This window comes from Pholcus phalangioides, unplaced genomic scaffold, assembly GCF_987345545.1.
Source record: "Pholcus phalangioides strain wild (caught in Gottingen) unplaced genomic scaffold, Ppha-v1.0 ptg000027l_1, whole genome shotgun sequence".
Classification (NCBI taxonomy): Eukaryota; Metazoa; Arthropoda; class Arachnida; order Araneae; family Pholcidae; genus Pholcus; species Pholcus phalangioides.
In genome coordinates, this window is record NW_028301617.1 from 8603121 (window position 1) to 8675209 (window position 72089).

Sequence of the window (72089 nt, forward strand, 5' to 3'; positions counted from 1 at the left end):
TGGGACCCATACCCGATTTTTAAAATCATTGTAATAAGTTTCGTAGGCACCTATGCACTTGAGGCATGGGCCAACCTGGGCACGTCATACATGGAGGCCTTGAATGAAGAGCGGAGGCGTGTGTGGGGGGGGGGGGAAGGGATAATGAGGTGTGGTTAAGATTTGTGGGATTAAGGAATTGAATTGGTAAGTAGGCATTTGCAGTAGAGGGCTGAGCAAAATCAATTTTCCCGGGGCCCATTATGCTTTTAAGACGGCCTCGACTCCAGGCCATCTCTGGGCCGTTTTTCCAGGAGAGAGAATGTGTAGCCCTGGCTTTCGCAACTTTTCAAAGAAATCAATTTATTCGGCAAAAAAAAAAAAAAAAAAAAAAGCTATAAGCCACAACTTTGTAGGCTAGAGTATCGTCAAACTGTAGCTCGCTTGTAGCTTCATAGATGGCAGCACATGTTCAAATAATTTGGGCTACTTTTGAAGAGGATTTTCGCTGGAAATTTTTTAAGGGACCTGGCAACTCTGCATTAACATCACTCCCGCGGGTTATCCTGTCATTAGCGTTACATTAATTTTTAGCTTCCCGTTAGACATCGGTGGAGCCAATCGACATCTCTAATTGATCAGTTTAACGTGTTTGTTAATCGTTTTAAGACGCTGCCAACTTCATGCATTTTGAAGGTGAGTCTTTTTGTATTAAAAAAAGGAAATGGTGAAAATTTTTTCTTTTCCTAGCAGATTCCTTCCAATCGTTCTGATTCGCACGTGCTGCTATCTGTGAATTGCCATATAAAATGGTGCTTCAAATCATTGTGATGTGAAAAAGGGCTTCATCGTTTTTATATAGGACCTGAGGGGGAAGCCGGGAGGACATCACTAATTTTTTAATTACTTCTATGTTCCAGAAATTATTTCTGAATCGTCGCTTATCCTGAAATTGTTTCTTTCGCTAACTCTTGAATTGTTTCTGAATTTCCATTCTCAGATTATTACTAAATTTCCATTCTCAGATTATTACTAAATTTCCATTCTCAGATTATTACTAAATTTCCATTCTCAGATTATTACTAAATTTCCATTCTCAGATTATTACTAAATTTCCATTCTCAGATTATTACTAAATTTCCATTCTCAGATATTCTTTCTGAATTTTAATTGTTTCCGAAATTGGTTCTTTCACTACTTAAATTGTTTGAATTTTTGAATTTCATTGTTTCTGAAACATTAGTTCTATCACTACTTAAATTGTTTCATTAGTTCTTAAATTATTTATGAATTTTCATTGATCCAAAAATTGTTTATTTCACTAATTCTGAAATTGTTTCTGAATTTCCATTGTTCCTGAAGTTATTTCTTCCACTAGTTCTTGAATTATTTCTTCCACTAGTTCTTGAATTATTTCTGAATTTCCATTCTTAGATTATTTCTGAATTTTCATTGTCAGATTATTTCTGAATTTTCATTGTCAGATTTTTTCTGAATTTTCATTGTCAGATTTTTTCTGAATTTTCATTGTCAGATTTTTTCTGAATTTTCATTGTCAGATTTTTTCTGAATTTTCATTGTTCCTGAAATTGGTTCTTTCACAAATTTTAAATGTTTTTGAATTTCATTGTTTCTGAAAAAAATTGGTTATTTCACTACTTAAATTGTTTCAGTATTTCTTAAATTATTTATGAGTTTTCATTGATCCTAAAATTGTTTATTTTCACTAATTTTCATTATTTATGAAATTGTTCCTTTCACTAATTTTTAGATTTTTAATTTGAATTTCGATTGTTTCTGAAACCGTTTCATTGGTTCTTGAATTATATCTGAGTTTTTCATTGTTCCTGAAATTATTTTTTCATCAATTCTGAAATTGTTTCTGAATTTTCACTGTTTCCGAAATTGTTTCTTTCACTAATTCCTAAAATATGATCCATTGCTCTGTAGGCCACTCACAGACATGATTCATTGCTCTCTATGCCACTTTTTTAGCTATTCACTGACGTGATCCATTGCTCTCTATTCCACTATTTTGGCCACTCAGTGACATGATCCATTGCTCTCTAGGACACTCACTGACATGATCCATTGCTCTCTAGGTCACTAACTGACATGATCCATTGCTCTCTAGGTCACTCACTGACATGATCCATTGCTCTCTAGGTCACTCACTGACATGATCCATTGCTTTCTACGCCACTCTTTTGGTCATCCACTGGCATGATCCATTGTTCGACAGGTCATTCTTACTCCCATGCTCACGAAATCTCTTGTTCGTTCTTCTGGTCTCTCACTGACATGGTCCATCGCTTTATAAATCAATCTTTTGGTCATTCTAATGCTTGCGCACACACTCTAGATTGTTCTCTTTAGGTCGCTCGTTGACCTGATTCCTCGCTCTTTGGGTTACTTGCGCGGTCACTCACGTGCTTGAACACTACCTTAATTACTCAATAGTTTGCACACTGTTTATTTACTCCCGTGCTTGCCAACTGTTTATGTTTCTCTTTTGACCTTTCGCTGATCTGATCCCTGGTCTCCCTTTTGTTCATTCAGATGTTTGCACACCCTCTAGGTCCTTCGTTTGGTCACTCACTGACAAGGCGTTGAGGAATCATGGTTTTACTGATTATGGCCATAATTGGTAAAATCATATTCACCTCAACCAATTTCACCTCCCTGCTCCCATTTTACTAATTTTCTTAACCATTCATTCCTAATATTTTCTGCCGTTCCGAACTTGGCGTCCTGCGATATAGCCCACTGAGCTCCCACACCGTAAATACGCTTCTCATTGTGTGTATTTTATGTATTGTTAAAAAATATATATCTTTTCATAATCAATTTAACTCTTAGTTGAACATACGTACCCCATTCAAATGCCAACACTTTTCATCAGTGAGAACATGATCCCCCTTTCACTAATTTTTAGATTTTCTATTGTATTTCTTTTGAATATTGTTGAATTTCTATTGTTAATGAAATTATGTTTTCATTAATTCTGAAATTGTTTCTTTTACTAATTGCTGAAATATTCCCGAATTTTCATTTTTTTTTTGTTTCATTCCACAAATTCTTTGAATGTTTGTTCATTTTCAGTGTTTTTCGAATTGCTTCTTTCCCTATTTTTAAAATTGTTTCCGAATTTTCATTGTTTCTATTCCGTGATATCACGGAAAGGGGCGTATCTAGAGCTCGCTGTTGGGATGGGTGATTTTCCAATAATTAAGGGTGACCATACGTCTCGTATTTGCCAGGACAGAGCTCCGGTTTTTTTTTCTGATTTTCTGGCTGTCCCGACTTTTTTGCAAAAATGCCCCGGTTTTTCACATATTTTCAACGAAGCCAACTTGACTAGTTATTCTCCAAATCAACTAATAAAATTATCTTCCTAAATTCAGAAATTATATTACGATAATTACGACTACAAAAGAGTGACATTTTTGATGATTCAGTTCCGGCATTTTCCTTGCAAAAAAGCAATTTGTCATAAATTTAGCATTTCTTGCATGAGGTCTGAAAGAAAAAATTGTCAAAAATGAACTACTTTATTAAAAAATTTAAAATAAATATCTTGGCAATGGACGGATATTCGGAGCTCAAGAAAATTTTTAAAGTTTTGAAGATAATTACTCCAATAAACAATTCATAACAAAAGCAATTTTTACATTACTTTTTCATTAGCAGAGGTCATATGATGAATCTGGTGACGTCACTAAAAACCTCGAAAGCGAGATTCAAAAAAAAAAGTTTTATGCTCCACCTGACGGATGATGTATTAGTCCTCAGATCACCAGGGGGCCTATTACGCTCATGTCGTTATGCCCGCGTTTCAAACGTGTTTGGGGTTTGCGGTGCATTGTGGGGTAGATTTACGTCACCATCGCTAAAGGTTGATTTTTCTCACATCGTTACTAGCGATTTTCGTTATCGACATCGCTACGTTAACTAACGAGAACCGGAGACCACTCGTTATGTTCGCGTTACGGAAATAAACATGGCCGCTCGCGCGTACATTTTTCGATGGTGAGAGCAACGGAGACAAATTAGTTAGAATTGGAAATTATTCATTCATTATTAATTTATCAAGTTGTTCATTATAATGAATAATAATTCTCTGAATTACATTACTTAATTTAGTAACATGATTCAGAGACAGCATTATCGTTTAAAATGTTATCTGTACACATACTGATTGGAAAAAATTATTCATAGTGGTAAATCGGTATAAATTATTATACTCGGTACAAAGATAAATCACTACACAACGTTATTATTTTTTTTAAATCTTGTATGGAAATGTCTTTATTCTAATCTTAAACTCATCTCAATATAAGAATATTATTTAACTGGTAAATCTCTCTATCGCGATGTTTTCAAGACATTTTGAAATTCGCTCAATATTTTTTTTTACACCTCGTTCAAAATCGACGTCAATATATATTTAAACGTCCCTAGATTTTCCCCTTCTTAATTCGTTTAATAACATTGATATTTTGTAATATCAATTAAGTGTTGCTACCAAAGCCGCTTGTAAGTACTCTTAATGCAGCTTTGGTTGCTACTTTCTGTGCAGTACACAGAAGTGTAATGCAGTAAACACCATTACACACACACACACTATACTCTGTACACTATAAAAAATCAAAGTAAATTTTATTAATCAACAAATAAATTTTTTCTAATCCTTGAGTGCATTTTCTGATCGGAGTATAAAAAAGATGTCAACAACAGTGTAAATTTGGTGGTACTTCATTTTCATGTGTGAAACAAGAAAACCAATTTTCTAATTAATGATGTAAATAAAAGGTTAGTTGTTCTTGATTTTGACTTAATATCAAGACGGTAGATAAATGTGTTAAAAACATGGTAAGATATGATATTTTTGATAGTCGTTTTGGAAATTCATAACATCATTGAACTTCAATAGAAAATCATTTTTTAAACGTAATAATTTAGAAAATTTCCCCGCGCCAGTATCATGTGCGTGCATAGCCTACCTTTTTCTCAAATATTTGATGAAAATAAAAATAATCCGGATGAATTAAAAAAAATGCAGCTTAGAAAATTAGGGACACACTAACGCGCACAAATAAATAAAATAACGCACGTGCTGCAGCACTCGTTGATAGTGATGATGATTATCAGCAGCGGAGAAAATTATCCGATTGGTCCATCCCTTTCGGAGCTAACGCAACTCTCGGACCAGGGAGTTTTTCGTAAAATAGATAACGACATACCGCTGGTTGCTGAGAAAAATCAAGTTTTTGACGATGATCGCTGAGATTTGCGTTATGAGGCTCGTTGAGAATTTGCGTTAAGGGCGTGACGTCACTAACGACCTCGCTGCATAACGACGTGAGCGTAATAGACCCCCAGAAGAGTTACGCGAAACCCCCCCCTCCCCTCTCTGGAGAGGGTCCATTCAACACCCACTAGAAAACATCTCTAGTAGGAAAATTCTCTAGTAGGTGTTGGTCCATTTCGGCCCGGGGAAAGGATAAAAATGATCCCGGGTTGCCAGTAAAGGCTGTCTTGGCGCAAATCTCTGTTACGAGGGTATTCTTCACGCTTCAGTGAGCTGCGCTTTTTGTGTTGGCGTTTGTTAAAAGATGTATTCGAAAATTGTTATAAATTTTGGAAGTAAATTAAATTTTTTAATTCAAAAAATTTGAATTTTTATTAAATTTAATATTTTGAACTAAAATATTTGATACAGAAAAAAATTCGAAGGGAGTAGCGATTAAAGGGAGTAAAATTACTTAGGGATTAGGAATCCAGCCCTGGAGCCCTGGGTGATTCTAATCATTTTTTACAACTATAAATTCATTTTAGAGTGACCCGTCGAAGATTCCAATCTGAGAGCCCGGCTGCAAGATGTGGGGCCATGCTTAAGGGCATCGGAAGAATGGTCCTCTCATGCTGCAGCAGGGATCCTGGCTGGGATATCTCACCGGCCGTCCATTCTGAATTTACAGTGTGGAAAAAAAAAAGAAAATTATAAAAATTCTTCTATAGGCTGGATTTTGTCAGCCCATCCTTCGTCTTCAGCTCGTCTGCCACTACGAAGGTTACCATCAAGGTCCATGGGTTGGAATCCGGGCATAGAACATTCGAAGCAAGTTCTTTACCTACCGAGCCTAGGGCGACCATCGATGGATGGAGCCTTCATTTCCCACCCAACTCCACTGGTTGGAAATTACCGTATGGCGATATATGACCGGAGTTGGTGTGCGGTATAGTAGCCCATCCTTCTGGTGGGGGGGGGGGGGCATGATCAAAAATGTTTTATACGAACAGTGTTCGGCTTCAGCTTGAGGCATAGAACTGATTATTAAACAAAGGCTGGAGTTTTCGATCCCTTCTGCGGAATAAAAAATATATTTTTTGTATTAAAATAATGTGCCGAGCAGCCGGGCCGTCTTAAGAGCATCACGGGCTTTCCCGAGCCAAGTGATTTTTCTGAGGCCCTACCACGTAAATTCTGGAAAATTTCAACCAGGTCTTATTTTTCTGAATCTAATGCGACAATGCCTTAAGACGACACTGTCGAACAGCCGGTGTTTACGCAACAAAAACACTGCGATGTCGACGTTATCGAGAGTACTGCCGTGGCTCTTTTAGTGAAATTTCTAGGAGGCCAAAATAGCGCTAAAGACGCCAAACGGGAAAGCGCCGTTGCTAATGTGCTATTCTCGATGGGCAGTTGTTTTACCTAAAAGTAAATAATAGAATCGTCCGACGTGACGTAACGTAACGTAGCCAGCGTTCTTCTCGTGATCGGTGGACTATAATTCATCTCTTCGTTCCCTGTTTCCTGGCTCCTCCTACACTCAACGTTGGTGCGCGTTTCTTATTCGTTCGTCGATGATGACGTTGAGCTGACAGTGCATTGAAGCAGCGCCTGATAGAAGGCCTCCGCAGTCTGCTTGTGACGTCAGTCGTGTAGTCACTAGTGCTACACGACTAGTGACATCCAACGAACGCGGACGGACCGCCACCAACGGAATTTGATTGTCGAGTCCGGACGTTATAATATCAATTTAGATTTCGATTCTTAGATCACGATTTATCATAATTATTCCGTTGATTTATACTTCTGTAATTGGACTTGTTATTCTGTTATACAAATTTATATAGATATATATATATGTATACATATTTAATAAAATTCCGGATGCACCCATCTTTCGGGAACGCTTTGATATCTCCTTGAGATGGGAAGCGGGGTGCGTCCGGTCCTTTAATGTTCAATGTGACGTCAGTAAGTACTACATTTTCCCCCAGAATATTCAGGAAAAAAATTCCCTGTGTGCTTGTGCCAGTATCATCGTTGTGAGGAAAAGAAATGATCGAGCTCAGAATTGGCGATTTCTATGTCCCGCATCTAATCACTATATGGTATTTGTGAGCCAATCGGGAAGATTCTACGCCAAAATAAGAAGAAGCTAAATAGGATGCTGTGTTTCAAAGTGTGGCAAACTTGCTATGTAGTCTGAATGGCGTTATGTCATGGTGCTGATTGAAGCCTAAGGAGATTACGTGCCACTTCATTGATTTGGAAACGTGTCGCAGACCAGTTCATCGTGCGATATGGAAGCCGCAGGTTACTTGAGATCTGTAAATGTGCCGCAGGCTATTTGAGTGGTCTGTAAACATGCTTGTGTGAGTAACCAAAAGAGTGATCACCTAGAGAGTGTAACTTAGAGGAGGTATAGGAGGAGAGAAACTTCTAGAAAGTATACGGCTATACCTCTCTTCTATGGCGTGTAAGCTTGGAAGTGAGCAAGAGAGTGATCTATAGAATCTGTAAACATGGTGAACGACCACAAGAAAGAGTGATCCAGTGATCGAGAGACTATATCGGTGAGTGACCAAAGGAGTGGTCTATAGTGTATACAGTACTCACGAATACTTTTTCCTTAGTTAACAGAAGCCCCGGGAAACCTGATTAGTTAATTTATTTATGAACTTAATTAATAAATTACACTCTGTCAGATAAATAATATTTCAGAAACTTAAAATACGACCCAAGTAAGTACTTGTTGAAAAATTATCATTGCATTGTTAGAAATATGACTTAATTGAGTATATTACAAGTAAATGAATATGTATGTCTATAAGTAAACAATCACACGAATGAATTTTTAAATTGAAAATAAATAGAAATCAATGACTTTTCCCAGAATGATATGCAAATTATACTGAAATGCCAAGGGAACAACAACTCAGAATGCAGACATTTTACGCAGTTGACTATCATATTTTACATATATTATCAAAGCAGCCACGCTGTTGTAAGCATTTGAGAGCAATGGCTCGAGCGAAAGTGATTCCGGTGAATGGAAGGTATCAAAATAAAAAAAAAAACGCCAACAACCGTGAGGTCCTTCCCTAAAGTGAGTGCAAAGCCCAAGTTGGCACTTTGCTAGACTATCCTCAGGTTCCTACTACTCGAATGATTCAGAATAAGGGGCCGTTCAAGTGTTATGTAAGCAAATTTTTAGCCATTTTTGACCCCCCCCTCCCCCCCGTCAGCGAAATCTCAGTCCTCTATTTTCTTACATTCCATACAAAATTTTCATTTATGTAAGTTGTCATGTTTGACGGTTTATACTAAAAAGACAAGCGTCTGCTTGGTGGCTCTTTTCATGATGATGACTTCATTTTTTTTTCCAGGCGAATAAAGATCGCCATCAAATCCTCCAGAAGAAAATTAGCAGTTTTGCGAATGTGAATGGACCGTTACAGCTCATAGAATAATATCCAGTCAACGGAAAACATATTGTGTAAGAAAACGTCATTTTCTGCTTTCAATTTCATTCTATCTTCTGATATTTTTTAAAATATTGATATGGAAGAGTTATTTACTGCGACAACGACAGCAACAGATACTACAAGTGAAGAAAAAATCCATTCTGGGAAAAAGCAGTTCGAGTGTCTAATTTGTAACAAGAAGTTTGTGCAAAAGACCAATTTGAACCGTCACATGAAGGTTCATAGTGAAGAAAAACCGTATGAATGTGAAGTTTGTGGTAAACGCTTCAAGCATAAGGAGAGTTTTATTCCCCATAAAAGGCGCCATACTGGAGAGAAGCCATATGAGTGCGAATTTTGCGACAAAAGGTTTCCGGATGTGTCCAATTTAATTAATCACAGAATAGTCCACACCAAAGATAAACTTTATGGGTGCCACTTATGCGATAAAAAGTTCGCGACGAGCTATTCATTACGCTTACACAGAAGAGTTCACACTGGAGAGAAACCGCATGAATGTGATTTATGTGGTAAAAGATTTGGGACTGCAGGCATTTTGAAAATTCACAAAAGAAGACACGCAGAAGAAAAGCCACATGAGTGCGAATTTTGTGGCAAAAGATTTTCGGACTTGTCTAATTTAATTAACCACAAAGTGGTCCACACCAAAGAAAAGCCACATGAATGTGACTTATGCGATAAGAAGTTTGCGAGAAAGTTTGCATTGAGCTCGCACAAAAGAGTCCACACCGGAGAAAAACCGTATGACTGTGATGTATGTGGCAAAGGATTTGGGTTTTCACATAGTTTGAGAACTCACAAAAGGGTTCACACTGGAGAAAGGCCATATGAGTGTGATGCTTGTGGTAAAGGATTTAGACAAAAGATAGGTTTAGAAAATCACAAAAGAGTGCATACTGGAGAAAGACCATACGCATGTGAGTTTTGTGGTAAAAAGTTCACAGAAAAGTCTAGTTTAAGGCGTCACAAAAAAGTGCACACTCGAGAAAAACCGCACAAATGTGAGTCTTGCGGTAGAAGTTTTGCAGAAAAACATAATTTACTTAATCACAGTACAGTCCACACTGGTGAAAAACCATATGAGTGTGAATCTTGCGGCAAAATGTTCCGCTCCAAATCGAGTTTAAATGGTCATAAAAAAATCCATACTGGAGAAAAACCATATGAGTGTGGGATTTGCGCTAAGAAGTTTGGGCGTATGTCTGGTCTGAACAGTCACAAGAAAGTCCATGCTGTGGAAAAGCCGTATCAATGTGAGTTTTGTAGAAAAAACTTTTCGAACAGCTATGGATTAAAAAAACACAGAAGAATCCACACCGGGGAAAGGCCGTATAAGTGCGAGTTGTGCAATAAAAGGTTTTCATCTGGTTCCGTCTTGAAAATTCATAAAAGAATCCACACAGGAGAACGGCCGCATGAATGTGAGGTTTGCGGTAAAACATTTTACGATTTTTCAGCAATAGTTAGACATCGAAGAATCCACACTGGAGAAAAACCATATGAGTGTGAACATTGCGGCAAGAAATTTATATGTGTATCTAGTTTAAACAGTCACGCAAAGGTACATACCGAAGAAAAACCATTCGAGTGCGAGTTCTGCGACAAGAAGTTTCGTCGTAACTCCTCATTGAAATCCCACGAAAGAAGTCATAATGAAAAAAACTCATATGAATGTGAAGTTTGCAACAAACGTTTTAAACATCACTCCAGTTTGAAAAGACATGAAATGGTTCACACTGGGGAAAAGCCCCATGCGTGTGAAGTGTGCGGTAAAACATTTTCCCGCAGGTCTGGTTTGAATAATCATGGAAAGTCTCACATGGAAGAAAATTCATACGAGTGTGACATTTGCGAAGAAAAGTTTACGGAAAGCTCCAGTTTCGAAGAGCACAAAAGGGTCCACTCCACAGAAATGCCATATGCGTGTAACTTTTGCGAGAAATCATTCTCAGTTAGCTCCAGCTTGAAGACGCACATGATGGTACATTCGTTGGAGATTGTCCATGACTGAGTATGTTAATTGTGAAAAATTATTTTTGAAATAAAATGAAGTAGAAAACGACTTTTCAAGTAGAGCAGCGGTTCTCAACCTTTTCTAATTCGCGAAGCCCTTTTCAGTATATTATTTACATGGCGGTATCCTTTTGGCTTCTTTTTTTGTTTGTTTATCAAATTTATTGATTTATTTTATTATCCTCGAGTGGTCACGCAGCCGCTGGGAAGTGCACATGGAGCCCCGAGGGCTTCCCGGATCACCGGTTGAGACCCGCTGAAGTAGAGGGAGGGAGTTTACCAGCAACAATTACCCGTAATTCAAAAGCCTTTAGCCTTTAAACGGTTTTTAAAGTTTTCCTGATCCACATTATAACTGCCACATTGGAAATAAACAGCGTGTTAAGACAAACTCCACCTAAAGAACAAGGCCTCTGCACGAAGCTTGTGACGTCACTTAAGAAGACCATTTTATCTATTGCCATTGGATATAACAGGCCGACGCATTCGATATATTTACCTTTTTTTGCCGTATGTCCAATAGCAATAGGAGAAATGGACTTCTTCAGTGACGTTACAAGCTTCGTGCGGAGGCCTTGTTCTGTAGGCGGCTAGTTAAGAACGCGAGATATTTTGGTTGTGATCCAAATAAAGCACATCAGGTTTGACGTGATATCTCGGGATTGCTGCTGTAAGGGTTAATTCATTGAACATAAACGGGGGGGGGGGCGCTAAGCCCAATGTTATTATTATTTTTTTTTACTGTATAAATTTCCTATGGAAGTGTGGGAATCGTTAAGACCGCTTCAAACTGAAAATAGGACTCGCATTTGTAGGAAAAAAAGACTTTTCAACAGTGAAAAATGAAACGAAATTCTTTCTTGGCAAAAAAGCAGGTTTAGAATGAAATTGCGGCGACTGGGATTTCTTGAAACCGAAGTCTCGAGACTTGAATTATCGAGACTCTACTGTATTTACAAAAGAAGATCCTTAGGAAATGTATCTTCTGAAAAAATTCATCTGTTACTTAGGATTTTACTTCCCCCCTTCCCCTGTTACTTCTCAAGAAAGGATTTGATTGTTGAGAAGGGCATTAGTTGCTTTAGCATATGGATGGGTATAATTGGATATTTAATTATAAGGAAGAATCAATGTGCCAAGCCGATGCTTGCAGTTTCATAGTGTTGGTATAACACCTGCTCTATAACTTCTAGAACAGCGTTTTCCAGCCATTTTATACCCGTGACCACCGTTCCCCCGTTTTTTTGGCAATATTTTCTTCTCGCGGCCTCCGTCTTAACCATGGTCCTAAACCTAATACAGGAGAACGGAATATCCCCTACTCATTTATTGAATTGTTTTTTTTCCCGTAGTAAATTTTATCGGGAACAAAAAGTTTTTTCTATAAATAATGTGTTGATCGAAGGGGAGGGGGCGTACTTGGCTGAAAGTAAGGCCCGAGGTATATATGCTATTTAGCGGCGCGAAAGCACACTATTTTCAAGCAAATGTTACCATTTTTGATTGCTCTTTTGCACTGTATATTAGCATGTATAATATACTTACATACTACTACTTCACTAAACACCAACTCTGGTCATATCGCAATTTACTGCCATTAGTGAGAAGGTTGGAAGTGAAGGCGCTGTCTATCGGCGGTCGCCTCGAGTCCGTTAGGGAAAATATCTTATCTATATCCTCCCTTGGGTTCGAACCCGAGACCCTGACAACAACAACTTTCACGATGATAGACGAGCATCGTACCACCATGCCACTCGGGCATACTTACATGCTGTCGAAAATCATTTTACCAGATCTCATCGTGTAGACCCATCTGCATATAGAGATGAGGCCCCCAGGACAAGCCCAAATGTGCCCATGCATTAAGATTGACCGGATTTTGATAAACAGTTCTGCTGGATTCTTGAAGTAGTCACACTATTATCTCAGCATATTTTATTTAGAAGTGCTACTTTTCCTCATTTGAATTTTCTTTCTGTTGCTCCCTTTGGTATGGCTACCTTTTAACTTAATTTTCACCCGTGGCCTTATTAGTTTATACCAGGGCCATATCGGCCCCGGTTGAGACCAACTGATTTAGAACAGTTCTTAGATTAGAATAATGTTCTTCAGCCGTTGGTTCGGCACCGGTCCACGAAACGTTTTGTCCAATTCTTGCAGCTGCTGAATAATTTCAGATTCAATTAACCCCTTTACGATCAGGGATATAGTATTGCGCCCAAACGCCAGTGGAATAAATTCAATCTAGCTGACTTTCTTCAATCTCTTTTTCCCGTAAGGAACAAAGTTGTGTTAGCGTTTTCTCCCATCGCGATCGTGATATCTCAACGAGATAACGATAAACTGAAATAACGATGGTGGTTCTCCTCAGATTTTTTTCTCCTCGTTCTCCACAGCATCCTCCCCCCCCCCCCCCCACACACACATATATAATGTATCTTTCTCAGAACTTATCCTTCTATTATACATATGCTGTACCTAGAAGTGAGAAAGAGTACAAGTAGAAAAAAAAACAAGTAGGTGAGGGCGAAAAAGCAAGGCACTTGTATTAATACTCTTTTATTCAACATATCTACATTGTTCCTCACCACCCTTATTTCTTTTTTTTTTTCTTTCTTTCACTTTCTTATTTTTTAAACGTGGAAAAAGGCAACCAAATTTATCGTCTATACGTCTAATACAGATCATTCAAACTCATCGTCACCAGCTTGAACTCGAAGCGGTCAAATGCTATGCCATCTCTATGTTGGTTTATATTTCTGACTTTACTGTTGGCGGGACTTCTTCGAATTATTTTTCGAATTTACTTTTCGTCTATCTGTGCATTATTTCTCCTATATTTATTTATTTTTCACCGGTCCGCAAATTGATTATCGTTTTTGAGCCGCGCCGCGAAAATTTTCGAATATTTTCACCCTTCAGCAGTTGTGAAAAGGTTCAAGTCCCCTGTTCTAGAACATGGCAAAACAAAATCTTCGATGCAAAACACTGAAAATAATGCTTACGTGAGTCGTAAGGAAAGTGTTTTTCGCTTCTTTTTTTTTTGGGTCGGACGAATATTAAGTGAATTGTAACACTTTGATTTTTGGTTACGTGTCATTTTTCTGACGGTCAGTTACGAGCCAAACACCGAACGAAAGTACATTTCTTCGCCAGTAGCGGGTTGTCACTCTTTGAAAATTAACTGAAGTATTCCATCCCGTTGGAAGCTTAGTTTGGCCTTTTTCTTTCCTTGTAGCTTGATACTATAACCTTGTTATTATGTGTAGCTTACATGCTAGCTTCATTCACTATGTTGGCAAATTTATCGAAAGACTAGCTATAATACCCGGCGCTGCCAGGGTTTTCTTCAATTGCTGAGAGGATTGAAAAAGTGGTAAGCCATTATCTATATATATAAAATTGATTTTCTGTCTGTGTGCGTGTATGTTCTCTTTACAAATCTACAATTTTAGATCGATCGTCGCCACATTTTGCATATATACCAAATGGGAACCGACTTGAACGATAGGCTACTTTAAAATTTCGTCAGAGTAGGACAAATGCCCCAAATGGGCAAAAAACTGGTTTTTTGGGCCTCAACAATCCGAACGTTTACTTTGGTTACCTTGGTTCCCCAGCAACGCGGTTCAGACGATACAATGTTTTGGCCTCTACAATGGTTTGTCACTTCTTTAATGCTGCCAGTATATGTATAATAGTTTATGCCTTTGTAATGGTTTGTCACTTTTTCAGTTCTCTCAGTAATGAGGCTTTTTTAATAGATGCCATAATCAGCATTACTTTCAGGGTAAGGCAAAAGAGGGTCGCCATTGAAATCAGTGTTAAAATTGCCGAGTTTACTGTGGAAATGCGAAAATTTAGTGGGGTTTTCCACTGCATCAATAATTTTAAAAATTGTATTGAATTCTCGATTTTTGAAACATTGATTTCGCTTAGAGATATACGAAGCCCAGGAGATTAGATATGAAGTAATTATCCGGACCCACTTTAGAGTTGGATATTCATGCAATAACATTGATTTCAACTTTTTATTTACATCTTCTCAAGCATGAAAATTAATGTCTCCGCATTGTCTTTTGATATTCAATTGCATAAATTCATATAGTTTAGGTTGTTTTAAAATTAATTATGGCCGTCAATTGTTTTGACGGCCATATGTCCTTACAGAGAATTTTTCTTCTCCTAATGTCTTCAGCGTTATCCTCAAAGGGTAAGCAAGTCCACACATTATAAGCATTTGGAGGGTACAGGTCCGCCTATAAGAGACGCGTACACAATAAGTTCTTTCGATCGTTTCTTGTGGAGTTTTCTTTCATTGCGGTGTTTTGCTTGCTGGCTGTGTCAAATGCACCGTTTATAATGTCGACAAAAGGAAAAATGCTTGAAAAAAATAATAACTGGAAATTTTGGAAGAATTCAAGAAAAATTTTAAATTCATGTCGATCTTGATCCCTGCGGCAACTTCGAAAACTATTAGGGGCCATTCAAGTATTAAGTTAGCAAATGTTTAGCCATTTTTGACCCCTCCCCTCTTGTCAGCAAAACACTGACCCCTTCCCCCCCCGTCAGAAAAATTTCGCCAGCAGCTTATATTTCATATCTTCAAGTAAACGTGGATGATGTTCGCAATGGTCAAACCCCCCTCCCCCTTGCCATCAAAAGTCAGCAAATCAGAAACCCCTTCCGCTCCCTCGTTGCTGACGTTGTACTTGAATGACCCCCTTATCGAGCAGAAAAACAAAATCAAAGACCAAGCTGCTAGTTGCAAGTCATTTACTGCAGGAAACAAGAGAGTCCAAGATGGAAAATTTTCTCTAGTCGAGAAGATTTTGATGCAATTTGTTACCCAATGTCGTACCGCAAAGGTGTTGTTCCAGTAAATTTTATTTCTTTAACGATTTGAAATGTGCGATATATATATATTTCTCCTGAGTTGGAGATGGAACTGAACACATTGAATGTTATGGTATTTTGTAAGCCTGTGTGTGGGGGGGGGGAAGGGGGGAACGTTCCACTGTCACTAGAGAGAGCGTTTCTACGGAGGAAAAAGAGCTGGAAAAGAAGCTCTTCATAGATTAAGTAGCCAACTGTTGCGAGTTTTAGTAGTTTTTTGCGGCTTTAATAATTGGAACTCGCAGATAATTTTTTTTGTTTTTATGTGTTTGTTGGTGAGATTTTGAGGATGACACCTTCCGACCCTTTCCTGCGGCTGAAGTTGGTTTTCTGTGGTTCCCAACTTCAAGGCGCAAATGCGAGCCGATCATCTCCCCGTTAAAAAGTCTCGCCACAGAGAGCAACAGTCCTACAACAATAAATCATTCAATCACAACACTTCACTCATAGTTAGAAAAACTGGTGGCAGATGGCACCGCTACACATAACAAGCATTACAGTGAAACAAAAAACTTCACGTCAGGTTTCACTACACGTACACGCACATTCCCGCATGTACCGATTCGTTGGGGGTTCCGCGGGGGGGGGGGGTGCATGTGTGGTGTAGCAGTAGTAGGTAGGGCCTCCAAAAAATGGCTCGGGGATCCATGATGTTCTTAAGTCAGCCACCTCGTTGGGCAATTTGCCTGTTGTGGCGTTGTATTTGTTAGAAACACAGAGTATTTTTTCGTTGGCTTTAAGAGAGATAGGGCAACAACTTCTTAATTGGAAGTTAGAGCGCAGGGAAAACGAATAAAAATTTAGATTTCATTTCTATTCTGTCACACATACACTGCATTTTCACTCAAAACCGGTACAGTGTAATTTTTGAACGCCTTTTGAGCATTTTTTAAATTGGAATCATACCTCTACCATGGACGTTTGATGAGATAAAGACTGCGCTAGCACTTACAGGACACCCTGTATAATTATTTTATAGAGTAAACGCATCCAGAACATGAAGTAAAAATGTAAACAGATGTGGAAATCAGGACCGTCTTAAGAGCACCATGGGCCCCCGGGCTAAGTGGTTTTTTCTGAGGCCCTACCAGGTAAATTATAGAAAATTTCAACCAAATCTCATTTTTGTGAGGGCCCCTCTTCTCTTAACGCGCCTGGGCCGTGCGCGGGTAGGGCCATGTGTTAAGACGGCCCTGGTAATATTCTGGTAGCAGTCTTTTTCCAGGGAAATGGGGGAAAAAATTTGAATCAATTGATAAGAAACAAAATACTGTATACGGAATACCCTCGAAACGAACTCATTCTGGAAATCTTTTCGAACTTGAGGATACAAAAAAAGCTATTTGTGGTATTTTAGAAAGTTTTGGATAGTTTTTTTGTTCCATAACTGGCAGTTTTGTCGTACTTTAGCGTTTGTTTGGCGGTAACTTGCAATGTCCCGTATTTACGAATACAAGTTTCCGTATTTTTCCCTCGAAAAATATGGTCATCGGAGAGAATAGGCACTTGATAAACCCCGTGACGTCAAACGAGTTTACATTGTGAAGTGCGCGCGCATGGCACACTCACGCCGCGGCATCACTCCGGAATCTCGTTTTTGCCGTTAGCGTTTAATTAAATTTTAGCTTCTTATTAGACATCGGTTAATAAAATTAACAACCCTAATTGATAAATTAACTTGTATGTTAATCGTTTTACGATGCTTTCAACTTCATGCAGTGAAGGTGAGTCTTTTCTTTTTTTCTGTCGAAAATGGGGAAATTTTCTTTTTCCCGCATGTTCTTTTCCACACGCATTTCAATTCGCGTGTGCTGCCATCTTTTAGTTGCGATATAAAAATGAGGCTCTTCAAATCGACGTCATAAGCATCATCAGCATCACTCCTGAGGGACACACACTGGATGATCCCCATAGAGATCAATGTTAAAATTGCCGATTTTAGCGTAGAAATGCGGAAATTTAGTGGGGTTTTCCGCCACATCAATAATTTTAAAAATTGAATTGAATCTTTGGTTTTCGAAATTTTGAGCTCGCTTTGAGATACGAAGCCTAGAAAATCAAATATAAAATAACGAGCCAGACCCACTTTTCATGTGGATATTCATGCAATAACATTGATTTCAAATCTTTATTTATACCTGAAAATGAGAATTAATGTCATATATTATGCAATTGCATCAATCCATATAGTTTAGGATGTTTTTAAATTAATTATGGGCCTATAAATTACATTGAAGAACGGCAGCTTTATTAATCAAGCATTTTTTGAAGGAAAAAAAGGCAGATCGATAACTTGAAGTTAAAAAAAAGATTCAAAATTTCTAGCTCCCATTAAAAAGAAGAAAAAACGATTCATTTCTTCTCTTTCGTTTCATGTTTCTTTAATAGCACAAGAAGTATCCATATTGGTTATCTTGTATGTCCCTCAAAATATCACGTGATCCAAAAAGCCTCATACTTAATGTGACCATACGTCCCGTATTTCCCGGGACAGTCCCGATATTTTCTGTTTTTTTTGGCAAAAGTGTCCCGGTTTTTCCCGTATTTTACACGAAGCCAACTTGAATTTTTATTCTTTATTGAAGTCAAAGATTGACATTATTTTTCAACTCATAAATTATTTTACGATAATTACAACTATATATGAGAATATTGATCTCCCACATTTGCCTTGAACGTTTGTCTTTCGTGGAATACATTGTAATCCACTGCAATTTGCATCATTTCCCGCCATTGTGATTTTTCCGTAATTTCAACAATATTTGGTAACTTTGTTTGGTTTTGGCGATGTCCCGTATTTCCCGTATTTGGAAACGCAATGTCCCGTATTTCTCTTGAGGAAATATGGTCAGCCTATTCATACTTCAACGTTTTCGCGTAGGGTATGATACGTGTGACCATACTTCCCGTATTTCCCGGGACAGTCCCGGTTTTTTTTTCTGTTTTTCTAGCTGTCCCGACTTCTTTGAAATTATTGCCAAAAATTATGGATGCAAAGTTGCCAGCTCGTGCTGAAATCACAGGAAAGTCACCAATCACGAAAGAAACAATATTAGAAACAATGAAAATTCAGGAAAAATATTTTTGAAGTCCCACGCTCCTGTGTCATTTCCATCATATCTAGGCTGACCATATTTACTCAACGGGCTTAATAACAGCGATAATTACAAACGTAGTTATCGTAATATAATTTGTGAGTGTAAAAGATAATTTCAATCGTTGATTAGAAGTTGAAAACGAAGAACAAGAAACTCTAGTTGGCTTCATTGGAAATACGTGAAAAACCGGGACTTTTTTTCAAAAAAAGAGTCTTTGAGAGTTTTTAACTTCTAATCAACGATTAAAATTATCTTTTACACTCACAAATTATATTATGATAATTATGACTACAAATAATGCCTCACATATTTGTTTTTTATTTTAATTCACTGCGATTTGAAGTGGAGCTTCATTTTCCGTGATCGGCGACTTTTGTGTGATTTTAGTACGAGTTGGCAATTTTGCATACTCTGGCCATAATTTTTGGCAATAATTGGCAATATCCCGTATTTTGAAGCCCAGTATCCCGTTGAGTAAATATGGTCAGCCTAGATATGATGGAAATGACACAGGAGCGTAGGACTTCAAAAATATTTTTCCTGAATTTTCATTGTTCCAGCCCAAAAGGCTGCCGTTCTTCTTAAATTGTTTCTGAATTTTCATTGTTCTAGAATTGTTTCTTCTACTTTTTCCTAAAATTGTATATGAATTTTAATAATTTTTTAGGGCGCGGTAGCCCAGGTCAATAAGATACTCGCCTAAAGTATCAAAGGATACTTAGAGGAGTCGCGAGTTCGATACTCGATTCACCCTTATGAGATCAGAAACTTTTCTGACACGGATACAGCAAAAACGGTGACATGACTACAGAAAAAGATTGCTACAGCAGTGAATGCCACATTGGAGGGTTCGCGTACCACCCTCTCGGTGAGTATAAAAAAAAAAGGCTGCCGTTCGGAATCGGCATTAAATTGTAGGATCCCGTCTAATTAACCCTCGTGGGCAGAAATCGACCGTGGCGCGACTAAAATGATCATTGTGAAACTGGTTCACGGACGTATTGAAGACCTTGGCAGCTTAAATAGTGGCATGAGTGCCTTCGCTGAGTGTAGGCTCAGCTGACAGTCTCTCCATCACATCTGTGCCGATTAGAAAACATTAGTGCGCAAAGCGCAATTTTTAATAGGCCATATTAGAAAAATGCTTGAATTTCATTTTCCGTCTGTTTTTTTTGGCTAGAAAAGGAAAATGGATTCAGCAAAGTCGTTAGAACAAAATTACAATTCTGTGCTGAGATGGCAAAATGTAATAAGTCACTTTTTCAAAATTTCACGAGGGCAAATTTGTAAACAATATTTTGTAAAAATGTGATACAGTGACTTTTTGACTTATTGCAATTTGCCTCCGTTGGTTCCCTATGAACCGAAAAAGATGGACGAAATTTTTTCACCTTCCAAAATTTTGGTCGAACGAGACTCAGTCGAACTCAGTTTTTTTGGGAAAAGTGACTTGTGGCATTTTGCCTTATAACCACAAAATTTTAGACCGATCATCGCCAAATTTTGCATATATGTATTAAATTGGGTCCGACTTGAACGATGGGCTACTTTAAAAGTTCGCCAGATCTGAGGAAATGCCTGAAATTTTTATTATTTCCAAATTAGTTTTTTTTTTTTTTTTTGTGTAAAAGATTATGGTTTGATTGAGAAATGTCAGTTGTAGCTTCCAAAATATGCATTCTTATAATGATAAAAATTGCAAAAAGTGGTAGCAAGCAGTTTTATTAATTTTCTTCTCTTCATGCGGATAAAAGTAGTAACGAGAGAGTAGCCACACAAATGAATCACAATTGAAAAGTTCAACCTTCCACATCGTTTTCAACAATAATACATGTATCAAGGATATAGGTTCGTGTTGTAGCCCTACTATGAATTTAAAAAAAAAACTAAAATGCGTGTGAAAATTTTTTTAAATATTTGTTGGAATCATTCATTCCAGAGAAATCATGTACGCAGTGACAAAACTGTTCGTGCGAACATAATAATGATTCATTATCAGGATTTCAAGCTCATCGGAAAATACACTCATGTCCATAAATTAAGGATAATTCAGAATCACACGGAAACCGAAATCTAAAGTAAAAATTTCACCTGTAGAATTATCACACACATCTGCAAGAATGATATGCAAATTTCAGCCACCAGATGATGCCGAGAGTGTAGGGGGGGGGGGGTATATAAGGAATGGTGGCAAAGAAGTGAAATTGTTCACAAGAGTTCTGTAAGGCGCTCAGTGCCATAAGCGAATAGTTATGACACAGAGGACGCATGTGGGTGATTTTTTACGTGGTAGAATTATCGGCCGTCTGGAATGTGGGCGCACTCAGATGGAAGTATCCGAGGAACTTGGAATTGCCCAAAGTGTCATCTCTAGGCTTTGGCAACGATTCCAAGATAACGGAAATGTCAGTAGACGTTACAGTACTGGTCGCCCCCCGTGTTACAACGCCGAATGAAGCCCGGTATTTGGCAGTAACTGCCAAAAGAAGCAGACGGAGCCCAGCATCCGACCTGTCTCGTCAGCTATCTGCAGCCACGGGTACCATAGTTTCAAGGCAAACCGTGTACAGACGTTTGGGAGATATTGGTCTATATGCTCGCAGGCCTGTCAGATGTGTTCCGCTCACGGCAACTTACTGTCGGCAGCGATTAGCCTGGAGTAGAGAACATGCAATGTGGACATCGTCACAGCGGGCTAGTGTGATGTTTTACGACGAGGTTTAGCTTGCAGTCTGATTCACGTCGGACTTTCATATGGAGAACGCCAGGTACCCGTTACCACCAAGACAACATCATTGAACGACACCGCTACGGTGGTGCAGCATTGCTCGTTTGGGGTGGAATTATACTGGGTTCCAGAACAGATCAGCATGTTCAAACCGGAACCATGAAAGCCCAAATTTATCGGGACATCATTCTGGAACAACATGTACGTTTGTTTAGGGGTGCCATGGGCGCAGAATTTGTGTTTATGGATGACAACGCCCGTCCTCACCGAGCAAACATCGTAAACGAATGCCTCGAATCTGAGGATATAACCCGTATGGAATGGCCAGCATTCTCACCTGACTTGAATCCGATAGAGCATGTGTGGGACATGCTTGGCCGACGAGTTGCAGCCCGTCAACCACCTCCTACATGTGTACCGGAACTTCGGAGAGCATTGCTTGCTGAGTGGAGTGATCTTCCCCAAGATCAGATCGGTAATTTGATACCCAGCATGCCTAGGCGTTGTACGGACTGTTTTTCATCGCATGGGAGACATACAATGTATTAACCATCATACCAACCATGCAATAGTAAGTTTTTGTAAAGGAGATATTTTTTACAATTGCTCCAGGGAGCAAAAATCGTAGTTTTTATGGATGGTATCATACACACACCATCGTTTTTGTTCTTTATCTTTTGTTTAATAAATGGGCTTTATGAATAAGTAACGTTTGTTTTGTTTCTGAACCTTTATTTGCCGGAGCTGGCATTATCCTTAATTTATGGACATGAGTGTATAAATAATCAGATTTTCAAATACGAAAATTATCAATTTGTTGACTTCAATTTCGATACGGTGAAAATCTGATATTTCGTTGGATGACAAGCTACCTTCAAGTGGCTTTTTGGTTCATAATGTGGCCACTCTCTCGCAGGCGAACGAAGCAACGTGCGTGTTGGCTTAAACACAACACAATATTTCACATAACAGTCCGTACTATATTTCATATACAGGGCGCATAGGTAACACGGGGCATATGGCATTTTACTGGCGAACCATTGGTCCTAGGGGCATACTTCCAGATGGAAAAAGTACCCGAATAATGTGTAGTACTCAGATATTTAATTCATGTTACATAGTTATTAAAATGAAAATGTTAACTTTTTATGCGGACACCCTGTGCCCCAAAACACAATTGGAAAGTTTTGTTTCCTGGGGGTGTACCACCTTCTGATTCTTAATAACCAATCATCCATACGTAAGAATCGGTTCGTAAGAATCACGTTAAGAATCGAGCTCCGAATGCAACCACGATGTGATTGTTAAAAGTTATTCTTAAGGTCACGTGACGATGGACAGTCCGATAAATTTCCCTTTTGGGGAATTTCGCCATTGGCCAATCAGCGCCCAGCTAAAAATTAACAACAGCTTGTTGTTGACAAGATAAGGAGGAAAAGAAATTTTAGAGCGACGCTAGCCTGAAAAAATGGCGGAGATTATTTCAGCAAATGTGAATACGGTTTTGAAGAAATGATAAATACATAATATTTTTTTAACATGTTACAGTAAAAAACAAACATATCCATACTTAATCATCCGATATGATTCGAATCAAAGATTCATCCCACGTTCACTGGGATGGATCCCTGCCACCCTCCATGAAGAGGGGCTATGCTATATATGTTATGGTGAAAGTGATAAAGAGCTGCGGTTATTATATAAATAATCACCGGCGATTTCGGTAAGTTTGATAAATTTTGCTCATATACCGTGAATCTATCACATTTGTAGGTCATTATGCATAATTGTCAAACCATGGTTAATGCGATAAATGAATCATCGTTGTGTTTACATTATGTATGTAAGTGAAGCTAACATTACAAGAGTAACAATAATTTTTATAATATGCTTCATGTTTCTTTAAATTAATTGTCATGGCGAAATGAACGTGGTACTGTACATGTATTGCATAGCTGCTTCGTGGCCAAATAAAAATAATATATAGTGATCAGATAATACACCAATATTAAAAATGGTCATCGCTTCTGTAATGTTGGCTTTTTCACGTACACCAAAGTATGTGAAAAAAACAAACGCAGCAGCAGGTTAATAATGATTTTTAATTTATGTACAATTATATTTCGGCCGATTGAAGCTTTATCTCACATATTTTGTGGGCGAAATTCAATTTTCTCTCAAGTTTTAAACTAATAAAAAATTTCAAATCATATATGATTTGAATTTAATAATTCCATAATATGAGTTATATTATGTTCCCATAATATGAAAAAAATTGTGTTTACGACTCATCGATCATGATATTTATGGATTGAAAATTTGAGAATTATGCATAATCACTGGTAAATGTGATAAATGTAGCAAAATTTATCAAACTTTATTGAAATAATCCGATATTTTATCACTATTATCAACATATATGTGCTGTATATAGACTCTAACACTGATTTCAACTCTCCCACACAACCTTCAGATAACTTTTCGATAACTTAAAAAGTCTGACGAATTCCTTATTTTGAAATAAAAATGCATTGTTAATTTTTTTTTTCCATTTTTTAAAATATGAATCGCAGAAAACTTCTATTAAAGAAAGAATTATCTCGCATAGAAGAAAAAAAATGTTTACTAAGAATCAAGCTAAGAAGTGGGTAGCCTTGGTTCTTAACTCGATTCTTAACTATGGAACAAAAACGATTCTTAGTTAAGAATGTGGTAGCAAAGTTCTCTCTCGATTCTTAACTAAAGATCAAATCCATAGTTAAGAAGCGGATTCTTATTAAGAATCAGAAGGTGGTACATCCCCTGGTCTCCGACAAAAAAATTCAACGTGTCTAAGTTCAAATTTTCACTGAGATATTCCAAGAAAGTTGGAAAAAAACAGCATTAAATGAGGGGAAACCATTTTACCCGCATTTAATGCTGTTTTTTCCCAAATTTCTTCAAGTTTTCGAATTCGCATTTATCTCGGTGAATATTGCACTTAGAAACGTGAAATTATTTTAGTTGGCATCGGGAAAGATAGAGCAACAACTTCTTGATTGGGTTCTTTGGCACACGGGGATGGTATAAAGAGTTGTTTTTATTTTTATTTTAGAGCTATACAACCCCTTACAACATGAATGACATATCTGAGTTGGACACGTGATTTGGATACTTTTTCCAGTTGGGTATGTCTTTTAGACTAATGGCTCACCAGTAAAGTGCCATATGCCCTGTTACCCATGCAGCCTCCAAATACACGTAAAAAAATAGCTTGAGACGAAATACAGTCAACTCTCATTGTAACAAATACCATTACAACGGGAGAAATATCGTTTTAACGAAAACTTTTCTAATTCCCCGGGTAGGTTTAATAGGAACAATATAAAAATCTGGAATTCCTTTGTAAGTGATTTCTCCGATCTCTTGGAGTTCCGGTCTAATGGGGTTTGACCAAAGCGTATTAATAAAGGGTCTTTAATACGCTTTGGGTTTAACTGTATTTCCCCCAAAAAAAATCTGACAGTAAAAATGTTTCCAGTAAAGTAATTGAACTTCGGCAATTTGATCTGAAAACAGTCCTTTTTATAATAATTATGCCCTTTTCACTTTTATAAATTTAGGAAGGAAACAAAAGGAAGAAAGGGTGAGGAGAAAAAGAAAAATGGCCAAGACGGGCTCGGTTGTGCGTAAATGCCTCGAAATTCCACTTGTGCGCAAGGGGATTCGTGCCTCACTCTCAGTTTTATGACAAAATTTCACATTTATGAGACGTATGACTACGGGCACGAGATTAATCTCTATATATATAGCTTTCAATATTAAAATATTTCAATTATACGAAGCACAATTTCAATTATTTGACATTTTCATTTTGATTCGAACTCTCCAAATCTTTGACATTTAGACATCATTTCAAACGATCAAATCCACGTAGTTTTTGCAGATTGTGAAAACGCGTCGCTGAATTGGTTTTGCATGCGTATTATCAACACTAAAAACCATAAATTTTAGGTTGACAGATACAAAGAGATGCATTGAGCGGGTTATGGACATTTCAAAGTGAAGACTTACGTGAGCATTTATTGCACATCAGCAGATGCAGTGAGTCTCTAATAAACGGATTTAAATTGCTTTAAATGTAGTCATACGCCTTTTTAGAATTTTTTTTCTAATGTCCACAACATTGTTCTTGCAGGATAGGAAAATTGCATTGAAATTATTTAGGATGCTGTAGGCCAGTAGTAGGGCAGTTAAAAGGAAGCATTACAGTATCGATTAAAAAAACTTCAACGATGTGGTGTCAATCTTGGAGGAAGTCCCGATACAGGGGCGGCTCGAGCTTACCTGCCGCCCGGGTGCGAAGCCTCATATGCCGCCCCAACTGGCGACCCTGCCAGGAGGCTGATAGGGATTCGGTGAAGGGCACCTGGAGATAAACCTGATTTTTTTTCAGAAGAAAGCCGCACATAATTGTTTACCATGCAAAATGTACGTGACCATACGTCCCGCTTTCGAAGTAGAAAATTTTTTGTTCTAAAATTATTTCACCTTTCTTAATAAATGCCAGATAACGTAATCCTTGAAAGAGCACTTATTTTTGTGATCCATCATCACTTATCCTGTGAAGATGATATTTAACGGGATAATTTTTACTAAGAAAATTTTTTCAAAGGTGTTTCTGGTATTCCAGGGGCCGGACAAGTGAAAAACCAAAATTTTCCTTTGCCTTCATTTGACTATTGTAGATCAAATTCTGAGTGAGGGTATGGGCCCCTAGGCTGGGATCTTTCGCAGGCGTCCTCCCAGTCAGATTTCTCGCGGCCCCTTCTATAGTTAATTCATAGCCTGAAAAAGCCAAAAAATTATGAGAATTATCCCGGGCTCTTGTAGGGGCCATGGGTGAGGGAACCAAAATGGCCCTTGTAATAGCGTACAGGGGTGGCGCTTGGCCACGCGACCCATTGCGGCCACACGAGGCACCGCTTGCTAAATCCGGGGTGAATGGGTAAAAAAAAATTCAATTTGCCAAAAAAAACAAAACTGTCGGCTCTGGAGGGGCACAAAAATGTTTTGTTAGGAATTGTTTGGTTAATTGTGAGGGAGGGGCATGACCTTCTAAGGGTAGGGCTGACAGGGCTCCAGCTTGAGGCCCGGGACAAAATCCTTATAACTTTTCTTTTCTCACTCTTTAAATTAACTGTAGAAGGGGCCCCGTGGAAAATCTGGCATGGGCCCTACGAATGATTCCCTGACGCAGGAGGTAGGGGCTATGGAGGGAGGAATAGGTAGGAGGTGCAAAAAATAAGTCCCACACGGGTACAGATTTTGTCTCGAGCCGCCCAGATAGCTTCCATTCTTGCTTCTGGTATTACGATCAGAGGCCTTGTCTATATTCTCAACGTTTCCGTTGTCGAGGTGTAGTAGGACTCAAAAGCGTGATGTCGCGAATTTTTACTGTGTTCAATTTTGTTGTCTTAAGTAAAGTCTACGCTGCCGCCCCTTACAACATGCCTCCCGGGTGCGCCGCACCCCTTGCACCCTCGCTTAAGCCGCCCCTGTCCCAATACATTATCAAAGCAATGTAGTTTTAAAAAATTTTAAATTTCGCGGGTATTTTTTCCCATGTATCTGATGGATTTGATCTCTTGGAGTTCGTTATAGCTGAATTCGACTTTATTTCTTTTCAGCAGAGGCAATGGATTGGCACCCCCCCTTTCAAAATTCATAAAAAATACCCCAGAGCAATCATTCTCTATTCGATTTTTATAAATATATTCCCCATCAGACCACTCAGTGCTGGCTGAAGATAGCTTTGTGCTAAACTAGATGGCTATCCGTCTGTAATTGCATGAAAACGATTGGTTTTTTACAAGCTTTCATTTTTCACCCATCTACTTCTTGGATTACATTTACTACCAGCAATCAAAAAAATGTCAATCAATGGTCAACAAATCTTTGTCTGTTTTCTTTATGGCAGCTCTCTTTGAATGAAAAGTCTTCGAACACACACAATTTTCTGTCTTTATAGTTATTCCATTTTGCTTAAACCTCTTCTATAGTTTGTGTCAGGGCCTACTATCACCTCCAAGTCGTAAAACCACCGAGATTACATGAACCACTTTTTTTATTTCCTTCATCCTCATGTTAATGTTACTTGAATGGGGAAAAATTACGAAAAATATATTCTATGCATTTTGTTTGAAATTAAATTTTTTTAGTCACTCTGACTAAAAAAAAAAATTAATGTCACAAATTTCTTCGTGGCCCCCGTATCAGTAGCCGTGGCTCCCTTGGAATATCCTAGGGCCCCCCTGGGGCCATATGGCTCCCGGTTGAGAACCACTGGTTTAAACCATGTCGATGAATACCCTAAAACAAGCGCAATCTTTTTATGGGCAGTTATTGTATATTATTAGTTATTAGGTTTTATTTCGTGATACATGCTCGTATTTTGTGAGTAAGTTTTTCGTGTAAGTTTAGTTATATTTATTTCATATACGTATTTTTTAAGGGCATTATTTTTTCAGCTATCTTGTTGGACAATTAGTCTGTTGTTGTCTGTGTTTGTGTTTTTATTTGTATAGTATTGTGAAGTACAAATTAGTAAAAACAAGATATAAATAAATAAATAAAAAGTAAAAATAATGAAAAGTAAAATAAATAAGTAAAAACACAAAAATGAGTAAGTATAAAAACTATTTACATGCGCAACAAATAAAAGATTTGAGTTAACACGTTCAAACAAAGAACGAAAATTACAGAATACACGGGGGAAAACGGTAGATACTGCAGTGATACCCCTCGGCTAACAAAAATAATTCGTTGCGGAATCATGTTTGTAAGCTTAAACGTTTCCTCATAGGTTTCTACGGAAAATCCTTTAATTCGTTCCAGGTGTTGCTCAAAATTAAAAGATAGGTTTTTAAAAAACCAAACCAGTGTTATAAAAATATGTTACTCTCTTTTCTATGACGCTCACCCGGCAAGTGTGAGGACGTGGGTTCGGATCCCCGCAAGGGCAGTTGAATTTTCTCTCTTTCCCAAAATTCATCTTCCCACTAGCCAGCTGTTAAAAACCTTTGTATGGATAGCAGAGAATGACATCATCCTCGGATAGTAGAACCTTGAACGAAGATTGTATCTCTTTATGAACGAAGACACTACACAAGGGAGCAGATGTTGTTACAAAAGACCCTCGCTAGCGTTGGCACTGTATCTTCTATGGCTAGGTTCAGAGACACTAAGTCGCAAAATTCAAGTGCTTTCGTGGCAATCACAACACCGTGATCGCCAAATGATGAATGAGTTATCTATTTTTTGTTTTTAAACGTGTTACTGGCTGGTTAAATGGAAGGGGGAAAAAAAAGGTTGAAAAACATAAACTTTAAGGTTATTTCGTGACTAACGTATCAAACGTGTATTTGTGCATCCGGTTTTCCATCTGCCAGAGGGTCCTTTTTTCCCATTCGGTCCATTTTTCTATCAATATATTCTACATCGAATTTTCATTTTCCTTATCAAAGTTTAAGTCTCCATGTTTGACAGTTTATACTAACAAGACAAGTGTCTTGAGATTTTATCGTGAAACTGGTTAGTAGCCCTTTTTCTGATGATGTTTTTAATTTTTCTTCCAGGCAAATGAAGATCGTCATCAAATTCTCCAGCAGAAAATTAGCAGTTCTGTTAACGTGAATGGACCGTTACAGCTCATAGAACAATATTGGGTCAAATAATAAGATATTGTGGTAGAATTTCGTTCTATCTTTGATATTCATTAAAACATTGATATGGAGGAGTTATCTACAGTGACAACAACCGCAACAGAAACTGCAGGTGAAGACAAAATCCACTCCGGGAGAAAGCAGTTTGAGTGCCTGATTTGTAACAAGAAGTTTGGGCAAAATTCCAATTTGAACCGTCACATGAAGGTTCATAGTGAGGAAAAACCGTATGAATGTGAAGTTTGTGGTAAACGCTTCAAGCATAAGGAGAGTTTTATTCCCCATAAAAGGCGCCATACTGGAGAGAAGCCATATGAGTGCGAATTTTGCAACAAAAGGTTTCCGGATGTGTCCAATTTAATTAATCATAAAATTGTTCACACCGAAGAAAAGCCATATGCGTGCGACTTATGCGATAAGAAGTTCCGGAGAAGCACTTCATTACGCTCGCACAGAAGAGTTCATACTGGAGAAAAACCGCATGAATGTGATTTATGTGGTAAAAGATTTGGGACTGCGGACATTTTGAAAATTCATAAAAGAAGACACGTGGAAGAAAAGCCACATGAGTGCGAATTTTGTGAAAAAAGATTTTCGGACCTGTCCAATTTAATTAACCACAAAGTGATCCACACCAAAGAAAAACCACATGAATGTGACTTATGCAAAAAGAGGTTTGCGAGAAAGTTTGAATTGGGCATGCACAAAAGAGTTCACACTGGAGAAAAACCGTATGACTGTGATGTATGTGGCAAAAGATTTGGGTTTTCGCATAATTTGACAGCTCACAAAAGGGTTCACTCTGGAGAAAAGCCGTATGAGTGTGATGCTTGTGGTAAAAAATTTAAACAAAAGATAGGTTTAGAAAGACACAAAAGAGTGCATACTGGAGAAAAACCTTACAAATGTGAGTTTTGTGATAAAATATTTACAGAACAATCTGGTTTAAAGCGTCACCAAAAAGTGCACACTCGAGAAAAACCGCACAAATGTGATTCTTGTGGTAAAAATTTCGCAGAAAAACAGCATCTATATGATCACAGAAGGATCCACACTGGCGAAAAACCATATGAGTGTGAAACTTGTGGCAAAACGTTTAGCACCAAATCTACTTTGAATGGTCATAAAAAAATCCATACTGGAGAAAAACCATATGAATGTATGATTTGCGCTAAAAAGTTTGTGCGTATGTTTGAGCTAAACAGTCACAAAAAAGTTCACTCTGCAGAAAAGCCGTATGAGTGTGAGTTTTGTAGAAAGAGATTCTCAAGTAACGATGGATTAAGAGGGCACAGAAGAGTTCATACCGGAGAAAAGCCGTATAAGTGCGAGTTCTGTAATAAAATGTTTTCGTTTCATTCTGTTTTCAAAACTCACAGAAGACTCCACACCGGAGAACGGCCACACGAATGTGAGGTTTGCGGTAAAACATTTTACGATTACTCTCACATAATTAGACACAGAAAACTCCACACTGGAGAAAAACCCTATGACTGCGAACATTGCGGTAAAAAATTTATATGTAGGTCAAGTTTAAAAAGTCACACAAAGGTACACACCGGAGAGAGACTATTTGAATGTGAGTTGTGCGGCAAAAAGTACTACCATATCTCTTCATTAAAAACCCACAAAAGATCACACCGCGAAGAGAACTCATATGAATGTGAAGTTTGTAACATAAGTTTTAAGGAGAACTCTGATTTGGACAGACATAAAATGGTTCACACTGGAAAAAAGACGCATGTTTGTGAAGTTTGCGGTAAAAGTTTTTGTCGCCAGTCTGATTTGAATAACCATGGAAAGTCTCACACCGAAGAAAATTCGTACGAGAGTGACATGTGCAAAGAAAAGTTTCCGGAAAGCTCTAGTCTCAAAGAGCACAGAAAAATACACTCAATAGAAATGCCATATAAGTGTGAAAATTGCGGGAAATCATTTTCAGTTAGCTCCAGCTTGAAAACGCATATGATGATACACTTGTTCAAGAGTGTCCATGACTGAGTACGTTTACTGTGAAAGATTGTTTTCGAAATGATGTCAATTTTGAAGATACCTTTGTGAAATGGGTCTTGGAAAACTTTTTCCTTCTAAAAAACGTTTGTCTACCCCGAACGGGTTCTTTGTCGCTTTTGGGATGCTCTGCAAATGCTCTTATCTAACAATATAGGGTTTTTTGTAAGCTCAAACATGCAAAAGTATAGATAGATGATAATTTTTTTTCTAAGATAACATGAAATGAATAGACTTTCTGAATATTAAGAAGCGTTGAACTTGACGGATATTTTTTTTTTTTCAAAGTTCACCTCGGCATATTATCCAGATTAAGGGATAAACCCTTTGAGGGGCGATTTTTATTCTCTACAATTTTTAATGAAATCGCTTGATAAATATAACGTCTGAGCCAATGTGAAGTATGGTGAGAAATTTATTTTTTATATCACTGAGGAAAAATATGGGAGGTGGTTTTTAGTGGCGTTGGTGTTACTTCCGGACCTGTATATCATGATAGTGATGAATTTTCAAGATGTTAGTTTCACATCAAAAGGATATAGTGATCTATCATTCAGGAATCTATCATTTCATTGAAACATATCAATAAAAAATGGAAATTTTCAAAATCTTTCAGGTTAAAAAATATAATGACAAAAAAATGTAGTGTTTATTCTGATTCTATTTTGTACGATTTTGTAATAACCAGTACCGAATATAAAAATAAACTAATGAAGTACAAAAACTCTTTTGAGTATCTAGAAATATTCATTAAAAATTTGCATACAAAACCCATTCATATTGTTGCGCCGTCGGCGGCTCGTCGAACTTCTGTCACCAGATTGTCCCCCTGCGCGGATATCTCGGGTTCTTCTTCGCCATGGACTTGAGGATGGGTGAAAACTCACAGAGACAAGGATTTGAGAACAAAAAAATGCTTTTTATTGACGTCAACCAGAAGTCCTGCTCAAAATACAGCAGCCTTCCAAACGTACACTGGTGTAAGAAATTAAGAGAATTTGCAGACTTGGTCGATTATCTCTAGAACTACTGTACCGATTTTAATGAAATTTGATATGTACATACATTAATACAATACAAAACAAATAACCATTCAATAATTATAATACACACGCATAATCGTGCGTAACACTCATTGGAGTCGGAAGGTATGAAACAGCGGTTGCAGAATAAACAAAAAAATGGGTTAAAACGGAATATGGTCCGCTGTTACAGATATACGTGTCTCGCAGCGTGATTTCATACTTGAAATAGGGCAGTTTATCATTTCCTGGGAAATTGGTTCCACTCGTTCAGCAACGCTTTTTTCATTCCCTGGATGGTTCCCGGAGGGGGGTTGCGAGTTGCAATTGCCCTCCCCAGAGCGTCCCAGACATGCTCTATAGGGTTAAGGTCTGGAGATTTCGCGAATATCTTCACTCTTTAGAAAATCGTCGAGCAGAAGAGCTCTATGTGGCCTCGCGTTATCGTCCATTAAAATGAACTCAGGGCCAACTGCACCCCTGAAAAGGCGAACATAGGGCTCCAACACACCTCACACCAGCCACAGTGCCTCTTTCAAAGACATGGAGAAGTGTGCGGCCATCCAACATGATGCCTGACCAGACCATTAAACCTCCTCCGCCATAATGGTCGATTTCGCGGACATTGGAGGGTAGGTAGCGGGTCCCTGGTTCTCTCCATATGAACGTACGGCGCGAATCGGTGCTTAGGCTGAACCGGGACTCATCAGTGAAGAGAACGGTCGCCCATTGATCCATACGCCAATTTCTATGCACCATGATAAACGGATTCTCCTGTCCGTAGAAGTGAGCGTGACGCAAACAGCAGCTCTTCTTGCAAACAACCCTCTCTCATGAAGTCTTTTGGAAACAGTCACCCTTGATACACGGGTTCCTGTGGCTGCATACAAGTCACGACAGAGCTGAGAAGCTGTAGCACTCCTGTCACGCCTCGCTATAATCGACAAATGGCGATCTTCTCTGGCCGTCGTGGCTCTTGGACGACTTTGCCCAGGCTGTCTCTCGATGCATCCGGTATCCTGGAATTGTTTCCATAAGTTCCGATTGTGTTCCGATTAAGTACTGGGATCTGTGGAAGCTGTTCTGATACTATTTAAACATAGTTTTATGCAACGGGAACCGTATTAAACATTAGTTATACGCTGTTTGTGTCGCATTTTTTATTAGCAGAAAACGCAATATGTAAAACTATCGAAACAAGCTACACTTATTGTAGTGATATACAGCGCCATCTATGATTTATTATATTAAAAAAAGTATATACACACACACACACACACACATATATACATACATACATTAAATATAGTCAAACCTCGTTAATGAGTCACTCTTGGGAGGGCAAAAATATTGCTTAATAAGCGGAGTGACTCGTTAAACGGGGTAAGCCATAGCTGCGCCAATTCCTGCCTGAGGACAATTAGGATTTCCAAAAAGTGACCTTTTAAGCCGAGTGACGTGTTAAGCGGGTGACGCACTAACGAGGTTTGACTGTAGATATATATTATAAAAATATATATAAAAAAACTAACGTCCAGACACTGCAACTGCAACTTGTTGCAGTGTGACAGCGTCGCCCTCTTTGTGGCGAAACACGATAGGCAATAGGGACGGCTTTGACGATGAAGGTTATAAGTGATAAGAAATACGCATGCTATTTTCCATTACTCGTTCGCCGGAAATACGGGACGAGGAGGTTATGATACAAGGAAGGTGACATCAGGCACGAAAATTGAAGCCGTCGTAACAACCCTATGGGCTGACACAAAACAAACGATTTCTCCAATTTTCATTAATTTGGAAACTTGCCATTTATCAATCACAACTATCCTAATGCAGATCATAATTAATTAAATAATTATTTATTCATATTCGTAAAAATTTAGTAAAAATGCGACTTTTTTTTCTCTAATTTTCATACATTTGGAAATTTGTCACATTTATTATGACGAGCTTATATTACGTAATATAAGCTCGATGGTTTCACCAGAAAGAGGGCCGTAGCTGTGACGCTGCAACAAGTAGCAGTTGCAGTGTCTCAACGTTAAAGTTTCTTTAAGATTATGTCATACTTTATAAATAATAATAATAAAAATAAAACAGAAGAATACACACCAGATCGTAAATACGCCATCATACGGATTCCTACTTCCTTTAGAAGTAGGCTGACCATATTTTCTCGAGAGAAATACGGAAAATTAGGATTCCAAATACGGGACGTCGCCAATTATCGCCAAGAATGACTCTAAAAGTGCACAAAGTTGGCAAATATTGCCGAATTTACGGAAAAAATCGCAATGGCGGGAAAAAAAGCGTTACTGAAAATTCAGTGGATTGAAATGAATTCCACGAAATAATACGTTCAACAAGACAAATGTTGGAGATTAATGTTCTAATAATTTCGATCTTTGACTTCAATGAAGAATAAAAATCCAAGTAGTCGTCATGTGAAAAACGAGACAAACCGGGACACTTTTGCCAAAAAGTCGGGACGGCTAGAAAAAGGAAGAATACCAGGACCGTCCCGGGAAATACGGGACGTATGGTGACTCTATTTAGAAGGGGAAAAGAAACTAAAAACCAACCTGCAACCACAAGATAAAAATGGGCTGACCATATTTACTCGAGGAAAATACGTGAAATTGGACTTCGAAGTACGGGAAAATACGAGACATCACCAATTGGGCCCGGTGTGATTTTAATCATTTTTTTTGTTTTATCACGCTATAAATTCATCATAAAGGGGCCCCGTGAAAGTCTGGCCGGGGGCCCGTAAACGATCCCAGCCTAGGGGCCCTGCTTTGGGATGTGGGGGCCATGTTGAAAACGGAACGGAATTTTGAAGTTTAACGTCGGGCACTAGGACAGGGCTTCTGCTCGCTCGTCAGGCAGTGAATATCATTGAAAACGTTCTTGTAATTGAAAGTACAGTATGTATGAAGGCAACGGTGTTGGAGATATCCGTGTGCAAACATTTTGGGACAGAAATTAAGGTAAACTTTTTAATGTGTTTGTGTGGTGAAATTGTATTAGGAGATGGCGCTAAATGTAATGCTATTTCATACCTTTTGTGTTGCGCCATCTGTTGAACAAAACTGAAACAGTGCATTTTTTTTTTCCAGATAACTCAATCCTTCGATATTACTCGGTTCTTCCACTAAAATTTAATAAACTCAGAACGACTGTATATATGAAATAAAATTAATGATGCACGCAAACATTCTTCAGTTTTTGTATGATTCAAATTAGGTTAACTACTTTTAAAAGTAAAAGTATATGAATAATAATCTCAAGTAAAACTCTGTACAGAATTTTAGTCCATGTTCATGTACCTTCCGATCATTGGGGCTATCAACACGTGTGTTTATGCTCCATTGTAAATTGATTATTAAATATTTTCGAGTGGTATGTACGCGTTTATAGCAATGTTTTCTGATTATATGGGAAGTTGGTCCGTCTCACTTCATCTTACAATCGGTATTCTTAATCAATATCTCCAATTTAATTCATCAAAAGGCTTTTCTGTGGGTTAAATTAATTTGTTTTCGTGTCTCTATATCATTTACTTCGAGTTTATTCTTCTATTTCATCGTGTTCGAAAATCGAATTATTGCGGCTTCCTAGGATGGCCAGAAAGGAAGCTCATCTGATTAGATTTCTGAAAAATGACAGCAGGTGAGTAAAATATGTATTTTACAGTTCAGCTTAGAAATATTTTCAAATACTATTGTAAAAAAATTACAATGTCGAAAAAAATTTCACATTGTAGGTCAACTCAATTTCTGTCAATTCAAAACGCCTGTGGTGGCGAGGGCGAAGCGGGGGAGGGGGGTCTAGATAGATATAATGAAAGAAACAGGAGTAGAGCCGAGATTTTGAAACACTTGAAGAAATTTAGTAAAACTCATTTCCAGGAATGGTGTTTCCTTCCGGTGTCTCCTATAACCATCGTCAGCAATCACCCAGGTGTGCTTTCAGAGTTCATGCTTGTATCCTCTTCTACTAACCATCAACTGCAGATAATTCCTCTATGATAACTCCAGTCTCGCAGTATGCCAGTGAGTTAGGTCATAAAGCGTGGAATTCCGTTGAAACGGAAATCCTGATCAAACTGTTTAAAAAAGTGTCGCATCAGTTACACGATGGACGGAACCGTTTGGAATTGACGACGGTGATGTCAGCACAGTTTAAGATGAAAACGAAGACGTCACACCGTATGATGATGACTTGGCTTTTCCGATGTAGAAATTTGAGAATCAGAAGAAATGGATTGGAAAATTTTTTAAATCTTTTTCCATTTCAATATATTTATTGCACGAATTTTATTCCCCTCTAAAAATGCGGAGATTTTTTGGGGTCGGCTTATACACTGGTTTTCAATTTATTACGGTTTTTTTCAGCCTGAAGTGCGGGATCAGCTTAATAAACGAGGTATGTTTTTATATTTTTGAAGATTTAAAGATCTTGGCGATTTCTTCTGTTTCTCGCTTAATCATGGCTAAGTTGATTCATGCAGTTTTGGCTTTTCAGCATAAAACCATTGCAATAAAAATTAGTTGACACGTCAAAAAAAGATTTTATCTTTTCCATTTTGTGATCAAAGCTTCCGTTCTTTCTAAATCTTCAATTTCATCCATATTTTTGGTAATGCTTGATACCCGAACTTGAGAAATTTTATGTTCTTTGGCAATTTCAGTTTGAGTTTATAGTTCAGTTTATTATTTAGTTTTTATTATTTTTATTATTCAGTTTGTTATTATAGCTTATTATTGTCATTGTTTCAGCACTTCGAGGCTCAAATGCGAGCCGGATGCGCAAAAATTATGGATTTTTCATAAATTTTGAGTGTTCACATATATTTCACTTAATATCTAAATGCATCATTAATTATTTTCATCCGTCATTCATTAACAATATGTACAAAGTGGTTAATATGTATTTACAGTTGTGTGAATTCTAATATTCGATTTAAGAGAGGAAAAGTTTTAGAAATTATCACTTTAAGAAGCAACTTTAACATTGTCTCGAAGGACTTGCAGCAAGAAAGACGTAGCTTCATTTTGACACTTTAGAGTTAAGTCAAGTCCACTTTTTTGTTTTGAAAAACACATGCTTACATGGTACCTCTTACTTCCGTCAAACCGATCCACAATTAACCTTTTAGGCGGCAATTTGAAACCTCTAAACACTATTTCCAAATGAAATATCGTTTTTAATTAAGTAGGCATTATTCAGATTTTCAGCAGGTTCAAACCAAGGCTGAGCTGAGCTGAATGGAACTTGATTCGCCGGTCCCGCGGCACAATTTTTGATGGCCGTTCTACCGGTCTTAGCAGTGGGCACAAGAAGTACTTGGCCTATTTTGTTGTGTAAAAGTGTGTGTAGCTGTATGTGTAGAAATTTAAGTTAAAATCGGGACTCTAAGCTCGTTTAACATACTCGTTCAAACCAAGGCGTATAGGGAAAAAAGATTCCATTGAGACAATCATTCTTATAATGGTCTTGTCGATGGTATTATAAGAGGCGAGATCACTCGTTACTGCCGTTTAAAGGATTCAGTTAATTTAAACATATTAAGAACGGAGCTCAATGAAATATACCCGTTCGTTTGAAACATTATGGCAAGACAAGTAAAGTTTACAGTTAATCTCAAATTGTCATCAACGTAGCTCAATGAAATAAGCTCGTTCGTTTTGAATGAGCTGAGCTGAATGGAACTTGATTCGCCGGTCCCGCGGCACAATTTTTGATGGCCGTTCTACCGGTCTTAGCAGTGGGCACAAGAAGTACTTGGCCTATTTTGTTGTGTAAAAGTGTGTGTGATGAATAGTGTGTAGAGCTGTATGTGTAGAAATTTAAGTCAAAATCGGGACTCTAAGCTCGTTTAACAGATTACTTCAGGCAAAATGCCGTATCCACAACTGAAAGAGAATTATCATGAGTCACTATAATTATGCACTATAAATGGTCATGCTTTTCGTCAGAGAAGGTAGGTGTCAGCGCCATTTGTTGGGCTGATTTGGGGGGAGAGTTTCGTGAGGTGGTCTCGGTCCAGGCACATTTTATTCTTGCGTTGACACAGTTTTTCAACGCAGCCAGCACAGTTCATGTGCGTTTGTTATTCACTGTGTCCACAGATATCGAGCGTTAGCACGTTGGTCCATTTTCCCCCATGGGGAACGGTTCCTGTGCCTGCCTTTGTGCATTTTAGTTTCTTCGCTGGGAGGTTTCTATGCCGCCTCCCTAGCGGTACTCGAAAGATATTTGTTCTCTTTGAGTTCTCAGAGAATATTTGTTCTTTTTTCGCATTTCAGATCAGTGTCATTTCATTGACGCTGATTTTATTTCACTTTTCCTCACAATAAGGAGCCCGGCAATGATGCAATCTCCATTGACCAAGTGCAAGGCTCTACTTGATTGCGGTACTCAGTATCAGTAGGAATTTTGACTGCACAACGCTTAGGCCTCCACCAGGCGATGGCAAGTCTTCCTATATTTCATTTTACAGTAATTTCTCGGTTGTTTTTGGCAGTTGGCACTTGAACATGTTCTGTGGTTTCCGTAGACGCTTCACCAAATGAGCCGGGAGCGAGATCCGGTGGACAGGGCCAGTTTGGGGGCCAGTTTCCTCAGCATGAAGGGGTAGTATGTTTCTTCGCCATGGTTTTTATATTAAATGCAGTTTAAAACGAAAAAATTGGAAGGAGTAATAAATGAATAATGAAACGTGTATTTACACTATTTACAATATATACAATTTGTACATTTACCACGGGCGAAAGAGAACATTCCGCGGCCGTCCATACCTGAGGATGACCGCTGGATTATAATCCACAATTTCAGATAGATGTCGATACTCTGAATTTCTGATGATTTCATATTGAGACTCAGCGAGTTTCCTTACGTGATCAAGATACGTATTCGTGCATAGATCCCTTCTCAAATCTGCGTTCCTCATGAACCAACGAGCTCTTGTAAATTTTCGATAGCTTTTGTTTTCGAAGATTTGAAGTGTGTGAACATTTTTCTTTGTGGCGAATGCCCAAACTGGGGCAGCATAGGTGATAATAGGCCTAATTACTGATTTGTACAAGTACATTTTGTTTTTCAGTGAGAGGCCGCTCTTGGGAAAAAATATTTTATTGAGCATTCCTAGGTTCTTTGTTGCTTTCATACGGACATACTCAGTGTGTGCTTTAAAATTCAGTTTTCTATCAAAGAATACCCCAAGATATTTGATCTGGGGCTTCGATGCAAGTCTGGCGTTTCCTAGGACAATAAGGTGATTAGGTCCCGTTGGTGGGTTGTGTCTCTTGTGAAAACATATGAAGTTGCATTTTTCATGGTTGAGGGCAATATCGGAGTCTATGCAATATTTCTCTATCTCGTCCACTGTCTCTTGAAGATTTTCAAAAGCTTTTTGAGGGTCTCTGCAGTTAGTTGAAATTAGCACATCGTCGGCGTACTGACTGATGATGCCCCGTTGAGGCGAGGGGAAATCATTCACGTACAGAGAGAAGAGTTGGGGGCCCAGAACGCTTCCCTGCGGGACAGACGCTCGAACTGGTCTTAAAGTAGATAATGCATCCCCAATCTGGACTCTGAAGTGACGTTCATTAAGGTAATTTTTGATGAAATAGAAAAATTTTGGTGGGAAATTCATATTGATTAGTTTGAACAGGAGCGTGCTGTGATTGGTCCGATCAAACGCCCGCGAGAAATCGAGAGCCAATGAACAGACGTATTCTTTGTAGTTTACGGAATCCATTAGAAATTCTGTCGTACGTAGGAGCTGCGTAATACAAGAGTGTTCCTTTCGAAATCCATGCTGCTCCGCACGAATCACTGAATTATTGTTGCAGAAATTATTTAATCTTTTAATGTAAATTCTTTCAAATAATTTGCTCAGGTTCGAAAGAAGGCTGATCGGGCGAAAATTTTGGGGGAAAAGGGGATCAGAGTTAGGTTTGTGAATTGCTTTTATTATTGCTGTTTTCCAGCAGCTTGGGAAGTAGTTAATTTTGATCATGGCATTGAAGATGTTGACCAATGAATTTCTGATTGAAACGGGGAGAGCTTTTATTGCAAGATTAGAAATTTTATCGTGCCCTGGGGCTTTTTTTGTTTTCAGGAGTTTTATGATCTCGTTTAATTCGGTGATTGACGTGAGCGGAACATCATGTGTTTCAGAAAGGGGAGGGGGATTATTTCTCATGAATTCATCAATTGTATCACGAATGTTTTCTTGTGTTTCGTCGTCTTGTAGTCCGTTTGGAGCAAACTGTTGCTCGAATGTGTCCGCAAAGGATTCTGCAATTTCCGGGGGGGTGAAAACAATTCTCCCATTTTGCCCGTGAATACGGTTGATAATATTTCCCCTTGGTTTGCAAATTTTTAGGGCCTTCCACATGGACCCGTCTGCTATGTTCACTTCCTCCATGAAGTAATTGAACCTTTCGTGGTTGTATGCTCTTATTTCTGCCCTGATTTCTCTTTCCATCTGGGTCAATCTGATTTTATCGTCTCTCTGTCTGAATCGCTGCCACTTTTTTCTGACTTTGTTTTTTTCCCTAATTTTAGTGAGCAACTCTCTGGATAGGCCGTACTGGTGTTCGCTTACCTTTATTTTGTTCGTACAGTGGTAGATGGCGTTGTTGACTGTTTCTGTGATAAGCGAGATGCTCTCATCGATGATGGCTACTGACGGATCATTAATCGATATTTCAGGAAACTCTGTGAGTTCATTAGAAAAATTAACCCAATCAGTTTTGTAAATAAAAGGGATTTTTCTTGAGATAAGGAAATCTATCTTAATTAGTATAGGGTTATGAGAAGAGTCGACAAGCTCAGGGGAGGAAATAGAGATTGCAGAATCGATGTTTTTTGCAAGAGCAAAATCGATGACAGAGGAAAGATGCAAAGAAAAGGAAGGAAAGTGGGTGGCTTTTTTAGTAGCAATGATATCAACAACATTATTTTGGCAGAAGTGGTAGAGTGCAGTGCCTTTAGTTTGATTATATCTGCAGTTCCATGCCTTATGATGCAGATTCCAGTCACCAGCAATTATTGTGGGAGTGTTTGTATTAAATATGTGGGAGAGGAGATTAAGATCAAGATTGTTATTCGGAGGCTTGTAAATGGAAACGAGGTTAATATTAGTGTTATTAACATGAATAGTTATCCCTACCGCTTCCATAGAATTAGAGTCAATAAGATCCAGGGGATTAAATGGTATATTATTGCGGATGAACGCAGCCACGCCCCCTCCACGATTGTGCAATCGGTCACGCCTTATGCATTGATAACCAGGAATTTTTATCTTTGTGCTTGGGATCAACCAGGTCTCTTGGCAGAGAAAAACATCCACATTATGTTCAAAGAGGGCTTCTGTTAGTTCTCCAATACTTGGTTTTAAGCTGGTTGCGTTCCAAGAAAAAATTGTTAAAGGTCTTGGAGGCGTAAGATCCGTGTTTCGGTTTTGATTACTAATTGTTGTTATTTTTTGATAGGAAGTCTAGCACTTCAGTTAGGCTTCGGAAGATTTCCGAAAGTTTGTTTTCTACCTCTATGGGAGGTTTGACAAGATTAGTGATTTTTTGTGTTGAGAGAAGTATTGATTTGATTTCATAATTTACATTTGTTTCGTGTGGGACAAATTCAAGAGACGGGATTGGTTCCGCGACTTCTGGCTCGATAAAGGAGGGCGGAGCCAGGTTAGTGTTTACATTATGTAGGTTGGGTTCTTCCCTCACGAGATTTTTCTCTACCTTGGCTATCACTTCATGTAGTACCTTTTCCACTTCCTTTTTGTTTTGTTTTTCGATAGATTTTTCAAGTTCAGTTGCGTACTCATGCTGTTTTAGGGAGTATCCCTTGAAGAGTGGGTGTGGTCCTTTCTTGGTGTAATAATTGGAGATTTTTGTGAAAGCAAGAGAGTTGGGCCTTTCAGTAAGGGGCGTGAACGAGTTGCGTCTTGCTAGTGTAGGGGGAGGGGAGACCTCCATGGGGGCGTTTCCCTCTTCCTCATTTGTTTGGGTTTGCTGGCATGGGGGTGTGCGTCTGATTATGTCGGCGAATATTCGTAAGTTTGTGTTTCTTTGTATTTCTGGATCATTTCTTATTATCGCTGGCAGCGAAGGAATAATTAGTCTTCCTGATTCTTGCGACTGTCTTTTCAGTTTAACTGGACAGGCTCCGTATGTTGAGCAATGCCTCCCATTGCACAAAAAACATTTTTTGAGATTTATGTTGCCTTTGTTTGGGCAGTCACGTCCGCTGTGTAGCTGAGCGCAGAAGGCACAGCGGGGGCGTTCTCGGCAGGATATAGAGCTGTGTCCGAGGCGAAGACAATTACGACATTGCAATGTATTGCGGTTGCCTTTGTACTGCTCTATTTGAACAGGAATGCTTGCTATCTCTGTGATATTAAATATGCCCTTATCTTTAATGGCAAACTCGACGAGATAGAGCGGGTAATCGAAACCTGTACGGTAGTTCTTCATACGGGAAACCTTGATTACTTCATGCCCTTGCGATAATATGTCGTCCGCAATGTCGTCTGGGGGAACATTCACGGGGAGACCCCTGATAACTACCTTTAGATTTTTGTCGTTTTCCAGTTGATAGGTATAGAACCTAAAATTCTTTTCATTGCAGAATCTAGTCACCTTTCTGTAGTCGCTTTCGGAATAAAATTTGATCGTTGGTGTTGTTTTTGCGTCTGGGGGGAATTCGCATAGTTTTCTTATTTCGGCGTAATCTTTAAGCCATCTGGGTCCCCATTCTGAGAGTACTATCGGGGGAATGTTTCTATTTTTCTTTTTGTAGGAAACCGTAGAGAAACCTTCTAAATCGTCATCTTCGATGTCTCCAGCAGTGGGCGTTTCGTCAATGTTTACGTTTCTGATACTGTTTACATTATTGGAGGGGGAGGGGGCCTCGTCAGTCGATCTGCGCTCTGATTGGCTGGTTGGGTCTGATGTTGGTGCTGATGATTGTTGTTGACTTTGAGCATCAGAGGGCATTGTGGGAACGTTGTCTGTGTCAGGGAAGAGCTCGCTAGGCATTATGGGAGCCTGCTTGATGCACGGTATTATGGGTAGGTTACTTTGTGTAAACGATGTGGCAACGGTTTTCACAAGAGACACGAGAGGATTAGGGTTATCTCCATGGGACTGGGAGCCATCTTGCTCATAAATGGAGTCCTGAGAACTGTCGAGAAAAGCAAAGGGGAATGCGATTGATTTCTTGTCGGGAGATGGGCTCATCTCATGGGGTCTTTTCCTTTTCCTGGATTTTTCCAGTCTTTTGGCAATACTTTCGGGAGATTTGTCAATTTGAGGCGATTTACGAAAATACAAGGCCATAATATGGCAACAAGGGTCTTCTTTGATCTTCTCAAAAAACTCGCACAGTCCCGATACGAAGGGAGCTGCTGTCTCGGTCTTGAAATCCTCATCACTATTCGCATAGTCGCTATATTTTGCAAGAAGGGTATCGAAAAATTCGGACGTATTACATGCTGCCTCCTCGAGGGCTCCTAGATCCGTTTGTTTATCAAAAAAATATCCCAGCCAGGGTTCGACTAATTCTAAAAAATCATTAATATCCCCCTCAAAAAGTTCGGTAAAATTATCACGAATATGCACAAATTTATCAACTATATTTCTGCCTTCAGCGGGGCAAAACCTGACCATTATGAAAAGCGCATAATTTTAAGTGACTCACCCGAGATAAAAAGCATCAGCCGGAAATGTAACGTCAGAGCATCTAGCGTAGACGGAGAGAGCTTCGTCGAATGTTTCCTATATTCTGATCGTGATCATCGGATGTACCAAGGTCGCGTAACGGCGAGGAGAGTTGATGAGTGGAATGTTTCCATGAATAACTATAATAATTTATATATAATAAATAAATTTGTTTAAATGTTGAACTTTACAAAACAAACTTCATTTTGCACTTCTGATTAGTTTATTCAGTTTAATTTGTAGATGAATGAAAAAATAATCAATTAATTTTGTGATTTAAAATTTTATAAATAAAATTCTGTAGAGTTCATGAACATTCATGTAGCATAATTACGTTATATAGATGACGCTTACATATTATTATTGTAAACTGTCTTTACTGCCATCTAGTGGTTTTATACCAATACATTTTCTCACAAAATGTTTCGTATATATATATATATATAGTTTGATAATTCTATCATAAATGATCCATGAAATAATTCAAAATAAACGGGAAAATATGTGTCGATATATCTATGGTTAATGCGCTCATCGATGCGATAGGAAATTTTACCTAGCATGATTCTCTTGTAAATTTTAGAAAAATAATTACATCATAAAACTCTGCTTATGCGGTACCTATGTAACCATACTTAATTACATTGCCGTGTTCCCTGTATTTTCCGTATTACTTGCAATCAGGGCCCACCTTGGGCGAAACAGGCGGGTCTGGTCATCTTTAGCTAGAAGGCCTCCCCACAGATTCGTGACGTCAGCGATAGTCGATAGCGGTTTGTTGCTATTTCCCTGTATTGCATTGATAGACACTCAGATTTTTCTTACATCTTGGGGGAGACATTTTACTCGATGAGATCAACTGCAGGATTATCATACAGTCGAACCTCGATATAACGAACTATGATTTAACAAATTAATCGATTCACTCTATTTGTATTTTCTTTAAAATTTTCTGCATACACATTTGTGTTAATCTGCGCCCCGATAAAACGATTTTTCTTGTTACAACGGAAAAAAAATTCGATTTTGAACACAATTCGTTATTATATATATATATTTATTAAATGTTTAAATCAATTTTGAATGGCAGCACATGGGGGGGGGGGCTAATTTAAAATTTGAAGTTGAGTATTAATGTGTTAGTTAAGAGGTATGCTGTTGAATGTTGAAGCTGAAATATTCATTGGTAAGCTAAAGAAGAAAACATAACAGCTAAATAGATTGATTGAATTTTTGTTTAGGATATACACATTTTAATATGAAGTAAATCAAGAACTCAATAAGAAAAACATTACATTTCAAGCATTCCTTTTATTGGTCTCATCAAAATTCAAACTCGTAAGTGAAAATTATGGAAACAAAAATATGTTACAATATTTTTGCCATTTAAAAATATTTTCTCATTAGGGCACATAATTATTCATATCAAAACAAAGAATTTCACTGAAGAAATAGAGAAATTATAACAAGTTAAACTGATAATAATAACAATGATTCCTAAAATTTGGGGAAATACAAACTAGTTCCGAGCAGCCAAAATTACAGAATGGAAAGAAAAATCAAGGCATGACTCACATATAAAAACAATGGTTTTTTTGAAAAGTCATGACGCACAAGAGATATCAAGATTATGCAATGAAAACCGAAACTGGAACAAACAAAGTATAAAAATAACATAGCATAATAATAACTTAAAAAAGCTTCATTTCCTAGCAGTTTTCTGTTTTTGATTGTTGCTCTCTCTCTCTGTAACAATTGTTTTTCGATTGTTTCATTGGTTTCTGTTTCATTTTTCTTAAGTTTACATATTGTGCCACCTGCTCTTTTGTTCATTTTTCGTTTTTATGCTTTTGTACATTTCAACAGGTGTTCTGCATTATTTTTTTGACGATTTTTCAAAAATGTATTTACAGCAGCCATTACAAGGTACGTAACAATAACGTCAGATTTGTGGCCATCACACAGAGAGGACATTCGCCATTTTTAACTACCTCTTTGTCTAAAAGAATATTCCTGGCCAGATCTCAAACCAGATGTCTGGTTGTTGACTTTTAAAAATCTGGTCTCCAAAGGGTTGGAGGGTTGTTGCGTGGGTGGGGGCCTGGATTTTATTCGTTGGTAAAACGAATACAAATGAAAATTTTTCATGGCACTCGCACCGGGGGATGACCGACAAGCTTCCAAGTCGGGGGCCCCCCATGTTTAGTGGTTTCATTTTGGGGCGCTGGATGAATCTGATTCTTTTTTGTTGTTTAACATTGTAGAATTTGCAACAGCGGAAGACCGAGGTAAATCCAGTCTAGATTCCCCACTAAAAATCTGCGTATTGTGTCCCTGCTACTGGATGTGGGGTCCTGGAAAAAAATTTCGTGGCCCCTCACGGGGGGGGGGGTATCCGACAAGCTTCCAGGTCAGGGTGTTGACAGGTTCTAATTCGGTGCCCCTGGATGTATGTCATTGATTTTTGTTGTTTAACATTGTAAAATTTGCAACACATCGGTAGCCCAAGATATATCCAGTGTGGCCCCCCCACTAAAATTCAACGAATTGAATCTGGGGACCCCCCCATGGGGATGTTTTCTGGAAGAACTTGATGAATCTGATTTGTTTTTTGTTGCTTTATTATTATTTTTATTAAAATTCGCTTCTTCAAAGCTGGTGCTTTCACACGTTCCTTTCCATAGCACGCAGATGAAGTGGGACGAAATAAACAAAATATGTTATGAAGAGAATTGGGGGGGGGGGGTTGGCCCCTAAAGGTGGCAGTATGATATAAAAGTGAATGTTGAGTTTTCTCTGATTACCCAAATCGAAATATATATATATATATATATACTAGCTATAATACCCGGCTTTTCTTCAATGAAGTTGAATCTCAATTTAAAACGAAAATTGTCACAAATCGAATTTTTTTCCGTTGTAACAAGAAAAATCGTTTTTTCCGGGCGCAGGTTAACACAAATGTATATACAGAAAATCCTAAAGAAAACATTGAATCTATTAATTTGTTAAATCAGAGTTCGCTGTATCGAGGTTCGACTGTATGATGATCCTGCATTTGTGATCTCATCGAGACAATTGTCTCCCCTACGATTTAACAAAAATCAGTGTCTATAATGCAAGGAAACAGCAACACACCGCTATCGACTACGGGGCTAACGAGAAAGAGAGGGCTATGGCACTCCGAGCAGAAACGACGATCACGTGACCAACTGGGTCCTAACTTTTTTTCCCTGTTCCCCCGTAACATGGCTTTCTTGCAAAACATCCTCTGCAATAGCCAAGTTCTTCCAACTTTGCAGAACATTCCCCGCGATCTTTCGCAGCATATAAATACGCATTCTGTTTGCAAAATATGTTCTGCCCAAAGGAGTTTAAAGAGAAAAAATGACATAACACTCATATAACGAAATATTAAGCTTCCAAGTCTTTCTACACAAATTTGAATGTCATTTTCCCTCAATTATTGGATATATTTTCTTCTTACTAGACAATTACTGTATACAAATCTCATGGCCCCCACATCCTGGAGCAAGGCTCCTAGGCGATATGGGGCCCCCAATGTCAAAGGTTGAGTCGACTGGTCTAATATATACACGCAATATATTATGCAAAAACCTCTGAATAAGACTGTTTTTTGAAAAATGATAAACACTGGAAGAATAAAAAAAAATTTTTTACCCTTGAAATTGGGATAACAAACTGCTGAAAATACACTGCACCGATTTACCTGCTTTTAATAGCTCATATGCACTTCATAAACTCTAGAAATATCTGGAAAAGAACCCTTCGAGTAAATTTTATAAGGTTCACTAAGTATTATATTCCAATGCATTTTCATAACCCTCAAATGACAATCTATTGGTCAAACACATACTGAAATAAAGTATATTTGCATTAGCGATTCAAGATCTATAGCTTAATTCTATGCAGTAAAATACAACTTTTTGCCCATTAAAGAAATTTTATAAACTGCTTATTCACTGTGAAAAAATACTGAAATATGAGAAAAAAAACCAGACAGATGTGTACAAAATTTTTATTTTTCAATAATTCAACGCATAATTTGTTACAAAGCTGAAGTTTCGCAAGAAATAAAAACCACCAAAGTGTTGAAGCTACCAAATACTACAAATGTAAACAACAATTTCGCAACAACCACAGTTGCTCCAATTTTCCTCACACCCCTCCCTCCAAAAAAAACCACTCAGGTGGGTGGGTTTCTAGATTTTAAAATGATAGAATGCTATCATTTTTGTCTTGAACATGGAGAATATTTATTTTTGTTTATTGTGTGCTGTTTTGCAACCTACTTTGAAAATTTTTCTAAACATGAGTTTGATCAAATATAATTTTTAAAAGAAAGTTTTTTCTAACTAAATTTTTCTAGAAATGAAATAATTTTGTGGGAGCATACTACCACCTTGATATCTTAAATCAGTGATTTTCAACCAGTGCTCCGCGGAAACCTTGGAGCTCCGTGTGCAATTTCTAAGGGCTCTGCAACGACTCGAGGAAAATAAAATAAATCAGTAAATTTGATAGATAAATAAAAAAAGGTCTACAGGGGTCCGCCATAGAAATTATATACAGAAAAGCGAGTCACAAAAAAGGTTGGGAACCACTGTCTTAAATAATGCTCAAAGGAAAACCTATCTTAAAGCAGTTCTGTGTGTTTGGGAATTCCAAATTATTCTCTACTGAAACTACAGATTCTGCTTCATAAGCTCAAAAACCAAATAAGAGTAATAATAATCTTTCAAGTTGTTTTAATTATTGAATGAAAAATGCACACCAAAATACAGTATAATATTTTAACGTTTATAAACATGGATGAAAAATACAGAATCTTTTCCAGAAGAGGAAAACGTCAACTACCGCACTTTCTTTCTGGAATAAACATTACTTACTTGAAATAAAGGGCCTTCAACTCACTCACAATAAAATGTCATCTTAAGAAAAAATAAAATGTCTTCTTAAGAAACAGTATCACAAAAATTGCAGATCACCGTAATGACATCTAGAAATTGATGTGCACGATTTGACACTCACAGGAATGAAATCACCACTCGAAACACTGGGATCAATTAGAAACGTAATACTTGGAACCACTGGAATGAATCTAAAACATCTTGCCATGCCCTAGTCGAAGATAGGGCCAGTGGGAATCTCGTCAATCAATCCATGCGCATCACTAATCAGATGACAAGGCATCAAGAGACCACAGGAGAGTCATAGCAACTCCAGTTGTTTAACCCGCACTCGATCACAGGCTCATCAGAAACATACAGCAACACGTCAGCGAGAACAACTACATAGAAGAAACCAGCATATCTTTCTGACAAGACAAAACTATTCTCAGATGCATTCAAACCTTCAGAAAGTTCCCTAAAAAACATTAAAAATAAATTAAGCGAAATCTCCAGGATTTGTTACAGATGTTAAAACATTGTCATAAAAGATACAATACACAGCAGGAAACAAAATCAGCAGTGTTTTTCAACAGGGCCTCCATGGGCCCTGTGACAATTATTTACTATTATTACACAAAGAACACATTTAATGCTGTGCAATTGTAATTTAGTACTTCAATTTTTTTGATATATAACACATTTTGGATTTCACGGGAAGGTAACATGGAATTTGCCCTTCGCTACAGGAGTCTGTGTTGTGTATCTTGACATTCACTAAGGGGTCCACTACATCAAAAAGATTGGGAAACACGCTCTACAGTACAAATACATACACTTTCAAAATGAACAAAGTATAAGCATATAAAATGTAGGCTAAGTTCTTACAAAAACTATTCAAACTTATTTTACTGTTCATTAATAAATGATTACACAAATGTGTATCAATGAAATCCGCATGAATATAATACTTGAGTGTAACTTTTACAGGGCGTTCAATCGAAGCGTTGATGAAGTGCTCGCGAGCATGAAATCAGACACGAGCATTGGGCACCTTGGTGCTTCTGGGAGAAGACTGCTAATGCGTAACATTTGCAAACCTGCTACACAACATTGCTGGGGCATTGTAACATATACAGTGGATCCCGCTTATAAGGTTTTTAAAAAATCTGGCATTGAAAAATATTGTAAGTGGGAAACCGCTTTGAATGTGGGAAATCTTAGTACTTCTAAGTAATTCTTATTAAGCATTATAAGCAAGAAAACATTATAAGCGGGATCGACTTTATACGGATAAACAGAAGAGAAAAAAAAATTTATCCAATATTGAATTTAAAGGAAAATTGCGTACTTTTTTTACTGTGAGGCTCCTCGCTTGGCGAACAAATCGTTGATCACCAACTTGCCACATACATCGCTTGGGCAGTGCAATCTATCTATAAACAGAAAAAATAAAAACCTATTAGCCAATATTGAATTTAAAGAAAAATCGCTTTTTTAGTTTCTTGAAATATGCAATAATAAAAAAATTATACACAATGCTAATAAAAAGAAACGATTTTACTTTCCTTAATATACCATTAAATTTTAAATTGATAAAACCACTCATCTTTTAAAATTCTATTTGCATTATACTAACCATAGCCATAATTTTATTTAAGTGATATGAGTGTATACGTGCATTTTATTTACATTATACTCTCATCATAGGCAAAAAATTTGCACCATACATGTGTATCAACGCTTTCCTAGATGATTTGAATAACAATTATCAGTTACGTTAGCCAAGCTGTTCATCATTTCATAAATAAATAAATTTGCGATTTAAGGTATAATAATTAAACTTAATTAATTATTATACCCCTACTGATTAGTTAAATCATGCAATTTCCATGTCAGAAATACGAACAGCTTCACACGTGGTAACATACACAATTTGATTTACTTTATACAGACAAATATGTTAAATTAATTAATTACAAAGATGGTAGTATTTAACACTCACCTGCATTTGCATGTTTCTCAGAAGCTAAAATTGGCAAAGATAAAATATTATAAAGCTTGTTTATTGGATCGCATATTCGAAGCACTGAAAAAATGCCTTCCTCTCATCAGCTAAAGCAAGCAGCAACACGAACGAGCAACGAAAAAAAGTAGGACCCAGTTGGTCACGTGACTTTCGAGTGCCGTAGCCGTCTCTTTCTCGTTAGCCCCGATCGACTATGGCTGACGTCACGAATCAGCGGGGAGACCTTCTAGCTAAAGATGGCGCTGACCAGACCCGCCTGCTTCGCCCAAATTGGGCCCTGATTGAGTAATACGTAAATTAAAATACAGGGAACACAGCAATGTAATGAAGTATGGTTATATAGGTATCGCATGACACTAAAGGGAGGGGGAGGAAACACTGGTCGATCACAGCACACACAAAGTATCACTGGTATTAGAACCAGCGATATTGCAAGAATTCATCTTGACTTGCACAGAAAGCCGTTGAAAAAACCGTTACGAACACCATTAAAGCGACGGTTGAAGCTGGCCACACCCGAATACCGTAGATCCTATTCAAAATGATAAACCAAACTCTGCAATCCCTTTTATTTGTGAAATGCCAAATATATTTTTTGACGAGATGTCTAGGACTAATTTGCACATTGTCTTAAATGTTTATGATCTGAAATTTACAAGAGAATGATGCTAGTGAAAATTTCCTATCGCATCGATGAATACATTAACCATACATATTTTGTATTACTTTCATGGATCGTTATCGATAAAATCAGCGTAATAGTATAAACGATATACGAAACATTCTATAATTTTTTCTCTTCCCGGCTTTGGTGAGAAAATGTATTGACATAAAACCACTAGATGGCAATAAAGACAATATACAATAATAATATGTACGCGCTATCTATATAACGTAATAAGGCTACATGAATGTTCACAAACTACAGAATTTTATTCATAAAATTAGAAATTATAAAATCAATCACAAAATTTTTTTTAATTTTTAAAAATTAGACTGAATAAACTAATCGAAAGAGCAAAAAAAAAGTTTGTTTTGTAAATTGCAACATTTAAACAAATTTATTTTTTATATATAAATTATTTTTTCGATGCGCGTTTTCAGAACGAACGAGCCTATTTCGTTGAGCTCCATTCTTAACAGTTTTATATTAAGTGAATCCTTTAAAGACGGAACCCCCTGAGAAAATGTATTTACCTCAAATGTATTTTTTAAACAAGGTATCGATTGAATGGGCTAAATTCTGAGGGTGGGGGGAATTAAACCCAGTATTTTTACAGGTGTTATCGAAATGGTGGCAGTGGCGTCGGAGCTGTGGGTGCACACTCTCTTGTAGAACGGGACAGAGCACCCACAGAATTGATTCTGGAATAAAAACCTCCTATATAGATTTCTGATTTTTTTCCCCCGTAAATATCGAACACGAAAAAAAAGAAAAACTGTCTGTTTTTCCGCTCTATGGCCGGGACCTGACTACGGCGTGGTTGCAGGCGGTTCAGGTTGGGGGGGGGGGAGGCATCATCTATAGTTTCATTCTGTCAACGCACAGATACAACTGCAACCGCTGAGCACGGTTTTGCCGACCGAGAAAATCCACATTTTTTTGGACGGTTGGGGCAACCGGAAAGCTGCCATCATGTATTACAAAGGTTTGAACAACCCTGATGACGGTTCGGCGGTTGCTGTCTTCCACTGTCTATTAAGTAGTTTGACAGGGAGGGTGATCCGATTTCGGATGCACTGGACGAAGGAATTGCTCTCCTTCTCAGGTTACCATAAAAATGAGGGGAAAAGACAAATTCGAAGAACTGTATGGTGAAGACAGAAGCTAATTGCGCTTTTGCACTGATAACAATAAAAAAAATTAAATTTTTCTAACTAATAAAATTTTTTTGCTTTCCTGCATGAGCATACATTAAAACTCGGTTATAATGACATTCATAAACTAACGTGATTACGCCGTTAAAACCGAGATATATATTTTAAAATAGCCAACTTCAGCTTGGCGAAAATAATTTAGCCAATCCCGAGTTGTCACGTGACATTAAAAAATAAAAAAACCCCGGTTGTTAACAACAGTGTGTGTTTCACGCGAAATTCCACGGTTGCTGATAAGATCAACCGCACCAGCCGAACCGTAGTGTGCCGGCAGCCTTAATATGCAACTTTTTGGAATTTTAAGAAAAGGTACCATAAAAAGCATTTGAACAATAAGGTTGAATTAGGAGAAAGTACAGATATTACAGTCGAATACTGTTAGATCGAAAATCTCGTTTTAACGAACTCTTTTCTAATTCCCCCGGATAAGTATACACAGGAACAATTCAAAAACCTGGAATCCCTTTATAACGAAATTTCGTTTACGTCTTATGTGACTGCGTTTTTAGTGAAAATCGCCGATATATTCTTCCTATTCTACCATATTTAGGCTCCCGATTTCCCTTATTTTTCTGAAGGGAATATGTTGATTGTATTAATAAAATATGCATTCAAGTCATGCTGGAATGAATTCTATTGAAGCGACTTTTTTTTTTTTACTGCGATTGATACCAAATCTTTACTTCTCTGTACTTGATTTCAGCAATAATTAGAAAATTGTGTGGCCCGCCGGCTGATATTGTAATTTAATTCTAACCGACCTAAAAATTACTGCATTTTTGTAATTGATATAAGTGCAGTAACATCCTTATGATTTGAAATAGCAAATCATACATTTTCGTTCTAAGGGTAAGAAAATCTCAACGAGGAAAGTATGGGAAATTGATATCCTCTTGACATGGGCATGATAATAGCTAAAACTGCAATTTTTACGACGGATATTCTAATTATTTTTGAAATTCGTGAAGGACAGACAAGTAAAAATGTGTTATCAATCGCAGTACAGAAAAAAAATCGTTTTAATTGATATATTTCAATAGAATTCATTCCATCGTGACTTGATTGTATACTTTATTAATATAGTCAAATCCCTTTTTAACAAACACCATTATATAACTAAAATTTCGTTTTAACGTACACCTTTCTAATCTCCCAGATAAGTTTACATAGGAACCATGCAAAAACCTGGAAATTTCGTTGCAACGTTCTCCTGAAATCACTTTGAAATCGTTATTCTGGAGTTCATTAAAACGGGATTCCACTGTACACCCAACATGTTTCATTCGGGAAATCGCGAGCCTAAATATGGTAGAATACGGAATATCGGCGTTTTCATCATAAACGTGGTCATAAGACGGCAAAACCACCAGTTATTGCGCATAAATTATCAATTAGAGAGTAATGAAGAATTTATTGGAAATCACAATGTAGTCACGGGGAAAAACCAAAGTACGTTCACCTTTGCATACAATTCAGTTCATATCAGAACTGTATGCAAAGAGTGAACAGAGCACGAGGAAACATGCCCGTTCGTTTTAAAGAGTAACATTGCTTATTGTGAGTTGAGAGCAGCATAACTCGTTCTTCTTAATAATTTATATATAATAAATAAATTTGTTCAAATGTTGGAGTTTACGAAACAATGTTTCTTTGCACTTCTAATTAGCTGTTTTATTTTCTGTTAGAAAAACTATCGATTGATTTTCCAATTTCATAAATAAAATTATGTAGTTCACGAACATTCATGTAGCATAATTACAATATATAGATGGCGCGTGTATATTATTAATGTAATCTGTCTATAGCGCTATCTAGTGTCTGCATGTCAATACATTTTCTCACAAAACCCGGAAAGGGAAAAAAATTATAGAATGTTTCATGTACGGTTTGATAATTCTAAAGATGATGATCGATTTATTAAGGCGCGTACACACTAGCGCGCGGATCGTGCAATGCAAGTATTCCCAAGCGTTCGCAATGCATTCAGTGGGTACGATTTCCGAAACGAATCATCATCAACGATGGCTCCATCCGAGAGCTGTTTCAACGCCATCTGTAGGTTTTGAGCGGCAGTAACAACTATTGAGGAACATGATATGATAAACGAATTTAAATGGCTATTAAAAATTTCAATTATTATGACTATTAAATGACTTTCGCGAAATAAGACGAGGGAAAAAAATGAAGACTCTAGATAGGCTCAGAAGCACGTGCAAGCCGATAACAACGCCGTCCAAACTAGAAGGCCTTTGTGTTCGTCAAAAAAACAGACTCCTATCAGTATATAGTATTGAATCGGTTCAAACAGATCAAGAATGATTCGTTAATCGTTCGCAACACCGTACAAATTACTGAACAACCGATTGCGAACGCTTGCATTGCACGATCCGCGCGCTAGTGTATACGCGCCTTTATATACACTCATTGCCATAAAAATTTGCGCACCCAGAAGAAGTCTTATTGCAATGGTTTCATGCCGAACAGCCAAAAATGCATCAATCACACTGGCCATTATTAGGCAACAAACAGAGGAAATTGCAAAGTAATTTGAAGTGACCGAAAATGGAGAAACACGTATACGTGTGTGCAAGTCGACCACGATTGGTAATTCGTTCATATGCAGTAAACAGATAATTCACCGCAACGGCTTATCTAACCTTTTTTCAAGCAGACGTATGACACCTCCATATTTACCAATGTTCACATTAGTTCCACGTCACATCCAACTGCCACTAAAGACTCCATAGATATTTCTGATTCCAAGAAGAAATCGAAAATTGCTTTTTCTATGCATTCGAAGCTGGTGCTTCGACGATGGATCCATTATCAGTGGAATATGCTCCTCAAGAGAATGCTCTGTCTATATATTTTTCCGTCATTTTCTGATACAATTAAAGTTTTATCCTTCCGTCTGTCGAAGTATAAAACAGTTATTTGTAGAACTTTGGTCGCTCGTTGGTCGATTAGGAAGCTTTTTCCTCTCTGACAGGTATTCTTTTGTATTTGGAGCAAATGCACTCTTCGATGTTCTTACACTAGCAGGGTAAAATAAATGTTAAATGACAATAATTTACAGCGAAACTCTTCTAATTGCTTCTTCGGTATTTTAGGGTGTGATTTTAAAAGATTTTTGTATTTCATACATGATACGCCTTTCGCTTGTTTGTGTTCGACAGAAGAAATGAAAGCTCTTGACCATATTTCTTCAATTTTTGCCACGACAATGTCCTCTACTTCTTTATACGTGGGCTCTTTATTAGTTTCATTATCACGTTTTATCTTATGACGGTTTCACTCATAGAACTTCATAATATCTATCACGAAATAACAGGCATTTCCACTTTGAACGAGTATGATCCATGATGAAAATGGCACAACCTCGCCTTATTTCAGCCAGTATAATACTGGGAAACATGGGCGTCGCATGAGGAAGTGTAGGGTCTTCCTAGACAGCGGTTCTCAACCTTTTTTGACTCTCGGAGCCCTTTTTGTGTACAATTTTTATGGCGGACCCTCTGCAGACCTCTTTTTTTTATTTATCAATCAAATTTACTGATTTATTTTATATTCCTTCAGTCGCCGCGGAGCCCCTGGGAAGTGCACACGGAGCACCAGTGAAAGAACTGCTGTCCTAGACTATCCCTCACAACTCCAACGTGATGAATTGTCTATGTTTGTAGAAAGTAACGTAATTGGTCGAAATCCTGAGAGAGAGAAACCTACCTTGAAAAAAAAATCAATCCGGAGGCATTTTTAATCAGAAAGAATGTAAAAAAGCGCACGTGTTACTTGGAGCCCATTAAAGAACTGTGAATTTTATTTTTGACCCACCCTAATGAACACTGGGGATGGTTTCACTTCAAGTTTGGTGTTCCTGAAAGTGGAACACTTATAATAACCAAGATTACCAAACAATTCTACAGTTATCTCGAAAAATAATTTATATATAAAAAATAAATTTGTTTAAATTTTGAACTTTACAAAACAAACTGCTTTCACTTTTCTTATCAGTTTATTCTGTTTTATTTGTCAATAAAGAAAAAATAAATGATTGATTTTCCAATATCAAATTTTATAATTGAAATTCTCTAGTTAGCGAACATTCATGTGCAATAATTACGATAGATAGATGGCGCACGCATATTATCGTATATTGTTTTCACTGCCATCTAGTGTCTTTATATCAATACATTCTCTTACAAAAGCCGGGAAGGAAAAAAAATTGTACGCCACACACACCTCCTCCCCCCGATAACGAAATGTCAGTTGCTCAAAGTTTTGCCCCCGATTTAATATTTTATTATTTTTATTTTTTACATCATAAATTTACTGTAGAGGGGTGGAGAAAAGTCTCGGGCACGGGATATGGGAGCCATGATCTCTGTTTCTTTTCAAACTTGGTCAATTTAGCTGCCGAAAATTAAAAATTGTATAATAGATATCTTCATGACTTTTCTTATGAATATGGGGAGGAGGTCATTAAAAAAAGTAAGCTTTTGGTTCATAATGCTATACTCAAGATCAGTGTTTTCCAACCCGTGGTCCGCGGGATCATTTTCAATTTTCATTTACTACCATTGCAATGGAAGACGCATTTTGTACTGTAAAATTGCAATTAATTCAAGTTTTATGAAATGCAAATTATTGAAAAAAAAACAGACACATTTCGCCTTTTACGGGAGGATGGTGTCGAAATTGACCTTTGAAACTGACCTGACCTGAATGGAGCCTGTCTCGGCGGTAACGTTGCATGTAGGCAACTCTGCCGCACTTATCTAGCGGGCCAATGTGGTGGCCTAATCTGTTTGTGTAGTGCATGCCTGACGTTTAAAGTGTGTGTAAGGTGTCTGTGTAGAAGAATGTCAAATCCGGGAATCGTCACAATCGGGTAGATTTGATGTTTCTCAAAGCTGTTTTTCTAGGCAAAAGAGGTCTACGGTCCAGGTAAAATGCCGCAACGTCGATGTTTCAATGAGCGACTGTCTGCATCTGAAAAGAAAAAGAAGTCTAAAGATGGCTCATCTGCTTCCTGATTGACTGTTGACCTGCAAGAGGAGATAGGGGGGAAAAATAAAGTCCAGAGGTGAATAGAGAAATTTTTCTTTTTTCAAAATTTTTGATTTTTTTGGGATTTTTCAGTTTTTTAGAGAAAGAGTAAAATAAGGAAAAAATAACATGGAGAAGGAACAAAAGAGAGAGAGAGAGAGAAAAACAAGAAAAGAGGGTCCGGCCGGAGACTAGAATACCGGGATCATTTGCTGTTTTTGGCTGCCAGTTTCTTGTCCAGCATGATTTTTCTCACTTGGTACTGGGCTTGCGAGAAGACTCGTCGCAATGTATTGAAGGCTTCGGTGTAGTCAACGCCGTCGTGTTCGACTAGTTTGACCATAGCATCTTGGTAGGCCAGCCGGATGGTGTCGAGAGGGTCTGCTACCGAGTCAAGACTAGTGTCAGGAGAGTATGAAGTGGCAGCTTCGGCGGTTTCCGGGATTCCAGCTGCTAGTTGCGGCACGGGAGTCGAGTTCGCTGCTCTCTGAGGCCCCTGGGCGGGTTTTGGGCGCTTCGACTTTTCTTGCCTGTAATTTTGCTGTACGTAGAGAATTCACAGTTTTTAAAGTTCGCTGTGTGGAACTTTTTCCAGTTTGTGCACTGGGGTTTGTTGACCCCTCGTACATTAGTGCAGTCTCTGGACGCGTGTGGCAGGATACACTTGACGCACTTCTCGGGTGCCGAGCAGGTCGACGAGTGGTGTCGTCCTTTGACGCTACAAGCGGGTTCTCTAGTACAAAGTTCCGCAGAGCACTGTTTTTCACTACAGGGGATCCACGCCCCTGCAACATTAAGTTTGGGAAACACCGGTCTAGATGTTGTAATAATTATTTCACGAGGCATCAATTCTTTTTCTAAACATAAGTCTTGCTGATTCACATTTCAGTTACTAGCTCCCTAGAATAGACCTCATATATTCATTTTTCTGGAGTTTTTTTTCTTTTGTGAAACACTCGTTATATGATATATCAAGGGAAAACCAACTCAATTTGGCCCAAAATAATAAGAGAACTAAGGTTAGTCTGGTTTTCCCCATGGTATATTGTCTCACCGAAAAGGTAATTTTTCTCTACTCGATATATGTGTAAATTTAGATGTAGCTATATATTATACAGTAGACTCTCGGTAACTCCACACCCCAAAAGTATCGACAAACATGTCGAGTTAGCGGGGTCTCACTATAAATTTTTGTCCGATCGTTTCTGTGTACGTAATTATATACATTCTAACAATTGTAAAATAACAATAAATAACAATAAAATGCTAATTCTCATTAATTTTTATTCGGGGTTGTTTCAAAATAGAATCAAAACGTATAAAAAAATTTACCTCATGAAAAATAATCAAGGATATTTGCTTGTTTTTCCTTCCGAAGAGAGAACAAAAATTCTTATACACTATTCAGTTGATACCGCAATCGTTCGGCTTTTTTCTGACTGCGTAGGAAGCGACGTAGAACATCTTGAGTTTTTAGTGCATCATGGAGAGATGGTGCAGATACTTCTTCAGCTGAACTTTTTGATTCTATTTCTTCGAAACATGAAGCACTTGCTTTGGGTGATTGATTCTAGAATATCGTCGTCTGCTAAAGGTCCTAAAGTTACAAGATCAGAGTCAATATTCACAAATTCATCGTCGATACAATCACCCATAGTGCTATTTGTGCACTCTCCACACTTAATCTGGGAGGAATCTTCGGAGAAATATCGTTTCCCAAAGACTCAGAACAAAAACTAACACGACGAAAGCAGTTCCGAATCGTGCCTGAGTTCCATGCAGAATGAATCATTTCAACTGCATCTAAAACAGAAATTGTTGCGTCCATTCTAACATCCACAGTTTTTTTGTCTGTAATTTTCTGTAAAAATTTTTCATACTTAGGATAATTCATAATTTCCTTGATTGAGACTTTTTGCGAAATCTTTTGTTTTCTCTTGAATTATTGATCCTTATAATAGGATTGAGTGAGATCGAGGGATTTGAACCACAGAAGAGTTGCTTCCTCTACATCGCTGAATTCTGATTTCTTATGCGTTTTCTGCTTGGTTTATGAGAAGATTCAAATGATGAAATAAAATTTCCCACATTTTTAGCAAATGTTGAAATGGTGTTCCGTGAAACTCTGAATTCTTCGGGAGAGAATTCATAAAATAGATGTCGATATATCTAAGGTTGAAGCGTTTCATTGATGCTATAGGAAATTTAACCTATTTTAACCTATCTTCCAATATCACAATGGGGCGCCAAAATGCATGCTTGCCCTCAATCTGAATCTAACATAACATAATAAATACTTATCCAAGATTATTCACCCACGTCTAACAAAAAATCTGGTTGTTAAAATGAATTTTTCCTGTTAATAAATCCATTCCGTAAAATAACAACACCGGAGGCGACAGCGTCTGACGCCGGAAATTCAACTGCACAGTAGAATATTGCTGCTCTGGCCATCACCACCTAGAGATAGAAGGCCTTCGCACTCTGCTTGTGACGTCAGTAAGTAGTCCATTTTCCCTCAGAATATTCAGGGGGGAAAAAAATTCCCTGCTCTTGCCAGCAACCAGAAGTCCTGCTCAAAATACAGCAGCCTTCCAAACGTACACTGGTGTAAGAAATTAAGAGAATTTGCAGACTTGGTCGATTATCTCTAGAATTACTGTACCGATTTTAATGAAATTTGATATGTACATACATTGATACAATACAAAACAAATAACCATTCAATAATTATAATACACACGCATAATCGTGCGTAACACTCATTGGAGTCGGAAGGTATGAAACAGCGGTTGCAGAATAAACAAAAAAATGGGTTAAAACGGGATATGGTCCGCTGTTACAGATATACGAGTCTCGCAGCGTGATTTCATACTTGAAATAAGGCAGTTTATCATTTCCTGTGGCAATTGGTCCCACTCGTTCAGCAACGCTGTTTTCATTCCCTGGATGGTTCCCGGAGGGGGGTTGCGATTTGCAATTGCCCTCCCCAGAGCGTCCCAGACATGCTCTATAGGGTTAAGGTCTGGAGATCTGGCTGGCCAATCCATCCGGCGAATATCTTCACTCTTTAGAAAATCGTCGAGCAGAAGAGCTCTATGTGGCCTCGCGTTATCATCCATTAAAATGAACTCAGGGCCAACTGCACCCCTGAAAAGGCGAACATAGGGTTCCAACACACCAGCCACAGTGCCTCTTTCAAAGACATGGAGAAGTGTGCGGCCATCCAACATGATGCCTGCCCAGACCATTATACCTCCTCCGCCATAATGGTCGATTTCGCGGACATTGCAGGGTAGGTAGCGGGTCCCTGGTTCTCTCCATATGAACGTACGGCGAGAATCGGTGCTTACGCTGAACCGGGACTCATCAGTGAAGAGAACGGTCGCCCATTGATCCATACTCCAATCTCTGTGCAACATGATAAACGGATTCTCCTGTCCGTAGAAGTGAGCGGGACGCAAACAGCAGGTCTTCTTGCAAACAACCCTCTCTCATGAAGTTTTTTGGAAAAAGTCACTCTTGATACACGGGTTCCTGTGGCTGCATACAAGTCACGACAGAGCTGAGAAGCTGTAGCACTCCTGTCACGCCTCGCTATAATCGACAAATGTCGATCTTCTCTGGCCGTCGTGGCTCTTGGACGACATTGCCCAGGCTGTCTCTCGATGCATCCGGTAATCTGGAACTGTTTCCATAAATTACACACGACGCTGGGCGTGGATTCAGAAGGGCAGAGCTGATAACGAAATTTTGTTGACAAGGGGGTTGCCAGAGTTTTGCTGCCGGGGGGGGGGGGGGTGTGTCAAGAATGGCTAAAAATTCGCTGACGTAATACTTGAACGACCCCTAACCTGTGTTCCCCTTTCTCCCTCCTCTCGTACTTCTCAGTGCTAAGGGTATCTCATATCGGCGCAGGACGGGAAGCAGCACCTAAAGAGGAAATAAAATTACAGTGCTGTCTCTTCCATGGAATGCTCCGCCGAACCTTGACCGTGTGAAATGACAAGCTTCCAAATTTATAAAAATCAGAAAATTCGCATTGTTCCGATTAAGTACTGGGATCTGTGGAAGCTGTTCTTATACTAAACATAGTTTTATGCAACGGAAACCGTATTAAACATTAGTTATACGCTGTTTGTGTCGCATTTTTTATTAGCAGAAAACGCAATATGTAAAACTATCGAAACAAGCTGCACTTATTGTTGTGATATACAGCGCCATCTGTGATTTATTATATTAAAAAAAGTATACACACACACACACACACATATATGCATACATACATTATATATATATATTATATAAATATATATAAAAAAACTATAACGTCCAGACACTGCAACTGCAACTTGTTGCAGTGTGTGTGACAGCTTCGCCCTCTTTGTGGCGAAACACGATAAGCAATAAAGACGGCTTTGACGGTGAAGGTTATAAGTGATAAGAAATACGCATGCTATTTTCCATTACTCGTTCGCCGGAAATACGGGACGAGGAGGTTGTAATACAAGGAAGGTGACATCAGGCACGAAAATTAAAGCCGTCGTGGCAACCCTATGGGCTGACACAAGTAAGCCCAAACAAACGATTTCTCCAATTTTCATTAATTTGGAAACTTGTCTCAACGTTAAAGTTTCTTTAAGATCATGTCATACTTTATAAATAATAAAAATAAAACAGAAGAATACACACCATTCCCTCGACCACAAGGAAAAGAAGATCGTAAATACGTCATTATACGGATTCCTACTTGCTTTAGAAGTAGGCTGACCATATTTTCTCGAGAGAAATACGGAAAATTAGGATTTCAAATACGGGACATCGCTAATTATCTCCAAGAATGAGGCTAAAAGTGCACAAAATCGCCAAATATTGCCGAAATTACGGAAAAAATCGCAATGGCGGGAAAAGAAGCGTTACTGCAAATTCAGTGGATTAAAATGAATTCCACGAAATAATACGTTCAACAAGACAAATGTTGGAGATTGATATTCTTGCTTATAGTTGAAATTATCATAATATAATTTATGACTTGAAAAATAATTTCGATCTTTGACTTCAATGAAGAATAAAAATCCAGGTAGGCGTCATGTAAAAACGGGACAAACAGGGACACTTTTGCCAAAAAGTCGGGACGGCTAGAAAAAGAAAGAATACCGGGACCGTCCCGGGAAATACGGGACGTATGGTCACTTTATTTAGAAGGGGAAAAGAAACTAAAAACGAACCTGCAACAAAAAGATAAAAATGGGCTGACCATATGTACTCGAAAAAAATACGTGAAATTGGACTTCGAAATACGGGAAAATACCAGACATCGCCTATTGTCCACAAAAATGATGCCAAACACCAGATACGCACTGAGACCCCGTTAGGTAAATTTCTCTTATTCGAAATGGATTTGCCGCCGCCCCGCTCTTTGTTTTGGACATGTGAGGTACTACTTTATTTCCTTATGTCCACGGTAGTCCCAATTAACGTACGCTATTCTTCTGCGTACAATCCGTGGATTATAACGTTTAAAAAAATAACGTTGAAGTAAATACAACACGTCGGAAATGAGTTTCTTAGAGTGGACCAAAGCCGCATGAAGTGTTTTAACTTTGAAGTGGCTTTAGTGTGGATAAACCACAGCGCCTTATCCACAGCTATTTTTTTCTGACAAAGTTTTGATTAGTTATAGTCACTTTATAAATGCATTTACAAAAACATATATTTTTCAAATAACTTAGTCTTTTATATGAATATTGAATAATTTATACATTTATTTGAGTATTTATATATCTTGAGACAAATACTTGTGTTAATTGTATGTTTTCTGAAAACTCCGCATATTTTACTTAATGAAGAAATAAGATATCCTCGTGTGTAAAATTGAGAGAATTAGCACATTGTGAGAATTGGCAAATTTGAGGCATCGTATTGGACGATTGCACATCCCCTCCAACAGAGGGTCCCTGACTTTGACCTTTGAAGATCGGACACACCTCGCTTCCCATTTCATAGAGATATCTCAGCGTTCCCGGAGGATGGGTGTATCCGGAAAGTTTTATTATAAACAACAAAACATTGTCACTTCAGACGAAAGCAACCAAAAAAATAAAAACATAAAAATAAATAAATAAATAAAATATATATGAAGACGATCGTCAATCTAAAATCATATAACAGATGATTAAAATCGAAACAACAAACACCAATAGACAATCAAAATTATAAACAAGATTAGCAGTATGATATAAAAGTGAATGTTGAGTTTTCTCTGATTACCCAAATCGAAATATATATATATATATACTAGCTATAATACCCGGCTTTTCTTCAATGCAGTTGAATCTCAATTTAAAACGAAAATTGTCACAAATCGAATTTTTTTCCGTTGTAACAAGAAAAATCGTTTTTTCCGGGCGCAGGTTAACACAAATGTATATACAGAAAATCCTAAAGAAAACATTGAATCTATTAATTTGTTAAATCAGAGTTCGCTGTATCGAGGTTCGACTGTATGATGATCCTGCAGTTGTGATCTCATCGAGACAATTGTCTCCCCTACGATTTAACAAAAATCAGTGTCTATAATGCAAGGAAACAGCAACACACCGCTATCGACTACGGGGCTAACGAGAAAGAGAGGGCTATGGCACTCCGAGCAGAAACGACGATCACGTGACCAACTGGGTCCTAACTTTTTTTCCCCGTTTCCCCCGTAACATGGCTTTCTTGCAAAACATCCTCTGCAATAGCCAAGTTCTTCCAACTTTGCAGAACATTCCCCGCGATCTTTCGCAGCATATAAATACGCATTCTCTTTGCAAAATATGTTCTGCCCAAAGGAGTTTAAAGAGAAAAAATGACATAACACTCATATAACGAAATATTAAGCTTCCAAGTCTTTCTACACAAATTTGAATGTCATTTTCCCTCAATTATTGGATATATTTTCTTCTTACTAGACAATTACTGTATACAAATCTCATGGCCCCCCACATCCTGGAGCAAGGCTCCTAGGCGATATGGGGCCCCCAATGTCAAAGGTTGAGTCGACTGGTCTAATATATACACGCAATATATTATGCAAAAACCTCTGAATAAGACTGTTTTTTGAAAAATGATAAACACTGGAAGAATAAAAAAAATTTTTTACCCTTGAAATTGGGATAACAAACTGCTGAAAATACACTGCACCGATTTACCTGCTTTTAATAGCTCATATGCACTTCATAAACTCTAGAAATATCTGGAAAAGAACCCTTCGAGTAAATTTTATAAGGTTCACTAAGTATTATATTCCAATGCATTTTCATAACCCTCAAATGACAATCTATTGGTCAAACACATACTGAAATAAAGTATATTTGCATTAGCGATTCAAGATCTATAGCTTAATTCTATGCAGTAAAATACAACTTTTTGCCCATTAAAGAAATTTTATAAACTGCTTATTCACTGTGAAAAAATACTGAAATATGAGAAAAAAAACCAGACAGATGTGTACAAAATTTTTATTTTTCAATAATTCAACGCATAATTTGTTACAAAGCTGAAGTTTCGCAAGAAATAAAAACCACCAAAGTGTTGAAGCTACCAAATACTACAAATGTAAACAACAATTTCGCAACAACCACAGTTGCTCCAATTTTCCTCACACCCCTCCCTCCAAAAAAAACCACTCAGGTGGGTGGGTTTCTAGATTTTAAAATGATAGAATGCTATCATTTTTGTCTTGAACATGGAGAATATTTATTTTTGTTTATTGTGTGCTGTTTTGCAACCTACTTTGAAAATTTTTCTAAACATGAGTTTGATCAAATATAATTTTTAAAAGAAAGTTTTTTCTAACTAAATTTTTCTAGAAATGAAATAATTTTGTGGGAGCATACTACCACCTTGATATCTTAAATCAGTGATTTTCAACCAGTGCTCCGCGGAAACCTTGGAGCTCCGTGTGCAATTTCTAAGGGCTCTGCAACGACTCGAGGAAAATAAAATAAATCAGTAAATTTGATAGATAAATAAAAAAAGGTCTACAGGGGTCCGCCATAGAAATTATATACAGAAAAGCGAGTCACAAAAAAGGTTGGGAACCACTGTCTTAAATAATGCTCAAAGGAAAACCTATCTTAAAGCAGTTCTGTGTGTTTGGGAATTCCAAATTATTCTCTACTGAAACTACAGATTCTGCTTCATAAGCTCAAAAACCAAATAAGAGTAATAATAATCTTTCAAGTTGTTTTAATTATTGAATGAAAAATGCACACCAAAATACAGTATAATATTTTAACGTTTATAAACATGGATGAAAAATACAGAATCTTTTCCAGAAGAGGAAAACGTCAACTACCGCACTTTCTTTCTGGAATAAACATTACTTACTTGAAATAAAGGGCCTTCAACTCACTCACAATAAAATGTCATCTTAAGAAAAAATAAAATGTCTTCTTAAGAAACAGTATCACAAAAATTGCAGATCACCGTAATGACATCTAGAAATTGATGTGCACGATTTGACACTCACAGGAATGAAATCACCACTCGAAACACTGGGATCAATTAGAAACGTAATACTTGGAACCACTGGAATGAATCTAAAACATCTTGCCATGCCCTAGTCGAAGATAGGGCCAGTGGGAATCTCGTCAATCAATCCATGCGCATCACTAATCAGATGACAAGGCATCAAGAGACCACAGGAGAGTCATAGCAACTCCAGTTGTTTAACCCGCACTCGATCACAGGCTCATCAGAAACATACAGCAACACGTCAGCGAGAACAACTACATAGAAGAAACCAGCATATCTTTCTGACAAGACAAAACTATTCTCAGATGCATTCAAACCTTCAGAAAGTTCCCTAAAAAACATTAAAAATAAATTAAGCGAAATCTCCAGGATTTGTTACAGATGTTAAAACATTGTCATAAAAGATACAATACACAGCAGGAAACAAAATCAGCAGTGTTTTTCAACAGGGCCTCCATGGGCCCTGTGACAATTATTTACTATTATTACACAAAGAACACATTTAATGCTGTGCAATTGTAATTTAGTACTTCAATTTTTTTGATATATAACACATTTTGGATTTCACGGGAAGGTAACATGGAATTTGCCCTTCGCTACAGGAGTCTGTGTTGTGTATCTTGACATTCACTAAGGGGTCCACTACATCAAAAAGATTGGGAAACACGCTCTACAGTACAAATACATACACTTTCAAAATGAACAAAGTATAAGCATATAAAATGTAGGCTAAGTTCTTACAAAAACTATTCAAACTTATTTTACTGTTCATTAATAAATGATTACACAAATGTGTATCAATGAAATCCGCATGAATATAATACTTGAGTGTAACTTTTACAGGGCGTTCAATCGAAGCGTTGATGAAGTGCTCGCGAGCATGAAATCAGACACGAGCATTGGGCACCTTGATGCTTCTGGGAGAAGACTGCTAATGCGTAACATTTGCAAACCTGCTACACAACATTGCTGGGGCATTGTAACATATACAGTGGATCCCGCTTATAAGGTTTTTAAAAAATCTGGCATTGAAAAATATTGTAAGTGGGAAACCGCTTTGAATGTGGGAAATCTTAGTACTTCTAAGTAATTCTTATTAAGCATTATAAGCAAGAAAACATTATAAGCGGGATCGACTTTATACGGATAAACAGAAGAGAAAAAAAAATTTATCCAATATTGAATTTAAAGGAAAATTGCGTACTTTTTTTACTGTGAGGCTCCTCGCTTGGCGAACAAATCGTTGATCACCAACTTGCCACATACATCGCTTGGACAGTGCAATCTATCTATAAACAGAAAAAATAAAAACCTATTAGCCAATATTGAATTTAAAGAAAAATCGCTTTTTTAGTTTCTTGAAATATGCAATAATAAAAAAATTATACACAATGCTAATAAAAAGAAACGATTTTACTTTCCTTAATATACCATTAAATTTTAAATTGATAAAACCACTCATCTTTTAAAATTCTATTTGCATTATACTAACCATAGCCATAATTTTATTTAAGTGATATGAGTGTATACGTGCATTTTATTTACATTATACTCTCATCATAGGCAAAAAATTTGCACCATACATGTGTATCAACGCTTTCCTAGATGATTTGAATAACAATTATCAGTTACGTTAGCCAAGCTGTTCATCATTTCGCAAATTTATTAAATTTGTGATTTAAGGTTTAATTTAACCCCTACTGATTAGTTAAATCATGCAATTTCCATGTCAGAAATACGAACAGCTTCACACGTGGTAACATACACAATTTGATTTACTTTATACAGACAAATATGTTAAATTAATTAATTGCAAAGATGGTAGTATTTAACACTCACCTGCATTTGCATGTTTCTCAGAAGCTAAAATTGGCAAAGATAAAATATTATAAAGCTTGTTTATTGGATCGCATATTCGAAGCACTGAAAAAATGCCTTCCTCTCATCAGCTAAAGCAAGCAGCAACACGAACGAGCAACGAAAAAAAGTAGGACCCAGTTGGTCACGTGACTTTCGAGTGCCGTAGCCGTCTCTTTCTCGTTAGCCCCGATCGACTATGGCTGACGTCACGAATCAGCGGGGAGACCTTCTAGCTAAAGATGGCGCTGACCAGACCCGCCTGCTTCGCCCAAATTGGGCCCTGATTGAGTAATACGTAAATTAAAATACAGGGAACACAGCAATGTAATGAAGTATGGTTATATAGGTATCGCATGACACTAAAGGGAGGGGGAGGAAACACTGGTCGATCACAGCACACACAAAGTATCACTGGTATTAGAACCAGCGATATAGCAAGAATTCATCTTGACTTGCACAGAAAGCCGTTGAAAAAACCGTTACGAACACCATTAAAGCGACGGTTGAAGCTGGCCACACCCGAATACCGTAGATCCTATTCAAAATGATGAACCAAACTCTGCAATCCCTTTTATTTGTGAAATGCCAAATATATTTTTTGACGAGATGTCTAGGACTAATTTGCACATCGTCTTAAATGTTTATGATCTGAAATTTACAAGAGAATGATGCTAGTGAAAATTTCCTATCGCATCGATGAATACATTAACCATACATATTTCGACACATATTTTGTATTACTTTCATGGATCGTTATCGATAAAATCAGCGTAATAGTATAAACGATATACGAAACATTCTATAATTTTTTCTCTTCCCGGCTTTGGTGAGAAAATGTATTGACATAAAACCACTAGATGGCAACAAAGACAATATACAATAATAATATGTACGCGCTATCTATATAACGTAATAAGGCTACATGAATGTTCACAAACTACAGAATTTTATTCATAAAATTAGAAATTATAAAATCAATCACTAAATTTTTTTTAATTTTTAAAAATTAGAATGAATAAACTAATCAAAAGAGCAAAAAAAAGTTTGTTTTGTAAAGTGCAACATTTAAACAAATTTATTTTTTATATATAAATTATTTTTTCGATGCGCGTTTTCAGAACGAACGAGCCTATTTCATTGAGCTCCGTGCTTAACAGTTTTATATTAATTGAATCCTTAAAAGACGGAACGCCCTGAGAAAACGTATTTACCTCAGGCAGTCAGTGTATTTTTTATGCAAGGTATGTTATAACAGAGGTAAAAATATATCGATTGAATGGGCCAAATTCTGAGGGTGGGGGGAATTAAACTCAGTATTTTTACAGGTGTTATCGAAATGGTGGCAGTGGCGCTGTAGCCGGGGGTGTTCGAGCACCCACACTCTCTTGTAGAACGGGACAGAGCACCCACAGAATTGATTCTGGAATAAAAACCTCCTGTATAGATTTCTGATTTTGTCTCCCGTAAATATCGAACACGAAAAAAAAGAAAAACTGTCTGTTTTTCCTCTCTATGGCCGGGACCTGACTACAGCGCGGTTGCAGGCGGTTGAGGTTGGGGGGGGGGGAAGGCATCATCTATAGTTTTATTCTGTCAACGCACAGATACAATTGCAACCGCTAAGCACGGTTTTGCCGATCGAGAAAATCCACATTTTTTTGGATGGTTGGGGTAACCGGAAAGCTGCCATCATGTATTACAAAGGTTTGAACAACCCTGATGACGGTTCGGCGGTTGCTGTCTTCCACTGTCTATTAAGTAGTTTGTCAGGGAGGGTGATCCGATTTCGGATGCACTGGACGAAGGAATTGCTCTCCTTCTCAGGTTACCATAAAAATGAGGGGAAAAAGACAAATTCGAAGAACTGTATGGTGAAGTACTCTATTCGACAGAAGCTAATTGCGCTTTTGCACTGATAACAATAAAAAAAATTAAATTTTTCTAACTAATAAAATTTTTTTGCTTTCCTACATGAGCATACATTAAAACTCGGTTATAATGACATTCATAAACTAACGTGATTACGCCGTTAAAACCGAGATATATATTTTAAAATAGCCAACTTCAGCTTGGCGAAAATAATTTAGCCAATCCCGAGTTGTCACGTGACATTAAAAAAACCCCGGTTGTTAACAGCAGTGTGTGTTTCACGCGAAATTCCACGGTTGCTGATAAGATCAACCGCACCAGCCGAACCGTAGTGTGCCAGCAGCCTTAATATGCAACTTTTTGGAATTTTAAGAAAAGGTACCATAAAAAGCATTTGAACAATAAGGTTGAATTAGGAGAAAGTACAGATATTACAGTCGAATACTGTTAGATCGAAAATCTCGTTTTAACGAACTCTTTTCTAATTCCCCCGGATAAGTATACACAGGAACAATTCAAAAACCTGGAATCCCTTTATAACGAAATTTCGTTTACGTCTTATGTGACTGCGTTTTTAGTGAAAATCGCCGATATATTCTTCCTATTCTACCATATTTAGGCTCCCGATTTCCCTTATTTTTCTGAAGGGAATATGTTGATTGTATTAATAAAATATGCATTCAAGTCATGCTGAAATGAATTCTATTGAAGCGACTTTTTTTTTTTACTGCGATTGATACCAAATCTTTACTTCACTGTACTTGATTTCAGCAATAATTAGAAAATTGTGTGGCCCGCCGGCTGATATTGTAATTTAATTCTAACCGACCTAAAAATTACTGCATTTTTGTAATTGATATAAGTGCAGTAACATCCTTATGATTTGAAATAGCAAATCATACATTTTCGTTCTAAGGGTAAGAAAATCTCAACGAGGAAAGTATGGGAAATTGATATCCTCTTGACATGGGCATGATAATAGCTAAAACTGCAATTTTTACGACGGATAACCTAATTATTTTTGAAATTCGTGAAGGACAGACAAGTAAAAATGTGTTATCAATCGCAGTACAGAAAAAAAATCGTTTTAATTGATATATTTCAATAGAATTCATTCCATCGTGACTTGATTGTATACTTTATTAATATAGTCAAATCCCTTTTTAACAAACACCATTATATAACTAAAATTTCGTTTTAACGTACACCTTTCTAATCTCCCAGATAAGTTTACATAGGAACCATGCAAAAACCTGGAAATTTCGTTGCAACGTTCTCCTGAAATCACTTTGAAATCGTTATTCTGGAGTTCATTAAAACGGGATTCCACTGTACACCCAACATGTTTCATTCGGGAAATCGCGAGCCTAAATATGGTAGAATACGGAATATCGGCGTTTTCATCATAAACGTGGTCATAAGACGGCAAAACCACCAGTTATTGCGCATAAATTATCAATTAGAGAGTAATGAAGAATTTATTGGAAATCACAATGTAGTCACGGGGAAAAACCAAAGTACGTTCACCTTTGCATACAATTCAGTTCATATCAGAACTGTATGCAAAGAGTGAACAGAGCACGATTAAACATGCCCGTTCGTTTTAAAGAGTAACATTGCTTATTGTGAGTTGAGAGCAGCATAACTCGTTCTTCTTAATAATTTATATATAATAAATAAATTTGTTCAAATGTTGGAGTTTACGAAACAATGTTTCTTTGCACTTCTAATTAGCTGTTTTATTTTCTGTTAGAAAAACTATCGATTGATTTTCCAATTTCATAAATAAAATTATGTAGTTCACGAACATTCATGTAGCATAATTACAATATATAGATGGCGCGTGTATATTATTAATGTAATCTGTCTATAGCGCTATCTAGTGTCTGCATGTCAATACATTTTCTCACAAAACCCGGAAAGGGAAAAAAATTATAGAATGTTTCATGTACGGTTTGATAATTCTAAAGATGATGATCGATTTATTAAGGCGCGTACAC

At 37.7% G+C, this 72089-nt stretch overlaps 1 protein-coding gene and 2 long non-coding RNA genes across 3 annotated transcripts; 1 reads left to right on the forward strand and 2 right to left on the reverse strand.

Annotated features, from left to right (window-relative positions):
- Positions 1–8752: 8752 nt before the first annotated feature.
- On the forward strand, positions 8753–31318 carry LOC149068356 (uncharacterized). Its single transcript, XM_089251931.1, has 3 exons — positions 8753–10759; positions 29112–29165; positions 29274–31318. Exons 1-3 carry the CDS (start codon positions 8837–8839, stop codon positions 31197–31199), a joined length of 3903 nt encoding a protein of 1300 aa, XP_089108057.1. The 5' UTR covers positions 8753–8836; the 3' UTR covers positions 31200–31318.
- A 16680-nt stretch (positions 31319–47998) lies between these two features.
- LOC149068357 (uncharacterized) lies at positions 47999–51075 on the reverse strand. Its single transcript, XR_016195182.1, has 3 exons — positions 50893–51075; positions 50239–50323; positions 47999–49365 (listed from the first exon to the last, which is right to left on the reverse strand). It is a non-coding gene; the product is annotated as an uncharacterized LOC149068357 (long non-coding RNA).
- Positions 51076–65324: 14249 nt separating this feature from the next.
- On the reverse strand, positions 65325–67628 carry LOC149068358 (uncharacterized). The gene is made up of 2 exons (XR_016195191.1): positions 67565–67628; positions 65325–66691 (listed from the first exon to the last, which is right to left on the reverse strand). It is a non-coding gene; the product is annotated as an uncharacterized LOC149068358 (long non-coding RNA).
- Between the last annotated feature and the right edge of the window lie 4461 nt (positions 67629–72089).

Excerpts from the sequence above, each read along its gene's own strand:
- LOC149068356 (XM_089251931.1), top strand. The coding sequence starts at position 8,837 with ATGGAAGAGTTATTTACTGCGACAACGACAGCAACAGATACTACAAGT. Across the intron at positions 10,760-29,111 it reads TGGTACATTCGTTGGAGATT|GCAAATGAAGATCGTCATCA; the intron begins GTCCATGACTGA and ends TTTTTCTTCCAG. Across the intron at positions 29,166-29,273 it reads AAATTAGCAGTTCTGTTAAC|TTATCTACAGTGACAACAAC; the intron begins GTGAATGGACCG and ends GATATGGAGGAG.